This window comes from Adiantum capillus-veneris, chromosome 3, assembly GCF_014529385.1.
Source record: "Adiantum capillus-veneris isolate H3 chromosome 3, ASM1452938v2, whole genome shotgun sequence".
Lineage (NCBI taxonomy): Eukaryota > Viridiplantae > Streptophyta > Polypodiopsida > Polypodiales > Pteridaceae > Adiantum > Adiantum capillus-veneris.
This window is the reverse complement of record NC_140933.1, coordinates 113876973-113949061: the sequence shown is the minus strand read 5'-3', so window position 1 is coordinate 113949061 and position 72089 is coordinate 113876973. Positions and strand designations below refer to the sequence as shown.

The window sequence follows — 72089 nt, the reverse complement described above, 5'->3', positions numbered from 1 at the left end:
TCTACCAAAGAGCAATGTGCAATAAGTGCTTCTAGACTTATCTCAGCAGGGGACCAAGAGGAGAGATGGTTACATCTCAATACGGGTCCAAAAGGAGGTAGCCTATCAAAGAGCAAAGTGCAACTAATGGAGCTTAAAAGACCTTAGGGTTAGCTTCATTAAAGACCTCCAATGGTTAGTGTTAAAAGTCCTTTGACCTTAGGCAAGCTAGGGCTGTGAGCTTGAGGTGGGAACCCGACCTATGCTTGAGGTGCTTGTCGTGCTTGATGACTAAGGTTTTTGAGGTGCTTGTTGTGCTTGATGACTAAGGTGCTTGAGGTGCTTCTCATGCTTGATGACTAAGGTACTTGAGGTGCTTGTCATACTTAATGAGGAAGGTGCTTGAGAAGCTTCCCATGCATGGGAGGTAAGGTGCTTGAGTCAAAAAGAGACCCTACAAAGGAGGGGGAAAGTCCTAAAGTTAGGGGAATCTTTGACTTAACCTCCCACTCACCCAAAGGGCACACCTTTTCTCAAGGGGCACATGGGACACATGTCAGACTCTCCTTTTGCTTAGCCACATGGTGTGCTTGAATGCTATTGGTTGGGCTAAAGAGGGGTCCAATGAGCTTCTAGTTACATCCAACAAATATCTAGATATTTTCAAGCTCTTTCTCTCTCTAAGGGATAAGTAGGACACGTGTCCAAAGACTACCCATGTACTTGAATGCATGATGTATGTGATTGGCTAGGGGGAGAGGGGTCCAATGAGCTTGAAGCATGTGGAAAGGCTAGAACTCACCCCAAGCAAGCAAGGGGGGTGTTGGGAGGTATACACCACACACACACTCATTTTGTGGATCATTCTCACTTGGTGAAAGTTGAGGAACTCCACCTCCTTCTCCAAGCTTGTGAGAAGTGAGAGCCTACACCAACACTCTTGGCTATGGAATGCAACTCCAACCAAGAGCCATGCTTCAATGCTTAAGCTTGCCATCTTCTCCATATTCATTACTATGCTATTATGTATGCTAGCAAGAAGAGTGATAATAAGTGAGGAATCTATTTCTTTCTCCTATGGAATGTTTCTTCTTCCTCTTCCCTATCCTCATTCCCCGCTAGCTCTCTCCACCTTCGAGGGTGTTTGAGGCCTTGGGACTAAGGCTTGGGATAGTTAATGCTTTCTACAAAGTTTATGTTATGCTTGTGATGCATGAAGCTTTCCATCTCCATTGCATCACCTAGGTCACAAGGAACACAAAGATTGTATTGTACCAAGTCTCTCTTGATGGGAGAAACTATAATACAAATGCTTATTGGAGGGGGGACCGGCTCTGTATGAATCCGGTCCTCAAATGTTGTCATGTTCTCTAAACTCTCTCTCTTTCAAAAGTATTGTTCATGCCAAGTTAACTAAGTACCATGTTTATGTTGCTACCATCAATTAAGTTTACCAGCTATGCTTACAAATTAATCTGTAACATTTAATGGCCTAATAACTTATGTGTAGCGGAAATTAGCATGAACATAGTGGGCATTTCATTAGAATAGATTCCTAATGAGAATTACAAGAGTGCTTGGGTGGAGAGAGCAACAAAAAGCATAACACCTAGTTAGATAGCATCAACAATACTTTCAAAAGAGAGAGAAATTAAGCTATTGACAACAGTTGAGGACCGGATTTGCATGGAGCCGGTCCCCCCTCCAAAAGGCTTTGTATTATGGTTTCTCCCATCAAGAGAGACATTGTACAATGCAATTCTTTGTGTTCCTTCAAGACTAGCTAGTGCAATGAAGATGGAAGCTTCATGCACTAAGCAAAACACTTAATCAAACACAACTTGAATTATCCCCGTTCTCAGACCCAAGACCTCACACACCTTCGAAGATGGTGAGAGCTAGCAGGGTATGAGAGTAGATTGAGAGGAAGAAGGAGTATCTTACGAGAAAGATGTACATCTCCTCACATAATCACTCATATTAGCATAGCTTAGCTTAGTAATTAGCTTGGTAGAGAAGATGAGCATGCATTGAAGCTTGGCTCTTGGTTGGATTTGCATCCACATGCCAAGAGAGTGTTGATGTAGGCTTCTATCTCACAAGCTTGGAGTAGGTGATGAGCTCTCCATTAAAGCTTGGGAGGAGATAGAGTATTCTTTCTTCACACATGGTCAAGTGTGAGTGTGTGTGTGTTATTGCCAAGCAAAAATCAGCCCCCTCTCTCTCTCTTGGGCAAGCCCTTCCTGTTAAATTGGTATGGCTTTTGCCTCATTGGACCTCCCCAAGTCAAGCCAATGGGTGTTAAGAAGCATAAGTGATAGCCTTCTAACATGTGTCCCCCTTTCCCCTTTTGTGAGAGCTTTAGGTAATTAAATAATTAAACTAAACTCTCATTGGACCCATTTGCCTCCTGGCCAATAGGAATCAGGCAAGCCATTGGGCTCCTGAATGCTCATTGGACCCCTTGGGAGACTGCCCAATAGTCTTCTAGGAGACTTAATTCTCATTGGTTTCTTTTATTAAATGTTTTTAAATTAATTAAACTAAATTTACTCTAGCTTAATTCTCATTGGTCCACTTCAAGGGTCTTCCAATAGGAATTGGGCACACCTTGTGGGCATCTGACCTAGGGAGCTGACATGTGTCCCTAATTCCCTTTGTGTAAAGGGAGCCTGTGTGTGTGTGTGTGTGGCTTTCTCTCTCATCCCCTACTAAATGGGCTCGCCCCCTCCTTTGTAGGCTTTGAAGAAGACTTTTGTACACACACTAAGCATCCAATTTTCCCTAGGGTTGACCTTTGGACACAACCTTTGAATTTTGGAACCTTAGCATTTTGGAAGTCTTAATGGGCTGAACCTTAGGGTCTTTTTAGCCCATTGTTGCACATGACTGTTTTGCAGATGGCCCCTCCTTTTTGATCCCTATTTTCCCTCCTTTGGATCCCTATTTTGGCCGGTCTGCTAGCTTAACCAATATTCTAGCTTTTTCTCCCCTGGTACCTCCCCACATTAAATGATCAGTTTAATATGAGAAAATCATTTAGGAGAATTAGATATTGATTATTATGACAAGCCTTCGACTCTCATAGCCTATGGCGTGCCCTTCTTGGAGCAAAACAGCTCCAAGGCAATGACCTCAAGCATCGCATTGGACCTCAAATGGTTTTGAGAGATCCGGTAGTATAAGCACAGGTTGAGAGATAAGCTTTTCTTTAAGCTTTTCGAAAGCATTGTTCTCCTCAGCAGACCATGTATACCTAACGCTTTTCTTTGTTAGGTCATGTAATGGTCTTGCAATTTGTGAGAACTTTTCTATGAAGCGTCTATAGTATGCACACATACCTATGGAGCTTCTTAGTTCATGAAGATTCCTTGGTTTAGGCCATCCTTTTATTACCTCTAACTTGGATGGATCCATTTGGATGCCATCTTGAGAGATAATGTGACCTAAATACTGAATCTCTTGCAAGAAAAATTCACTTTTCTTTCGATTAGCATAAAGTTTATTCTCTCTTAAAACTTGCAATATTACCTGGAGGTGTTGCTTGTGTTCCTCCAATGAATTAGAGTAGATGATAATATCATCAAAGAACACTCCAGTGAAGGTTCGATGAGGCCTGAACAGCTTCTCTCCATCAAGCGGTTGAATGTGGCTGGTGCATTGGTCAAGCCAAAAGGCATGACAATGTATTCGTAAAGACCAAATGTAGTACGAAATGCGGTCTTTACAATGTCTTGATCAACTATCCTTATTTGATGATAGCCACTTTCTAGGTCAACCCTACTGAAGTAGGTCGATCCTTGTAGCTTATCAAATAGGTCTTCTACCCGTGGAACGGGAAACCTATTCTTGATAGTGATCCTATTTAGTGCTCTATAGTTGACACACATACGATATGTGCCGTCTTTCTTTTGCACTAATAGCACAGGTGAGCAAAATGGAGATGAGCTTGGCCTAACCATACCCTTCTCAACTAACTCATGCACTTGCCGCATAATCTCCTCTTGTTGAGCTTGAGAAACTCTATAAGGAGGTTTATTAGGCGGTGAATTTCCTGGAAGAAGTTCAATTGCATGGTCATCATTACCTCGTTTAGGTGGTAGCTCACAAGGGATGTCGTCAATAAAAACATCTTGAAACGCCTTGAGAAAATTGGATAACTCTAATTCCTTTTGGTTGCTTTTATTTTCTTTTGCTAAAGCATTAGGTTCATTTTGAGAGTCTTTAACAAAAATCATGTACACGTAAATAGAGCTCTTTATTGACTTGTTGAAAGCTGGTGTATGTACAATGGGGATGGTGTTACCCATTTCCTTAGCATCTATATACATGTCTTTTTCCCTGAACTTAAAGGAGATTCTCCTTTCAGGAAATTTAACATCGGCAGCCAGGCGGTCAAACCATGGTGCCCCTAGGATTACATCCTCATGCTTGAGAGGAGAGATAAAGAAGTCCTCTTTGTCCACATAGCCTTGGACATGAAGCCTCAATTTCCCGATTAAGGGAGTGACTGAAGCTTCTTGCCCCTTGAAGGCATTGTCTGCGGGTAGGACATCTCCCATCTCGTAGGATTGTATTCCTAGCATAGTGGCCAACTCTATAGATATAAAATTGTGAGTAGAACCAGGGTCAAAGAGAATAAAAGCATCATGTTCTCTTACCTTTCCCCAAGCATGGCATAGAGGAGATCCTTTGTGGTGAGTTTGGTGAGTCTCCTCCTCTTGGATTTCAACCAAGGAAGCTCTAGGAGGATCTTGGCGGTTGTTCTTTTGGGGACAAGCGCGGTACGCATACCCTTGTTCGCCGCACTTGAAACACCGGTTATCCTTAGGATAACGCTCAAGCTCTTCAGGAGAGAGTTTATTCTTACCTTTGTAAACTCCCTTCTCTTTAGCTTTGTTGGAGTTGCCCTTAGGAGACTTTTGGACATTGTCCTTCCCCTTAGGCTCATTGGAACCCTTGTTTTCCGGGGGCTTATTATTTCTTTTTGCCCCCGTTTGCAAATTGATTCGAGAGGCGACCATAGTGTGGTGTATTACCGCCGATATGGTACGTGGTCTTTGGGAGTTGACATACTCCGCCATTTCTTCGGTTAAGCCCGCACAAAATTGTTGCTTTTGCTCTCCAAAATCCAACTTTTTGAAGACAGTGGCTTTGAGTTGTAGGTCCCAAAACTTGTCTACATATTTGTGGATAGATTCATTGGGAGAGAGCTTTAAGCTTCGCCATTCGGTGAGTACTTTGTCTTTGGCATCGGTGGCCAAAAACTGCTTCATAATGGAAGCTCTTAAAGCTTTCCATGTTCGTGGAGCTTCACCGTTGGCTCGTAGGCTATACCACCATTGTCTGGCGGACTTTTGAAAGTGCATAGCTACATGGCGTAGCTTAGAGGACTCCGTGAAGCCCTCATCTCCAGACGCCGCATCGAATTGTTGGATAAAGGCCAAGACTTTGTCCGTAGCACCAAAGGTACCATCATAGGTAAGGAAAGAGATGCTCTTCCCTCCCTCTTTGAATTTCTTCAACTTGGACGACCTCTTCCATGTGGCATAGGATTTCCTATGGCCTCTTCTTTTTGATGGTTCAAAGGTTGCACCATCACTTGAAGAAGGTGGAGAAGAGGGTGACCTCTTTCTCGCCTTTTTCTTGTCTTGATCTTTGTCGTCTTCAACATAGCTTTCATAAGAGGAAGAGGATGAAGAAGATGGAGAAGAGGGTGTCCTCTTTCTCGCCTTTTTCTTCTCTTGCTTTTTATCATCCCTCTTTGAATTATGGCGTGGAGAAGAGTGTGATGGTCTTCTCCACTTTGGTGGTGATGGAGAGCGTTTAGCCCGCCGTCTTCGTGGAGCCATCTCCACCGAGGTGGCGAAAGACTAGCTTCTTTCTCGTTCCTTCGCTGGAGGCTCTTGAGTTCTCCTTTGGGAAGGAGATGCATCATCAAGAAGTAAATTCTTGAGCCCTTCATAAGGATTCTCTTCTTCTTCCCGAATCGGAGAGAGACCTCTTTTGGTAGTCTCACAAGGAGGCTTCCTTGGTGTTCTCTCGTCATGGTGATTAGCTTGAAGAATCCCGTGAGCACGGAGCTGCCGTTGCACTTCACTTTGGAGAGATGGATTGCCCATGGCTTGTTGAAGCCTAGAAACAAGATAGTTAATAAGCATTGAAGCATCATTAGTAGCTTGCTCATGAGCAAAATCAAAGTTATCAACATTAATTTCACTCTCTTTACTATTGTCAGCCATTCTAACAACTTTTAGGTGTAAACTTTTTAGATGTACTTTGGCACTTCAAGCCCTAGTTGCTACTCCTCTTTACCCCTTTAGAAAAAGCACTCAAGCTACTGTACCCGCCGCTCGAATACCATTAATTGCAAGGAATAGAAGAGAGGGTCTTTCAACACCAAAACAGCACTGGCTCTTGTCAAGCTTCTAATAGCTCAATAGTGGTTAAGCCGTAGGCAAGCCCCGTAGGACTCCACTATTAAGACCATAGCTCTCGACGGTGATGCCCCGTTAACTGCACGAAGGTAGGCGCACTGCAAGGCTGAAAAATCCCTATTCTACTTACTCACAAGCAATTAATAATACCAACCATTTGTAGCTATCTTGAGGAACTCCCTTCTTGAGCAAGAAAAGAGAAACCTTGAGCTCTGATACCAATGTAACATTTAATGGCCTAATAACTTATATGTAGCGGAAATTAGCATGAACATAGTGGGCATTTCATTAGAATAGATTCCTAATGAGAATTACAAGAGTGCTTGGGTGGAGAGAGCAACAAAAAGCATAACACCTAGTTAGATAGCATCAACAATACTTTCAAAAGAGAGAGAAATTAAGCTATTGACAACAGTTGAGGACCGGATTTGCATGGAGCCGGTCCCCCCTCCAAAAGGCTTTGTATTATGGTTTCTCCCATCAAGAGAGACATTGTACAATACAATTCTTTGTGTTCCTTCAAGACTAGCTAGTGCAATGAAGATGGAAACTTCATGCACTAAGCAAAACACTTAACAAACACAACTTGAATTATCCCCGTTCTCAGACCCAAGACCTCACACACCTTCGAAGATGGTGAGAGCTAGCAGGGTATGAGAGTAGATTGAGAGGAAGAAGGAGTATCTTACGAGAAAGATGTACATCTCCTCACATAATCACTCATATTAGCATAGCTTAGCTTAGTAATTAGCTTGGTAGAGAAGATGAGCATGCATTGAAGTTTGGCTCTTGGTTGGATTTGCATCCACATGCCAAGAGAGTGTTGATGTAGGCTTCTATCTCACAAGCTTGGAGTAGGTGATGAGCTCTCCATTAAAGCTTGGGAGGAGATAGAGTATTCTTTCTTCACACATGGTCAAGTGTGAATGTGTGTGTGTCAATGCCAAGCAAAAATCAGCCCCCTCTCTCTCTCTTGGGCGAGCCCTTCCTGTTAAATTGGTATGGCTTTTGCCTCATTGGACCTCCCCAAGTCAAGCCAATGGGTGTTAAGAAGCATAAGTGATAGCCTTCTAACATGTGTCCCCCTTTCCCCTTTTGTGAGAGCTTTAGGTAATTAAATAATTAAACTAAACTCTCATTGGACCCATTTGCCTCCTGGCCAATAGGAATCAGGCAAGCCATTGGGCTCCTGAATGCTCATTGGACCCCTTGGGAGACTGCCCAATAGTCTTCTAGGAGACTTAATTCTCATTGGTTTCTTTTATTAAATGTTTTTAAATTTATTAAACTAAATTTACTCTAGCTTAATTCTCATTGGTCCACTTCAAGGGTCTTCCAATAGGAATTGGGCACACCTTGTGGGCATCTGACCTAGGGAGCTGACATGTGTCCCTAATTCCCTTTGTGTAAAGGGAGCCTGTGTGTGTGTGTGTGTGTGTGGCTTTCTCTCTCATCCCCTACTAAATGGGCTCGCCCCCTCCTTTGTAGGCTTTGAAGAAGACTTTTGTACACACACTAAGCATCCAATTTTCCCTAGGGTTGACCTTTGGACACAACCTTTGAATTTTGGAACCTTAGCATTTTGGAAGTCTTAATGGGCTGAACCTTAGGGTCTTTTTAGCCCATTGTTGCACATGGCTGTTTTGCAGATGGCCCCCCCTTTTTGATCCCTATTTTCCCTCCTTTGGATCCCTACTATGGCTGGTCTGCTAGCTTAACCAATATTCTAGCTTTTTCTCCCATGGTACCTCCCCACATTAAATGATCAGTTTAATATGAGAAAATCATTTAGGAGAATTAGATATTGATTATTATGACATAATCTCACAAAAGTGCTTCATCTAATTTCCTAATTCCGTTACTCTCAAAGTTCATAGGCCATTTCCATTACAGCATTCATCTGACTTGAAAAAGTCAAGCAAAGCATACTAAAAAAAAAAAAAAAAACCAAATCACATGCATACGTGGAGGTTGAACATAACTTACACATAGTCATGTGCAGTTTGCAAACCTAAAAGATACAATTGGAGAGATGCCTTACCATAAAACCAACCTTAAAGAGGTAATATACTAAACACATGTTGAACACTAAATAAAGCAGTAGAAATTCATAACCCTGGGTGTTGCCTTTGCAATCCAAACTCCTCGGTTAGCTTCTGCAATGTCAAACTGCTTGGTTAGACTTTGTATTAAAATTGCTCAACCTAGTAGCCAACATTGACAAACACAGTCTATCATGGTCAAAAGTGTTTGGAATCAACGGAGAAAGTTCAATTTGTCCACTACCCCTTGGTAGGTTGCGGACTTCGTTCCTTGAAAGTACAAATGTGCTCTCTTAACACCTCTTGAGTGATTGTATATTAGCTGGGTCATACCCCTGAATACACCACTCCTAGAGACATAATCAATGTTGCAACAATTAAGCAGCATATCTTCTGCATTTGGAATGCTATTCACAACTAAGTCATGAGAGAATCTTCATAAAATAGTTGTACTATATTTTCTAAGGTGTTAACACAAGAGATTACCTGCATGGAGGCTCTCTTAATGTATTCATGTCTTCCCATGAACCAATTGCTTGATAGCTAGGAGATGCCTACTTGCCACCTATAGAAACCGTCATTGGGATTGGATGGACCTTGTGTATAGAGCCAATGATGTAAAGTGTTGACCACTGTATACATATACAACAATCAGAAGCCCATCTACCAACCTCAATTATTGTTGGAAATATTAGCCGATGTTATTGCGGAAGCGTAAACAATGATGAAGTGGACGTACTACCATCTTATTCGCGATTCTACTTCTGTTGCCTTGCTTATCATGGTTGAAGAGCCTAGGGGTGTATGCAGCATGGGTATCCTCCTTTGGTCAATTGTTACAATTGAAACCCTAATTGGCTACATGTGGCACCCATAATGGGAAAACATGGTGTGTTGTAGAAGCCAACGATGTCGGGCAGGACAGGGAGGCAAGAAGAGCTTACAGTGCTCTTCACAGACCATGAAGGCCAGCGAGCAAGAGACAAAAAACCATCCCCTGCCCAGAGCAAACTCGCCAAGCCTTGCTACGTGCAATTTGGTGTTGGTTGATTTCGCCCTCCCCTTCTACTAAGCGAGCTTGTCCACAGTGAAGTGTTGCTTCATCCTCACCTGCCAAGCCTCCATACCCACGGTGCATGCATGCAAGTGTAGAGAGACCACGCCCCACTTTCCCAAATTGTTTTTGGCGCTGAACCCAATGTGAGACCAAAGGGTGGACTTGTATAATGATCTCCTCCCAACCTCCCTACTTATAGCCCACTTGTTTAGTATCATGATACTAAACTTTGACTCCATTTTTAACCAAACTTATGCCAACAATTGCCATATGCAAGGTGAGTCCAGTAATGTCCTTGTTTCAAAATTTGGAGCTTGATTGAAGCAATTCCTCAAGATTTTTGGTTTGTTTGCATTTTTCGTTGATTTGTGGTATTGGTCTCAATTTAATGGTTCAATTGGCCTAAACTTGGCATGCAACATGTAGAGAAGATGTATAACCAATGTGTAAGGTCAAAGCCCAAGTTTGCCTACTTGTTTAGTATGGCAATACTGTAAATGTTTGGATTTTTAATTACCAAGGCTTGTTATGCATTCACCAATGAAGTCTCTGTCAAGTGTAAATCTTTATGCATAATACTTACATTAGTGTTTAGAGCCACAAGCTTCAAATAATTATTTGAAATGCACCGAGGCTGATTTTGATGAGAATGATAAGGATTAGGGGTGGCTCAAAACTCTAATGCTATGTTTGCATATCCTACTCCTATGAAAAAACTAACAATATGCACAAGTGTCAAAACAACTAAATGAACACACTTTAAGTATCTGATTCACTGAATACCTCTCCAACTCACTAAAGAGCCCAAAAGCATATCCCACTGGTCCAATCCTACTCTAAAGGTCTTTGGCACGTATCACAATACTCTAAAATCCCTAAACATAGATAGAAAACCCAATTACTACCTATGTGTTGGATGGAAGATATATCCTACAGTGATCTAGAGGAAGTTCAAGATGACGAAACTAGTACATCGTTTTCTTAGGTTAGGTGGCTACACCCCAACACCACCACCAAATGTTAACTAGGTTCCCTAACGTTTGCTAGTTTTATTATAAATATAGCAAGAATCTCAAACAAAATTGTCAGGGGGAACTTTATTTGATGGCGATCTTGGCCCGCAATTGATGACGACTCCTTCAATCACCCAGTCATTTGGAGACATGGGGACACCTTAGATATTTAGTGTCTTCGAGTAGACCCCACCCCCTCCCCCCAATTTTGAAAAATCAAAAAATAAGAGAGAATCTTCTAAGTTGTTGATTGGGGCACGTGAGACAAGACATCCAAGAGAGATGGCGTGAGGGTACTTTGCATGGATGTGGAGGCGCTAGCAAGAGGTGAGGGAGGGGTAGACGGAGGTGGCGCTGAAGGCGGAAGCAATACTACACATTTTTTAAAGCAAGGTAAAGGGAGAGTGAGGTTTGGTGTGTGAGTGGAAGGACCTGTGGGCGGGCCCGTTTTGCAGTGCATCTTTGGTGATGCTATAGGGGCCCATGACTGAGCTTGTATGCACATGTCAACACCTTGTGGATTGCGCACATGCACGACTAGGGGAGCCTAGATCTTTTCTTGAAAAAAATTTGTGTTCAAGACTCGGAACAAATGCACATGGCTGGCCAAGTGGTGTAAATCAGTCCAAGTTAGTCGGAACTCTCCAATACATGGGTTTGAATCTGACGAGCTTGTTTTATTGAAAGGGAAAGAGCATTGGATGATGGTGAGGAGGAATCTCCATAAGATTCTGCCTAATAAGCTGATGATTAGGAGGTTATAGGAGAGCGCTCTAAGGGCGTGTTCAGACTGCGCACAAGAGCGGGCAACTTGAGCCTTTTACTTTCTACGTTCAGTTCACACTCTGTGTGGACAATATTTTATGTAATCTGTGAAACATTTTCTCTCATCAAATTGTGGCTAGGCTGCTTGACGTCTTGCAGGTGGGGTCGTGGTTTCAGGCTTCTCCGCGTCCAATGCTGAAAAGTAGGCACCCAGTGTTTTATTCCGCGGGTATGAGGTTGCCCACGGCATTTAGGGCCTTTTCTGTTTAGATTTTTAAAAATGTGAATGCGCTGCAATCTATGGATAGAAATGCGTTGCATGGGCGTCCCGATGCTCAAATCAGCTGGACTACATGGCTGAAGCTTGAACAAGTTTCAATGGCGTGCTTTGCCTGCCCAGCCCAGACCACCTCCTGCCTTTTTCCTCCTCGCCTCTCCTTAGACGGCCATTTCTACCGTTCTCTGCGCATTCGGCACCGTTGCAAAAAGCGTCCCTCCATTACAAAGCGTGACGCAACAGGAAGTGTTGCTTTCTCCTCTGCCTCAGCATCGGACGCCGTTCTTTCATGTGCATCGTCATCCACGATTGGGGTGGAGACAAGGTACATATCTGGTCTCTGAGAGAGAGAGAGAGAGAGAGAGAGAGAGAGAGAGAGAGAAGAAAAGAAGAAGAGAATTTTAACGTCGTAGGAAGCTATCCCAAGAGACCTCAAAGATCTATCAGACGAGAGTTGAACTCAAGACCTGTTATTCAAGAGGGAAATGACATAACCAATCTACCACACGAGAGAGAAGAAGAAGAGAAGAAGAGAGATTTAACGTCGTAGGAAACTATCCCAAGAGACCTTAAAGATCTAGCTGACGAGGAGAGTCGAGCTCAAGACCTGTTATTCAAGAGGGAAATTGCATAATAAATCTACCACACTTGGGTGATAGAAAGGTTATACCATTTTCCTCTTTTTATTAGCGCGCGCGCACACACACACACACACCCACACACACATACGAGAAGAAGAGAGATTTAACGTCGTAGGAAACTATCCCAAGAGACCTTAAAGATCTAGCCGACGAGAGAGAGAGAGAGAGAGAGAGAGAGAGAGAGAGAGAGAGAGAGAGAGAGAGAGAGAGAGAGAGAGAGTGTTGGAACATATAGCTTGAAGACAGGTTCAAATGACAGCTTGAAACTGCCTCTTGGCATAGCTGCCACGGGATTGGTATCAAGGCATTGTGTATGCCTTGGAGCATGGTACAGTATCTCGATGAGACAATGCTCCCAGCTGCCCAAGTAACTCAGGGCACTGTATGTACAAGTTTGCTTTTTCCGAGCTCTTGGTAGAAAGAAATGGTCTAGTCTTTGACAAAGTAGAAACTTTTATGGGGGAGCTATAGAGACAAATGTATGGGAGAACTATGTGGCTATCAAACCTCTAGATTAGAGAGCTGCCATATGAGTCCCCCTTTTTGGTGGAAAAAGCATCACTAGGAGTAAATGCAAGCCATTTAGCTGAAGGTAGCTACAACACATTCTTTGCATGGGTCATAGCTAAACAAGGAGGAAGCCATAGTTCTATGGTGTAACGTGCAAGCCACTGGTGAGGCGGTGAATTATTGCAATAATACCAAACTGAATCGAAACTGCAGACACTTGAAAGAAAGAACATCACACAGTAGACAAGAGGCATGGAGTGGTGGAGATTCACATTTGCCCTCAACTAGGTGCCCCACATGGTATTTCTTTATTCCATTAGACTGTAGTCGTAGTTTACATTCTTGGAGAGCCAGACTCTCCATCTGATTCATCACAAAATCGCAGTCCAGTGGGCCGATCTGCCCTAATGCACGGGTCCAAAAGCAATCCCCAAAAGCAACTTTAGAAATCACAATTTTTTTTACAAGTGCTCAAAATAATTCCTTTCAAAAACTTTTTATAGAGTTGAGGTCGCTTTCGCGCTTGGTATGCCTTTCTTGCAAGCATTCCCCTCCTTCCTCTCCAGCGCGTCTTCGTGCTACTCTAGATCCCCTATTTTGACTTGCATTTTCAGCCAAGGGAGGCTGTGTTTTTCTTTGATCTCTTGGTGGGCAGCCCTTATGTTATTGTTCCTTGTGCCATTGCTAGCCTCTAGGCACCTCACCCCTTGTTGGAGCCTGTCCTCCTTGGCTTCCGTATGGTGTTCCCTTGTTGTGGGTTGTCACAAGACGGGCACCACGTGCCAATAGAAAATAACAGACTGAACAGACTTTTAGCACTTCATTAACAACTGAACTGAGAGAGAGACGACACGCGACGCGGAGTGGCGGAATTCCACCCCAGAGAGTATTGGCCCCAAACCTTGGCGCCCCTTTTGGTATTTCTTTATATTGCATCATCAAAGTACAAGCTGGTACTCTAGACTTTGCAGTTTCTCGAGGAAGCATGTCAAAGAATGAGCCCTTAGCACATTATTAAAGGCCCTTGGCCTATGAAAAGCAGTTTACATGAAAAGCCTTCAAACTCAAAAGCTTCTGGTCCAAAAGCAATGCCAAAAAGCTGCCAGCATAAATCACGGAAATCCGTACAACTGCCACGTCAACATTGTCAGCGCGTTTTGCGTAAATCTGCCACGTGAGCACTGTCAGCGCGTTTTGCGAAAATCTGCCACGTGAGCACTGTCAGCGCAAAATCTGGAGCGTTCGTATAACTGCCACGTCATCAGCTTTTGTGTGTGTGTTGGTGGGTTCTCCTTTATTTTAATTCCTTTGTGTCACTGGGGTCCCATCGGACAGGGTCCCCATAAGTTGGTAGGATTTCTTCTTCTGTTACTTGTTCTTCTTAAGATTTAGGCCCCTCGGCCGGCATCTGCAAGTTGGCTCATTCTTCAGGGCTTTGACACGTTAGCAGTTTGTGACATCCCCCCTTCTTGAAAGAAAGTAATCGTCCGCGATTACAGCATATCTGCAAAACAACTAAAGTTAGCTCAAAAATTTCCGAGGGTCATTCCAAGGGACATTCCGAGGGACAATCAGTTTGCTCTTTTTGTTAAGGAGTTAGCTTCTTCTTTCGGCTCTACTGATCAAGGAGTTGGCTTCTTCTTTTGTCCAGATCGGAACTCTTGATATTCCGACGTAGTAAAATTAGCCATCACACCCAGACCGCACTGATCTTCCGCGGGTGTCTTGATGCACTAAAATTACATACCGAGGCAATCTCATCCAATTAGGAATATTCAGTGGTTGGCACATCACAATGCAACACAAATGCTCATATATGCATGCTACAAGACGTAGAAACATAAAGCCGCCGATGAACACTCCCCCGCAAATAATCATCCAGGTCCGGGCCATGAGATATAGAGGCCTTTTACAACCAAACACCCCCCAAACCGCAGTCTGTGCCGTTTGGAGGTGCTGAGAGTAACCACTGCTCAGACTTCTAAATACTCTCCCCGTAAATAACCATACAGGTCCGGGCCATGAGTAGACGACAACAATACTCCCTCCGTAAATAACCACAAGGGTGCGGGCCATGAGTAAAAACAACACTTTTCAATCATTCAATACTCCCCCCGCAAATAACCACCAGGGTGCAGGCCATGAGTATGAATGAGCAAGCATTCTCAAACATCATATGTCACTACTCCACCCGGGAGTAAAATCACCAATCGATGAAACCAATATTAAACCCAGAGTCAAACATTTCAAATCGGCACCATAACAGGTTCAAAACAGATACCATCCATTTCAAACAAATTTCAAACAAATTCCAATCAAATTCCAAACAGGATCACCAAACAAGTTCTCAAAGAGATTTTAAACTTAAAAAGCAATCTCAACATCAGTCGAGCTCGAAAAGTCGACTGACTTTTCATCCTGAAACCGGCACCAAAAATTAGGGTTAGGTTCATTCCATAAGGTCGTAGCTGAGCACAGCATGGTCCATTAGCTCTTGGACCGACAGTGTTTCTTTGGCGGCGATGATAGTCCCAAGATAGCAATCGCACTGGACCTCCGAGTTCATCTGCCCATGAAGAGACATCTACTAAGAGATGTCGATAAATTTCAAGGTATAATTTGCTAGGGTTTCCATGGTAAGCATTTCAGGATACCCCACTTTGCCAGAAGTTGCACTCCGAAGGAAGATGTCAGAAACCATATAACTTCATGCAAAAATATTCTTGGAGTGTGCGGCTTGGGAGCTATAGACATCAACATCTGCATGGCACTACCTCTGAGAAAGACAACAGCTTGAAACAAATTTTGGATCCTTCTCTTGCAAGTGACCTTTATGGCTTATGCCCTGTAAGACATGAGCGGTGAAGACGGGAGCGCGTCTGATGCGCGATGTATGAAGGGTGGGAGTGGCTAATAAAATTCCATTAGTCTCTAGTTTGCTTTGTCTGCTCTTTGGTAGGACCGATATGCTTTCAGAAAAGCACACGACTGATGCTCTGACACCATGGTCACAAGACGGGCACCACGTGCCAATAGAAAATAACAGATTGAACAGACTTTTAGCACTTCAATAACAACTGAACTGAGAGAGAGAGAGACGACACGCGACGCGGAGTGGCGGAATTCCACCCGAGAGAGTATTGGCCCCAAACCTTGGCGCCCCTTTCGGTATTTCTTTATATTGCATCATCAAAGTACAAGCCGGTACTCTAGACTTTGCACCTTCTCCAGGAAGCATGCCAAAGAATGAGCCCTTAGCATATATTTAAAGGCCCTTGGCCTATGAAAAGCAATTTACATGAAAAGCCTTCAAACTCAAAAGCTTCTGGTCCAAAAGCAATGCCAAAAAGTTGCCAGCATAAATCACAGAAATCCGTACAACTGCCATGTCAGCACTGTCAGCGCGTTTTGCGGAAATTTGCCACGTGAGCATTGTCAGCGCAAAATCTGGAGCGTCCGTACAACTACCATGTCATTAGCTTTTGTGTGTGTGTGTGTGTGTGTGTTGGTGGCTTCTCCTTTATTTTAATTCCTTTATGTCACTGGGGCCCCATCGGACTGGGTCCCCATAAGTTGGTAGGACTTCTTCTTAAGGTTTAGGCCCCTCGGCCGGCATCTGCAAGTTGGCAGGGCTTTGACACGTCAGCAGTTTGTGACATGGGTACCGGTTATTGGCTGCTTGACGAAATTATCAGTGATCGTGATTTTAAATTCACAAACGGTCTTTGAGAAATTGGAGACTTGCCTGTGCATGTCGTTGGTACAACCAAAGTTGGTCGATGTTGAAAGATGTGATGTGCAGTGCTAGGGGTGCTGACAGGTGTGGGATAGAGGGCTGAAGCAAGTGTGAAGAACCTGGGTAGGTAGGTGGTAGCGGTGGTGTATGCTTGATGGGTTTTTGAAGGTCTAAAGGGCTCCAAAATGAGCCAGATGGGATGGCATGTAAGATGTTCGAAGTGCTAGATTTTTGCTTTGGGATGTGAAGCTTGAGAAGCTATGTGAGCCAATCCAGAAGGCTCCTCAAGCGGAGCCACGGTGTACAAGTTATGGTTGTCTAAAGTTGGAGTGCATTGCAGATTCCCGATGTCAGACATTTTTTGCATAAAGTCACTAAGTCATGCAAAAAAGCTTGCCCACTAGCCTCATGTATATATGTGTATATAGCCCTGCAAGTCTTGGAAGTGACCATGTAAAAATTCATGTACAAAGGTGTGATTTTGCCAAGCTTGAACGTTGATGTTTGGGGTTGTTCGAGTCCCCAAGACATGGTTTTTAATTGAATATTTTCAGTCGTGCTTTATAGCTCGTGAATCGGACTTGTACATCATGAGTTATGAGCATCCGAAGTGGGCCGTCTCAACTTAGAAGGTGATTGCGGGTGCATGCGACAAAGGCAATTGGGCCAACTTGATGATTGAAATTAGAAATATTGAGAGGACTTGGGCTCCAAGCCGTGTGTTATGGTGTGTCATTCGGTGACCAGAGCAGCAAGTTATGCTTGGGGTAAGTTTGTCCGAGAAGCTCTCCTGCTTTGGGGGAAATCTGGAAATTTGTTGGACACAAGGGATTTGGGAGGAACGAGGAGGAGGTTTGTAACAGACTTGGACACTCCGTCAAGAATCAACCGCGACAGCACCAAATAACCACTTCAAAACAAGTCACAGATCACAATAGATGTACACTGGCCCGGCGGAGTTTCGTGCCTAGAGATATTGGCCCCAAAGACTGGCGCCCCTTTCGGTATTTCTTTTTATATTAATCAGATCAAAGTACAAGAGAGTGGCTAGGGTTTCACTCTCAGACTCTGCGTCCAGATGCTATGAGAAGTGAAGCCCTCACCACTTATTTAAAGGTTACAAGGGATGCCCAAAAGCAGAGCCCCAAAAAACTTCAAAATCAAAAGCTCTGAAAGCCCAAAAGCAACTGCTCTTTCTCTCTTTCTCTGAGAGTCCCAAAGAAAAAGCAAAAAGGCTTTTTTCTCGCTCTCTTTTTGAGAGTTTCACTGAAAGCAAAAGCATCCTCTCTCTTTCTCAATTGCGTAGGCTAGAAAGCTGCTTTTCTTCAGCGCAGATTCTGCCGCAAATCACGGAATTTCGTACTGCTGCTGCCACGTGGCACCCCCGGTAGAAATTAGGGTTTGCTGACAGAAATTAGGGTTTCAGCCAGAATTTAGGGTTTGCTGCAAATTAGGGTTTTTGGCAGTTTTTAGGGTTTGCAGGGATTTTAGGGTTTCAGCCTGAAATTAGGGTTTGTCCATAGCCACATCATCACTTTGTGACATACCCCCTTCTTGAAAGCATTGTAATCGACCGCGATTACGCCTGCAAAACCGACAAAAGCCATAAACCGTTTTAGCAGACACTGACTGTTAGTACCTACGTACTAGGAACACACATCTAGCACATGTACCAAATCGACAGTCACATCAAACGACATCACAGGACATCACATGACATTCAACATTCATTCGGATCTTAGACCATGATTTATCGGCAATGTAGCTAGCAATCACATCTAGGTCCAATGGGGACCTCCGATTGACTAACCCCTATTGCAACCATGTCTATTCGAGATCAAGTAGACCAAAATGCTGCAGTCATTTCGTCTATCAGTTCTTGCACTCACAAGAAGTCAAGAACAAATTAGTATCATAATCAGGAATTCTATTTCATAAAGTCATCCAGCAGAATACTGTCAGCTGTCAGTATCCCTGAAGCTCAAAGAGACATCAGTGACTTTAGTATCAAAATCAAGGCATCTGTTGACAAAGGAGCTGAGTAACTCCCCTCTTGTGCATCCCACTGCACCAGATCTTCGGCCAAGCTGAATTTCTGGGTTCTGTTTGGAGTAGACTATGCTAAACCAAAACATCGAGGTAAAGTTTCACAATCCGAGGAGTATCTGCTAGGTCCTCCTCCTCCATCCACTTCGCATCAAATGCAGGAAAGTTCTTGAACTTAACCAAGAACCGCCTTCGGACTTTACCTTTCTTCGTATCTGTATGTGCCAAAATCTGTTCAGGGACAAGGGTCTCTTCGTTTTCTTCCACTGCGGGTTGCTCATCAGGCTCCCCATCATTAGGCACATCACCCTTAACATGTTTCAAGAGACTCACATGCAATGCATTGTGAATCCTCCAAGTATCTGGCAGTTTCAATTGGAAGGAGACATCAATTATCTTTTCAGTAATCTGGAAAGGTCCGTAGTATCGCATACTAAGCTTTGGAAAAAGCCTCTTCTTTCCCTTTCTCTTTCTTAAGCGTGCCTTCTCAAAAGTAAGAGCACCCAATCATCCTCCTTCAGTTTCAAGTCGCGACGATGGCGATCCACTGCCTTTTTCTGTCGTTCTTGAGACTTCTGCAAAGTCTCGCGAACCTTGGCAAAAGCCGTATCCAAATCTCCGAATATTCATCCGTTTCAAATATCTAATCTTTCGTGCTCAGGAAGGATGGAACCTTCGCAACACTTTCAACAATCTCAAATGGCGTCTTCCCTGTCGAAGAGTGTATCTTGTTATTGTAGGCAAATTCCACCAAAGGTAAGTTCTTTTCCCATTGAGTCTTCTGATCCGAGATACAAGACTTCAATAAATCTAAAACCATTGAATTGGCAATCTTAGATTGCCCGTCAGTCTGCAAGTGGAACGATGACGAGAACTGTAACTGCGTGCCAATGTTCTCTCAAGTTGCCTTCCAAAACAAACTCATAAATTTGGGTCTCTGTCGGAGACAATCGTCTCAAACGTGCCATGTAATCGGAAAATCATCGTGATCATTCTGTGTTCTTGGGAGATAAAAAATGAAATCCATTTCAATATTTTCCCAGGGGCGGGTGGGTATGGGTAAAGGCTGTAACAATTCCTGTGCCTTATGCCTGTCAAACTTGACCTTCTGGCATACTGCGCACAAACTCTTCCACATCCTTTTTGAGTCTCGGCCAAAAGAAGTCTCTCTCTACCCCTTTCATGGTGGTAGCAATGCCGCGGTGACCCGTAAAAGGTGGATAGTGGCATTCAGTCAAAACCTTTTCCCTCAAAGGCTGTGTAATGCACAACATAGTCTTTTTCATCAAGTAGCCTTCCCGAAGGGAGTATCCAGCTACTGTCTCCCCATCCCGTATCCGTGTGAAAATATCTGCAAAATCTGTATCCGTGGCATATTGATCGACCATATCCTCGAAGCTCCTATGATGTATCGCGGAAATAGCCAGAACCAACGGTTTCCGAGACAAAGCATGTGCCACCACATTCTTCTGTCCCTGTACATGGACAATCTGGAAGTGGAACTGTGACAAGATGTTCGCCCACCGCATCTGCTTTTCCGAAAGTTGCTTTTGTGACAAGAAGTAGCGCAAACTCTGATGGTCTGTAAAGACAGTAAAATCCGCTCCGAGTAGGTAATGCCGCCACTGAGTAAGAGCATGGATAACCGCATTCTCATAAATCTGTGCTGTCATCTCCGGCCTAGAGAACAAACGGCTCTCGTAAGCTATGATATGGCCTTCTTGCATCAAGACCGCACCCAGACTATGACCATAAGCATCACAAAATACTTCAAATGACTTCTGCAAGTCCGACAAAGTCAAATCTGGTCCTGTAGTCAATTTCTCTTTCAATGTTTGAAAGGCAGTCACCTCTATGGATCCCCACGAGAAAAAGACTCCTTTCTGTATCAAGACATGCAAAGGGGAAGCAACCTCTGCAAACTTTCGAATGAACTGTTTGTAGTACGAACACAGTCCTAAGAAGCTTTCAACTTCATGGACATTCCTCAAATCGGGCCAATCATGGATAGTCTCCATCTTGGCCGGGTCCATTTGCACTCCTGCTGTTGCTGACACAATGTGTCCCAAAAAGTGTATCTCTGGTAGGAAAAAATTCACTTTTCTTTGCATTAATCACTAACTTGTGATCTCGTAATGCCTGAAAGACTTGAAGCAGATGATCTCTGTGTTCTACCTCATTCTTGGAGAAAACAATGATGTCGTCAAAGAAAGTGCCAACAAATAGCCTGTACTCTTGAAAAATCTTGTCCATAAACTGGTTAAATGTCGCAGGAGCATTGGTTAAGCCAAAAGGCATCACCAAAAACTCAAATAACCCAAAAGTCGTCCGAAAAGTTGTCTTGTAGACATCTCCTAGCGCTATCCTGATCTGAGGATATCCACTCTTCAAGTCAATCTTGCTAAAGCACGAGGATCCATGTAACCTGTCGAGTATATCATCGATCCTAGGAATCGGAAATCTGTTCTTGATGGTGATTTTGTTGAGAGTTCTATAATCGATGCACATTCTCTAAGATCCGTCTTTCTTCAAAACCAACAACACTGGAGAGCAATACGGTGAAGTACTAGGCTGGACAAGACCCTTTTCCAAGAGGTCTTTCAGTGGGTTCATAATCTTTTCATTCTGTACTCGGCTCACACGGTAAGGTGGCCGGTTCGGTGGCGTGCTTCCAGGTATCAAATCAATGGTTTGATCTTCAGGCCCTCTGAAAAGCAATCGACATGAGTGTGGAGAAAAATCGTGGAGAAAAATCTTGGCGTTCTTTTGATCAGGTCAAAACATATTCAACCTTTATCCATCGTTCAGTTCTCTCCCAAAAGAATGAGTAAGAAACTGAAGTTCATAAAGTACAATCTCTAAGCCCTTCCTTTATCAAAGTCGCTTTCTCGGCCCGATAGTCAACCACGGAGTAGTTCTTGTGGTACCAAGGGATCCTCAGTAGAACGTCACTCGCGTGCCCTGATGTAACCGGCCTGTTAACTTCAAAAGGGGCGGTAGACTTTAGACTTAAACCTTATTTGCTTTCACCCATTTAATTCGTCGCCCACTTTACCTGTACTTTCAAGACACAACAAAGGGGAGAGGGATACAGGCTGCTAGATTGCACCTGTATGAGTAGACCGACACCAGATTGGCCCCTAATTTAGGCGCCCCTTTCGGTATTTCTTTATTGTTTAACAGAGGGAATAAACGCTGTGGTTCCCTACAAGCTGCCCCACACAAGCTTGGCTGAATTTCAATTGTTCCGGCCCGATTTCGGCAGCATAACTGTACTAGGACCCTTCACAGTCAGTATTCCCACGCATTGAATGACTTTCCCGACGCATACGGGCACTTTGCAAAACCTGGCGAGAATCTGCAGTACGCTGAATTCTCTGTTTTCAGCCCCGAAAATGTGCCAGATCACCTGTACAGCAGTCCCCTCGCGTCTCAGAACCTCCTGGGGGTATTAGGGACCGTTTAGGGCCAAAACCCTAAACCTGCAAAAATACACAGCAGGCTGTAATTTACTGTTTCGGGCTCCGTTTTGCGTGCCGGTCGCATCCGTAGCAAGTCCTCGAGCTCCCGCACCTGTAGGGCTACTTGCCCTCTGAATCGAACGAGATTTCTGGCGTGAAACCTCTCCGAATTCACCTATACCTGCGGGGGATTAGCCACTAGCTAATCCAGTACTTGTGCAAGAGGCTCTTGCCTAGGCAATCGCGCATGAACCCACACAACTGTACATTGGTCAAATGAAAAGCCCACTAGTGGGGCATAACATACTGCCATAGGGGAGAGAGAGGGCAGTGCGTAGCGTGCAGGGCATCACTCCTGGCACCACACCGCACTGCACTGTACATAGGAGGGAAAGGAAGCACTCCATAGCTCTTAACTTGTGACAAAATCTGAAAATGAGCCTCTCCCAGCTTAAAATTCAGCGCCACTTCTTCCTTGAGGAGGCAAGTGCACAGAAATGTGCCACTTGGCGCATTTACAAGCATTTTCCCGTTTCGGGCTCGCTGCTTAAAAATATCCTAACCGGTTGCCCAATTGACTTCGCGGCAGAGTAATAAAATGTTCCCCTAGTCATACCGGAGGTAATGACGCAGACACATTTTCAGGTCCCAAAATAGCAGTTCCCTAAATTTTAGGAGATGTTACCATTGTATCTTTCTAGGTCATCTGACCCCCTTTGTACACTGCAGCCACACCCATAACTGAAATGTAGCCTTTGTAGCAAAGGTTTCCACTTTGGCTAGTCAATGACCCCAGTTTGGCTAACCATAGTCCTTGTCCAACCTTAGTGCTCTCTTGCCCTCAGGCCTGGACTCCCTCTGGACAGTTCCACACTAGCTATGCAATGCAGGGCAGTTAGATTTCCCGAGGGGTGTTTCCAAAAAGTGAAAGTAAATAAATAAGAAGAAAGAAATCAACAAAAAGGATAGATAGTAGTCACACGCTGGTGACATACCCCCGACGGTGACGATCTGCTGCTTTCTTTTGCTTTGCCTGAGTCTTTTCTAAGGGCACTTTGACCTTCTTGTACATTTCATCCATGTCCTGAACATACTTATCTGCTTCAAATATCTTGTCCTTTGTATGCAATATGGGAGGAACTTTCTTGCCACCTTCGACTATCTCAAAAGGTGCCTTGCCAGTTGATGAATGCACTGTATTATTGTATGCATACTCCACCTATGGCAAATATTGCTCCCACTTTCCTTTATGCTCTGACACATAGCACTTCAGCAGATCTAGGACAGTAGAATTTGCCTCTTCTGACTGCCCATCTGTTTGAGGATGAAATGATGAAGAGAATTTGAGCGTTGTGCCCATATTCTCAAACAAGCCTCTCCAGAACAAACTTGTCATGCGTGGATCACGGTCGCTAACAATCGACTGTGGCATGCCATGATACTTGAAAATATTGCTCATAAACAAGCGTGCCATCTGATCTGGCTTTATCTTCTTCCTGACAGGAATAAAATGAGCCTGCTTGCTGAATTTGCAAATGATCGTCCAAATACCATCGTTTCCTGTCTGCGTTCTCGGAAGATCAAAGATAAAATCCATAGCAATACTTTCCCATGGTTTATCTGGAATAGGTAGTGGTTGCAATAACCCTGGTGCCTTTTGCTTGTCAAACTTGACCTTCTGGCATATTAGGCATTCTCGCACAAAGGAATCCATATCTCTTCTCAATGTAGGCCAATAGAAGAATGTCTCAACCGCTTTAACAGTAGCATCGATACTACGATGCCCTGCATACGGTGAGACATGACTCTCTTCCATAACTTTGCGTCGCAATGGCTTTGTGACACACAATTTGCCATGCATCATGATGAACCGATCTTTGAGAAGATAGTGTTCATGACGTTGTCCATCCATTAGCTGCTCGAAGACCCTTGCAAAATCTTCATCATTTGCATACTGTTCCCTCATATCATCAAGTTCATGATGATAAGGAATTGACACAGCTGAAATTTGTGGCTTCCTTGACAAGGCATCAGCCACAACGTTTTTCTTGCCTTCCACATGCACAATCTGAAAGTGGAACATGGACAAGATATTTGCCCATCGCATATGCTTTTCAGATAACTTTGCCTGTGTCAAGAAGTATCGCAAGGTCCGATGGTCCGTTTGGACAACAAAGTCTGCACCTAGCAGGTAGTGTTTCCAACTTAAGAGCGCATGAATCACAGCCAGTAACTCTTTCTCATAGACCTGCATGGTCATCTCTGGCCCTTGCAAAATTCTGCTCTCATAGGCTACTACCCTGCCATCTTGCATTAGCACTGCACCAATGCTACTACCACAGGCGTCACACTGGACCACAAATGACTTCCTAAGATCTGCAACACAATGATTGGATCTGAAGTCATCTTTTCCTTTAAGAGATTAAAAGTTGAAATCTCTTTCTGTGTCCATCTAAAGGTGACTGCCTTCTTTTGAAGAGCATGTAGAGGTGAAGCAATCTCAACGAAATTTCGGATAAACCTTCTGTAATAGGAGCATAGTCCCAAGAAACTTCGGACATCGTGCACCGTCTTCAAATCTGGCCATGACTTGATCGCTTCAACTTTTGCAGGATCCATTCTGACACCATCCTTTGAGACAATGTGTCCCAGAAAGTGAATCTCTTCCAGAAAAAAATCACTTTTCTTTGCATTGATGAGCAACCTATGACTGCGTAGCTCTTTGAACACAATGGCCAAGTGATGCCTATGCTCCTCTTCATTCTTTGAGTAGACTATCATGTCATCAAAGAATGTACCAACAAACTGCTGGTGTGGACGGAAAATTCTGTCCATCATCCTATTGAACGTAGCAGGAGCATTTGTGAGACCAAAGGGCATCACTAAAAATTCGTAAAGGCCAAACGTTGTTCTAAAAGCAGTCTTGTGCACATCCTCTGATCTAATGCGGATCTGATGGTACCCACTCTTTAGATCTATCCTGCTAAACATAGCTGCTCCTTCTAATTTGTCAAGAATATCATCAATTCTAGGTATAGGGAACCTATTCTTGATGGTATTCTTGTTCAGTGCACGGTAGTCGATGCACATACGCCATGAGCCATCCTTTTTCTGCACCACCAACACTGGAGAACAGAATGGGGATGAACTGGGCTGAACTAGCCCCTTTTCTAACAGCTCCTGTACTTGGCCCATTATCTCTTTCTGCTGAGCCGCACTAACCCTGTCCGGAAGCTTATTTGGTGGGCTACTGCCTGGCACCAAATCTATCGCATGATCCTCGGGTCTCTCTGGCGGTAATTGAGACGGTAATGAATCGGAAAAATAGTCACTATAGTGTTGTAAAAACATTGACCTTTCTTTATCTAGTAGAGATAAATTTGATTCATCACAATCTGATACTTCACGTGCAAAAACCAAGTACGCAGAAAGATGCTTTTTCATTACAGAAGTAATAGCAGAAGCTGATACAGTGGGAATAGACTCCCCTCTAAGCTTTACATCCAGAATGTGAGTCTTTCCCCTGCTCTGTACAATGATCTTTTTGTTGTAGGCATCCATGATTCCCTGTACACGAAACAACCAAGGAATACCTAACAACACATCACACGAAACAACCAAGGAATACCTAACAACACATCACATCCGTCCAGTGGCATGATGTAAAATTCTTCAGCAACTACATAGGACTGGATATGTAGGCGCAACTTTCCAGTGATGGGTGTCACAGCCTCTGTATGGCCAGGACATGCCAAACCTGCCTCTGCTGTATACCCCATCTCTTCAGGTCTGATTCCCAACTTTGAAGCCAATTCTGGGGAAATGAAGTTGGCTTTGGCACCTGGATCAAAGAAGATCAGCACTGTTTGATCCCTGACCTTTCCCCATGCTCTGCAAAGCTCATTTGCATCTGAATTTGGCTTGTCGCCCACCATATCTGGCACTAGACCAGCCATGGGCTTCTTTCCTTTCCTGTCCTCCCTGTCTGCAGAATCAGCTGGCCTTTTCTTTGTAGGACAATTGTAAGCAATGTGGCTAGGCTACTCACAGATGAAGCATTTGTTCTCTTACCTCAGGACCTTCTTTTGCTCTTCCGACTTGCGAGGAAAACGTCTTTTCCATTTCTTTGCTGGTCCCTTTTCTGACTCAGTCGTAGCTTTGCTTTTCCCTACGTTGGCTGGCTCCTGAGTCCCTTTAGGAACCTCATTGGGAACGTGCTTCTTCGCTGAATTTTTCTTGGCTGATCCTTCCTTGATGCCAGTATTGAATTCACAATCTTCTCCCTTGAGCAAACCATTGCCAGTGTTTGCTACCTCGATGAGCTGCGTTAAAGTAGTGACTTTGGTCTTCGTACAGTACTTTCTCAATTCTTTGGGTAGGCCACAACATTATTTTTCAATCTGTTCTGTCAATGGCACAAACCTATAGGAATTTACTGGAAGTAGAGCTTTCCAAAACTTCCGATTGTAATCATCCAGATTCTTGCAAGTAGCAGCATTAAGCTGGTGCCATTCTGTCATGACATCTGCTTCAAAGTCATCAAATAACCATGCTGCTACAAAAATCTGCTTGAAGTAAATCCATGTGGACGGAGCTTGCCCTTGAAGCAATAAAGTTGTCCACCATTGTCCCGCATTCCCTGTCAAGAAAGTGGCTGCCTTGCGGACCTTTGAAGCCTCTGTAAAGTTTCCCTCTGCATAGGCCTTGTCAAACTATTGGAGGAATGAGAGAGCCTTCTTCCTGTCATCAAACCCTATAAAGGTCGTGAATGTCACACCTTTGCCACCTTCTTTGTACGGAGTTGGCCTCTCCAGCGGCGTTAAGTTGTCATATGGAAGTGACTGAAACATGGGAACACTGTTAGGGTTCATTTGTGTTCCCTGACCGCAATTAAGTTGACCTGGAAATGCTATATTTGGCTGCTGATTTGTAATTCCAGCCATACCAAAATTTGCCTGTGGAATCCCAAATTGGCCCTGAGTGCTTTGAAACCCAGGTAGCATGCCCGTGACACCATAGGTATCATTGTTTGAGCACCCCCGAACACTGTTCCTGGCGTGTAAAACTGATTTCTAGGTGCATGACCAGCCATGCTCTGGAATACCGATCCACCTCCAAAATAGCTAGGGTGTACTGAAGGTGGTGGGAAGACCTTTTGCATAGCCTGTAGGTTGCTTCCCTGCCCATTAGAACCAGCTATAGGCTGCTGAAAGATGGCGGGCTAAACTGGTATAGCTTGAAAGACTGGCATCTCAGCCACCTGTTCTTGCACCTTAGGCACAGGTTGTGGAGACTGCATGTTCTCCGTCAAGTGTACAGGTGTTTCCATTGACTCTGCAGTATGAATCACCCGTGCTCGAGCCTTAACAGGCTTTTGAATATGATCTAGTGACCCAACTTGCTGAGACGGAAGAGAAGGTTGCAGAAAGGCTAAAAACCTCGGGTTCTGCATTACTTGTGTGAACATAGCCACAACAGTAGCCAACTGGGTCCTGAATATATCATCATCCGTCTGTGGTGGTCTTGAAGACTCACCCACTTCATGTGGTGGTCTTGAAGACTCACCCCCTAAACCTGCAAAAATACATAGCAGGCTGTAATTTACTGTTTCGGGCTCCGTTTCGCGTGCCGGTCGCATCCGTAGCAAGTCCTCGAGCTCCCGCACCTGTAGGGCTACTTGCCCTTTGAATCGGACGAGATTTCTGGCGTGAAACCTCTCCGAATTCACCTGTACCTGCGGGGGATTAGCCGCTAGCTTATCCAGTACCTGTGCAAGAGGCTCTTGCCTAGGCAATCGCGCATGAACCCACACAACTGTACATTGGTCAAATGAAAAGCCCACTGGTGGGGCATAACATACTGCCATAGGGGAGAGAGAGGGCAATGCGTAGCGTGCAGGGCATCACTCCTGGCACCGCACCGCACCGCACTGTACATAGGAGGGAAAGGAAGCACTCCATAGCTCTTAACTTGTGACAAAATCTGAAAATGAGCCTCTCCCAGCTTAAAATTCAGCGCCACTTCTTCCTTGAGGAGGCAAGTGCATAGAAATGTGCCACTTGGCGCATTTACAAGCATTTTCCCGTTTCGGGTTTGCCGCTTAAAAATATCCTGACCGGTTGCTCAGTTGACTTCGCGGCAGAGTAATAAAATGTTCCCCTAGTCATACCGGAGGTAATGACGCGGACACATTTTCAGGTCCCAAAATAGCAGTTCCCTAAATTTTAGGAGATGCTGCCATTGTATCTTTCTAGGTCATCTGACCCCCTTTGTACACTGCAACCACACCCATAACTGAAATGTAGCCTCTGTAGCAAAGGATTCCACTTTGGCTAGTCAATGACCCCAGTTTGGCTAACCATAGTCCTTGTCCAACCTTAGTGCTCTCTTGCCCTCAGGCTTGGACTCCCTCTGGACAGTTCCACACTAGCTATGCAATGCAGGGCAGTTAGATTTCCCGAGGGGTGTTTCCAAAAAGTGAAAGTAAATAAATAATAAGAAAGAAATCAACAAAAAGGATAGATAGTAGTCACACGCTGGTGACACCTGAACACCCCTGTCATTGCAAACGAAGTTTGCCAATGCTCGGTGTAATGGCAACATCCCATCCGGGTGCCAGTCGAACTACCTCCGCCTGTGGCGTCAGTCTGTCGGGCGTAATTCCAAATCGAGCCGCCAATTCCAAGTGAAAAGAAGTTGGCCTTGTCTCCTTCAAAAGAGCTTTCTGATCCTTCACTTTGCCCTAAAAGCGGCAAAGTTTGTACTTTCATTCATTAGATTTGGTGTAGGTCCCACGCCATGTGGTACCAGTTCTGCTTTTCTATCTGCCTTTTCTACCACAATGTCGTCATCTTTATCATTCTGTTCTTTCTGTGCATTTTTAGGGCACTTCGTGGAGACGTGTCCTTGTTCCCTGCATCCAAAGCACTTCCCCTCTCTGATGAAGCTAGCTCTCTCCTCAGGAGTAAGCTTGGGTCGTGCATCCTTTTTCTCTGGGTTGCTCTTTTTCTTGCTACTGTCATTCCCAGAAGTCTGTTCGGCTCGTTGTGTCATGGCCTCATCTGTTGGGTAGGTCAGACTGCCAGAGTGAATGGCAAAGCCCCGCTTCGCATGACTCATCAACTCCTGAATAGAAGCTGACTTCCGTTCCAACCAGTGATCTCGGATCTCTGTAGGTAGACCCAAGGTAAACGGCTCAATCTGTTCTCTGAACGAGATCTTCTTGAATGAAGAGGCGGGTAGAGAAGAGCTCCAGAATCTTTCACAATAAGCATTGATTGTATCTTTCTTGGTCATCCGAAGATGGTTCCAAGGAGCTCGTATATCTCGTTCATATTCTTGCGTCAACCAAGAAGAAATAAAAAGATTCTTAAATTTCAGCCATTTAACTGGCGTAGTCTTGTTTAAAAGAAGCGTGGACCACCAATTACGAGCATTCCCCTTAAAGTAAGAGGCAGCTCTGTGAATCTTGGAGTGCTCTGAATAGCGTATTCCCACGAAAGCGATGTCAAATTGCTGTATAAAAGGCAAAGCCTTCGAAGCATCTGAGTATCCTGAAAAAGTATCAAACTTGATCGAGTGGCCACCTTCCTTAAACTCTCGGATTTTCTTGCTTTTATCTTCGAGAAAGTCATACTGGTTGGCTTTGTAAAAATTCTTCTTGTTCGCATAAAAGTTTCCATCATCAGAAACTGAGCTGTCTGTAGGAGTCGTCCTCAGTAGAACTGTCAGTCTCTGGGCGAGATTTAGTCTTCTTTGCCTTTTTCTTGCCCTTATGGAAGCTTTGTTTCTTGTTTCGCTTTTTACCTTTTTTGTCTTCTTCGCTCAAATCTGAAGAGCTAGAAGAACTGTCAGATGAAGAAGAAGAAGAAGAAGAAGAAGAACTAGGTACTCCTTCAAATCGAACACGCTTCTTCCTTTCTTTGCCTTGTCAAAAGTCGACTGACGACCCAAATATCCCGGGAAGTCAGTGCTTTTCTTCTGCTTTTTGCCATGCTTTTTGGCTTTCTTTTGCGCGTCAAAAAGCTGAGCAATCCGTGCATCAACCACCTCTTGTAATTCCTTCTCTGAATATTTCTTGTGAGCAGAAGGTTTCTTGAGAGTGGGTGTAGTGGTTTTCTACCACTGCTCATGCACTTCCTGAAAAGAAGTCTCGCTCATATATTTTGCAAATTTTGGGTCCTTCGCAAAATTGAGCATCATCTTCGTTGCATCGCCGATCAACTGGCAACGCTCCATCTCTCGCCGCTCCGCCTGAGTAGGTCGAGGCGGCCCATACTCTCTGCCGGAATCTTCGTTGTGATCTCTGCCCGCATCTCCAGATGCAGAGGGAGTCGACTGATCCTTGCGTGAAGCCATAGGTGCTGCGGATTTTTTTTTTTTCGGGGATCGGATTTCCCGTAGAAGAGAAATCGGCTGTGCTCTGATACCACTGTAATAGACTTGGACACTCCAAGTCAAGAATCAACTGCGACAACACTAAATAACCACTACAAAACAAGTCACAGATCACAATAGATGTACATTGGCCCGGCGGATTTCCGTGCCTAGAGATATTGGGCCCCAAAGATTGGCGCCCCTTTCGGTATTTCTTTTTATATTAATCAGATCAAAGTACAAGAGAGTGGCTAGGGTTTCACTCTCAGACTTTGCGTCCAGATGCTCTGAGAAGTGAAGCCCTGACCACTTATTTAAAGGTTACAAGGGATGCCCAAAAGCAGAGCCCCAAAAAACTTCAAAATCAAAAGCTCCGAAAGCCCAAAAGCAACTGCTCTTTCTCTCTCTCTCTCTCTCTCTCTCTCTCTCTCTCTCTCTCTCTCTCTCTCTCTTTTTGAGAGTTTCACTGAAAGCAAAAGCATCCTCTCTCTTTCTCAATTGCGTAGGCCAGAAAGCTGCTTTTCTTCAGCGTAGATTCCGCCGCAAATCACGGAATTCCGTAATGCTGTTGCCACGTGGCACCCTGGCAGAAATTAGGGTTTGCTGACAGAAATTAGGGTTTCAGACAGAATTTAGGGTTTGCTGCAAATTAGGGTTTCTGGCAGTTTTTAGGGTTTGCAGGGATATTAGGGTTTCAGCCTGAAATTAGGGTTTGTCCGTAGCCACGTCATCACTTTGTGACAAGGTTGCCATGTGGCGGGGGGATTATCCCACATGGGAAGGGAAAAGTGGAGAGCGGGGGGCATAGAGCATAAAGGGGGAGCCCATTAGGGGTGTATCACCTTGTGAGGAGCTCTCAAGGCTTGCTATGGAGGGGCTCGTGGGCTCATGGGGAGGAAGGTAGCGCATTTTTGGGTTCCCACCAGCGTGGACAGGCGCCTAGCTCCACTTTTTGGTCCCTGGCTACTTGCCCCCACCCCATTCCCTTGGTCAAAGGGAATGGGGTGGGGGCAAGTGGCGCCTAGCTCCACTTTTTGGTCCCTGGCCACTTGCCCCCACCCCATTCCCTTGGTCAAAGGGTCACCAACGCCGCATTTTTTGCCCAAAAAAGCCAATTAAAAGATGCCTACAAAGGAAGCCTTGTTGGCTGAGAAGAGAGAGAAGATTTTTGGGGAATAAAAGATAAGGGAGCTCCCATTTTAATAGCTGCAACACCTGCACAACTTCCAGAAAGCTCATTTTTGAGCAAGAAAGAGTACACTTCTATGTTCGAGTGTCCATAACTCTTTCATATCTCATCTATGGATACTCTACTGATATCTTCACGAGACGAGCTTCGTCATGATGTCCTCAGTCTCTCCTAATTTCGAGTGTGTTCCATGCTTGATGGGTTTTTCATAAATCTCTATAGGTGGTTATCACAGGTATTTTTGGCAATGTAATAGTTCTTCCTTCCGATGGTGTGATTCGTGCAAGGCTATAGAGGCACTCGTTTTTCTTGCCGTTTGCACGCTAACATCGTTTTGGTGCCCCCACTGAGGAGCAAGTGCTCCCATGCTCCAATTCTTGAGAAATATGTCTATTCTATAGGCAAAGAATGTAAAGGGGATGTGGGCTTATGGACAACCGCCTATGTATGTGCAAATTGTGGACAACACTTGAGACGGTCGTATAATTGGATTGCAGCCTTTGGAGAGTCGTGAGGTTTTGTGAAGCCAAGCGTTGGGGGACTGGGCTACCCAGTGTGAGGTGGATTAGGTACTGGAGCGATCCATCAACATCCCTTGAGCTTTTGACGTCACATGTAAGTGTTTTTGTGGCAATCAAACATGGCGGATGAGTTCCCACAGTTCCATGGATTTTCTAATGAAAATGCACTGACTTTTATTGAAAAATTGGAGGTTAATTGCTTACTACAAAATATACTAGACCAAGCTATATTAGCAATATAGTTTACAGGATGAGGCAAAAGTTTGGTTACAAAATCATGAAGAGCTGGTGTAGGCACAAACTCCAAGGGTGGTTTTGGACTACAATCATGTGAAGCAAGCTTTGCTAGCACAATACAGGTCCATTGAAGTACCTGATGAAGTTTGGCATGAAATTTTGGGGTACACTCAAAAGGTTAATCAAAGTGTGATAGATTTTGTCATGCAGCTCACCCGTTTATGGGATAAATGGACCCGAGCTTTGGGAAATGAAATCCCTACTTCCATGTTAAAGAAGGACCGTTTTGTGGCAAACTTAAAAAAAAGCCTGAAGTTCAAAGTTGAGCTGAAAAGGCCCGCTACCTTTGAGGAAGCAGTCACTATTGCCAGGGAGAAAGAGTGGAAGGCTCAAAGACTTAATGAGTATGGGAAAGCAGTCCCTGTGCAAAGTAATGGTGGCCAAGAGGAGGAAAATCAGGCAGAGGCTGGAGCCCAACCTACTCAAAGGGTTGCTAATACTAAACAGTTACAACGAAATATGCAAGACATGATGACTATGATGCAGGAATTGCGACTCAGTGTTCTTGGAGGTGGAGGTGGAGGTGGTCGTGGTCGCGGCCGCGGTAGAGGAATGGCCGAGGCATGTGAAGCTCAGCCTAATGCTAATGCACATCCAAGCCTATGTGCATGTGGACAAGCTACTTCATGTCTAGGGTTTAGTTCAACTTAGGAAGTGTTCTGGCAGCTTTGTGAGTTTGTTCGCAGGCCGTGCATGTCCAAGCACTTACAGTAGTTGCATTTCCTTTGGTTGCACACAGCATGATCATCAAATTACAGTCAGTATCCATTAGGAGAATTTTACAGTGCACAAAACCCATTTTTCCTATTTTAGCCATTTTTCACTTATTATTAATAAGTGACTTTGTTGGGAAACTGAGTAGGGCAAATTGGCTAAGCAGATATATAAGAAAAGCTAGCGCTAGCACTTTCCTGGCAGCAGGAGTCCACAAACTCACAGGCGCCTTCTCAGCTTGACCGGCAGGAGGCCTAGCGTTTCCAGCCAACAATAGATGAAGACCAGCGATTTGGCATCAGATTGAGCCTAGCGTTTTTAGCAGATGCAGATCAGTCCGTGCGTTTTTGCAAGCAGCAGATCAGGCCTAGCGTTTTTGCAAGTTGCAGTTCATGCTAGCGTTTGCAGATTCCGTGAGACAAGACCATCCCTAGCATCAACGTTTTCAATTTTCAGTAGTCAGACTCCGCACCGCAGTCCCCAAACCTCGCAGATCTCATGTCACCAGCCAGTGGCAATTCCATTTTTGTTTATTTTCTCTTTCTTTGGGGAATTTCGTTTGTTTTACCTTTTGGAAACACCCCTCTGGAAATCTAACTGTCTTGCATTGCATAGCCAGTCTGAAACTGTTCAGAGAGAGTCTAGGCCTGAGGGCTAAAGAGCACTAAGGTTTGACAAGGGCTATGGTTAGCCAAAGTGGGGTCATTGGCTAGCCAAAGCGGAATCCTTTGCTACATAGGCTACATTTCAGTTTTGGGTGTGGCTGCAGTGTACAAAGAGGGTCAGATGACCTAGAAGAATGTAATGGCAGAAACTCTTAAATTTTAGGGACTGCTATTTTTGGACGGCAAAATGTCTTCGCGTCATTACGTGTAGTTTGACATGGGGATCATTTTGTTACTCTGTGGCCAAGTCAACAGAGGCTGTAGGTGAGATATTTTTAGACCCGAGGGTCTAAAGCGGGAAAATGCACAAATGAGTGACACTTGGCACTCTGAGGCCAGTTTACTACTTAAAGAGAAGGCAAAAATGTGATTTTCAGCTGTGAGCTCGTTTTTGAGTGCTGTCACAGGTGGGAGAGCTTCAATGGAGTGCTGGCTTATCCTCTATGTATAGTGAGGTGCAGGATGTCATGACCTACACACCTCTCACTGCTCTCTCTCCCTTATTTATGGTTATGCCCCTCTAGTGGGCTCATCAGATTGACCATGTACAGTCTTGTGGTTTGATGCTCTATTGTTGAGGCAAGAGCCTCCCTAAACAGGAACAGGAGTAGCTAACTGCTACTCCAAAGCAGGGAAACGAGAGGGTGATAACCACACAAAAATCAGCACTGTTTTATTGTTGATTTTGGGCTGTTTTGGGATTGTTTTGTGCTCGGAATCATGCCAAAATCAAGGGGCACATAGTCCAAGGCATTGGGAACAGTGCAGGGACAGTTGACAGCTGAAATCAGGTCAAAAACAGGTCCTAACCAGAAAATACAGCTATCTGAAATTTACTGTTTTGCAGCCGTATGGATGCCAGATGCATTGGGAACATTGCCAAATTGTCGGAGAACACTTCTGGGAAGTGTTGGGGCTCAAAACAAGTGAAAAACCAGAAATTCCAGCGAGCTGTAATTGCTCTTTTTGAGTTGGAATTAGAGGGTTTATGCCAGTGGAAGTGAGTTCCAGCAGGGGAATTGGTTTTGCGCAAGTTTTGGGGCTGTTATGCTACCGAAATTTGGCCAAATCAAGTGGTATCTAGTTGGATATAGACAAAGGATTCCCAGGACTCTACTTTGTAAATTTACCCTCTCAAAGAAAAAAGAAATACCGAAAGGGGCGCCTATTTAGGGGCCAATCTAGTGTCTGACTCGCATACAGTTGCATTCTAGCATCTGTATCCCATTCCCCTCTCTTGTGTCATTATAGCACAGGTAGAATAGACGACTAATAATGGGTGAAAGCTAAATCAAGGTTTGAAGTCTCACCTTCCCGCAACAGATCCTCGCCACCCGGTTAGATCAGCCAGCGTTTGCATATTCAGCCCGCTTTTCGCAGATTTCAGCATCTACATTTTCAGCGCATCGTCGTTGCGTCGTCGTCATCACTGTCATCACCGACATAAAGTCAGAATTCAGCTCCTAGTGTTTTTAGATTTCAGCCCGTCTCGTCGTCGTCCTCATCGTCGTCGACATCGTCGGCCAGTCCATTTTATTACGACTATTGTACCAGATTGTGCAATTAATAGCATAGACCTCTCTCACCATAGAGAGTGGAGCCCTTGGAGGAGGGTTTGACAACATTCTGGTGTCGTATTCTCTTCTCTCTCTATCTCTCAGTCTCAGCACCTTCATTCACAGTGTTTATCCACTTTGTTTGTGATCATTTGCACTCTCTCTCTAAAGGAACGGAAGCTCTCCCTTTCGTAAGTAAAAGGAACCCTTGAGCACAGTTCGGAGCACTCATCTTGATCAAAGTTCAACATTCACTTCCACTGCACCTTACATTAAGGAAGAGGTGGTGCGAAAGAAGAAAGTCGAGACTCTTGCCTTCTCTGATGCTTCATTGTTATATTTTGATGGCTCTTATCAAAGAAGTCATGATGCTGCTTCGGGAGGCATTGTCATTTATGATACACAAGGAAAACTTGTAAGGAAGCAAGGGCTGGAACTTGATGCAAAAAGTAACAGTGAAGCAGAGTACATGGCTCTTGAAGGTGGTTTGCACATTTGTTTACAGTTGGGAATTAGACGCTTGCTGATCAAAGGAGATGCCTTGTTGGTCGTAAAGCAAGTATCGGGAGTATGGAAGAATAAGAATCCTAAACTAAAGAATTTATGCTTCAAGGTGAAATCGTTGCTCAAAAAGTTTGAAGCATGGAGTTTGCAGCATATTGAGAGGTCTCAAAATGAAGAAGCTCATGATGCTGCCCAAGAAATGATCACTTGTGGGTTTGTACTGAAGGCAAATGCCCCTTTATATCATGGAAGGGAAGTTTTATCAAAGGAGATGGATTTTCTGTTGACAGGTGTCCTACCTGAAGGTTTACCATCCTCCAAAAAGTATGCGTTTATAAGAAAAGCTAGGAAATACAAAATGCTTGATGATGTGCTTTACATGAAAGGAATTGATTTGGTTTTGCATCGTGTGCCCTTGAAAGAGGAAATCTACGAGATCTTGGAAGAAAATCATGAGGGATCTTGTGGAGGCCATTTTGCCATGAAGATTATGTTGAATAAAATTTTGCAAGAAGGCTATGTAGAGCCAAGTATTCAGCGGGATGTTAACCATTGGTGCAAGTCGTGTTTGCCTTGCCAAAAGAGAATTTTGAAGCCCGAATTGCTAAAGACAACTCTATCTTTTGATGTGTTTGAAAAATGGGGTCTAAATGCTATTGGCCCCTCACCTATGACTAGCAAAAGAAATGCTTACATTTTGACAACAGCCGATTATTTATCACGATGGGCGGAAGCCAAGGCTATCAAACAGATTACCAGTAAGGAAATGCGGAAGTTTGTTTATGAGCATATATGCTGCAAATTTGGTGTGCCACTAGAGCTACTTTCTGATAGAGGACCAGGATTGTAAGGTGCAGCGGAAGTGAATGTTGAACTTTGCTCAAGATGAGTGCTCCGAACTGCGCTCAAAGTTCCTTTTACTTACGGAAGGGAGAGCCTTCCGTTCCTTTAGTGAGAGATTGCAATGCACATAAACAAAGTGAATAGACACTGTGAATGAAGGTGCATGAGACTGAGAGATAGAGATAGAAGAATACGACATCGGGAAGTTGTCAAACCCTCCTCCAAGGGTCCCACTCTCGATGGCGAGAGTGGTCTACTATTGATTGCACAAATCTCTACAATGCTTGGACTTGCCGACGATGTCGACGACGATGAGGACGATGACGAGATGGGCTGAAAACTGAAAACGCTAATGGCTGAAATCTGCAAATCTTTATCTGCCGAATTCTGACTCTATATCTAGGACGATGTCGATGACGACGATGCGATGACGACGCGCTGAAAACGCAGATGCTGAAATCTGCGTTTTCCCGGCTGAAACTGCGAACTTTGCGGGATCTGACCGTGCGGCGAGGATCTGTTGTCTGCAGGGAGGTGAGATCTGCGAGGTTCGGGGGTTCTACTGCGGAGTTTGACTGCTGAAAACTGGAAATGGAGAGTCTAGGGCTGATTCCGTCGCGAAGATCTGAAAAAACGCTGAGGTTGATCTGCAAACCAAAAACGCTAGGGCTGAAAATGGGTCCTGCTGCAAACATGCTGTGGATCTGCCGGTGCAAACCACTAACGCTAGTGCTGATCTGTCCTTTGTTGTCGCCAGGCTGTTGCAATGCAAAAACGCTGGCTAATCTGGGAGCAAAACGCTAGGTCAATGTTGATGCAGAAAACGCTAGGACTGCTGTCTTGTGGGGTCTTGCTGAGAAGGTGTCTGTTGAGCAAGGTGCTTCTGCTGCCTCTTTTGCCAGAAAGTGCTAGTGCGAACCATAGCAACTATAATACGCGTACTTTATTTATAATACAGGACATCCCGTATTGAAACGTATAGTACATCTCATAACGTTTTCTATTCTATCGTTTTTTTTGCTCAAAACGTATTCTATTCTAATGTCTTTTTCTAGTTGATCAAGTGTGTTTAGAGCTTTATGGTGCTTGTTTATGTATGCTATGATTAAAGATTGAAGAGTCACTAAGGACGTTTATCGTGCCTAGGAGGTTGCTGATGTTGTTGATAGTCGCTTGCATTTCCTCTTTGCAAAGAGAGAAATATGCAGCAACATGCTGCATGGCCTACATCATGACCAAGGGAGTGGGGGGACACCAATAGATACGACTTGCAATGGAGAGAGAGCACTAGTGCTGCCTATATACATACTAGTAGGCAGGTCGGCCAGCCACAAAACAGCCCCCCGACACAATAAGAAACTAACCACCCTAAAATAGGGCGCCCATCAATAATGGGACTTCGGACCTAATCTGGTCTGGCCGGCCAATGTGGCCCGGACAACATGCAGCCTACATAAGCAGCTCAGGAGCACACTAGCCAAGACAAGTATGCCCTAACCCTAGAGGGAGCAGTAGAGGTGTAATTCTAACAGGCCTTTCATGTAAGTATTTTGTGATGATAATTGTCAAGATGCTTTACTAATTATAATCATTCGTAGGGTTAAAGCAGCATAGCTATTAGGATGTTTGTATCAAAACCATCTTCCCATTCTTATGTTTGCATCCATAGTAACAAGAAATGTCATTACTTCTTTTATGAAACAAATTGGCCGTTTCCCACCGTTCGCTTCAGGAGAAACAGCATTTCTGATGTTTTTTTTTGGGAGTAAAAAATCTGCATGTCGCGTTTTCAATTATCTTTTAGCCTGAGTATCATTTTTATGCACTTGCATCTCTTTGTAGGCAAACTCCGCACTATGTGCGTATTGCTCTCACCAAGGTTTAATAGGTACATGGGAGTGATTTGGGGGGCATTTGGGTGGTTCTGTGGGTATGTCCAAGTCCCATAATAGCTTGTACACTAAATTAGTTTTTTAATTAAAAGAAACGTCACTTTTTGACCTTTTTGACCTCGATCGAAACTCCGAAACTCCAATTTTTCTGTTTCCGTTTCTTGTGGTGACTATGTTTTCATCATCGAACATTTGGTTTGCTCACAAGTTGCGTTGGCTGATGGATGTTTTGGTGCAGGTTTTGGAAATGGCAGAATTATACTATTCGATATCAAGTAGCTGGAGACACAGGGCCTGCCTTAATTTTAATCCATGGTTTTGGAGCAAATTGGTACTTGTCTTAACTCTCCTGGTAGTTTCAAATAATAGGAACCAAATTGTGTCGTATGGGGGCAATTCAAGTTGTTTCAACAAAGAATTTTTATGTTGGGGTGTCTTGAGGGTTTTGTGTAGTTTTATGATTACTGTATTTTTGTTGCTTTCAATCATACACATGTATAGACGCCCATTCACCAAGATTACATGCATATGATATTGGTGTTTGGGAGTATCAACAACATGGGAACGTTTATTCACGCTTGCGCCACCAAAAGCTCTCGTGAAAGCTGCCAAAAACAGCCAACGCAAATCTCGAAAATTCTTACAGCCTTCAGGTCATCAGTCAACGCAAATTACGAAAATCAGCCCGAGCATCAAGCTTTTGATAATTAGATTTTAGGCCCCTGTAACTGACTTGGACACTCCAAGTCAAGAATCAATCACGACAGCACCAAATAACCACTTCAAAACAATTCACAGATCACAGTAGACTTGCACTGGCCCGGCGGAGTTCCGTGCTTAGAGATATTGGCCCCAAAGGCTGGCGCCCCTTTCGGTATTTCTTTATGTATTAATCAATGTCAAAGCACAAGAGAGCGGTTAGGGTTTCACTCTCAGACTCTGCGTCCAGATGCTCTGCAGAGTGAGAACCCTCTCCGCTTATTTAAAGTTTACAAGGGATGCCCAAAAGCAGAGCCCCAAAAGCTTCTAGTCCAAAAGCAAAGTGTTCTCTCTCTATCTCACACAAACCCTCTCTTGAGTTCTGTAAAATAAAGCAATCAGTTCTCTCTCTCACAAGCTCAAAATTGCGTAGCCAAAAGCTGGCAATTTGCGTCGCTCAAGCTGAAAATCAGCGCAAAATCCGGTGCTTTTTCCGTACGGTGCCACGTCATCATGCCAGCGCATTATCCGGAAATCATCTCGTGCTGCCTAGGGTTAGGGTTAGGGTTTAGGACAGGATTTAGGGTTAAGGTTAGGGTTAGCGTTTCTGGCAGATTTTAGGGTTTGCAGGTTTTAGGGTTAGGGTTTGCAGAATCAGGGTTTTCAGCAGCAGTCAGGGCTAGGGTTTCTCACATGCTCTCGGGCAGACAGGTCATCACTTTGTGACAGCCCCTCCATAAGTTAGGTAGGGTTAGGTTTATTTAAAAATCCTAACCCCTTCAGTTGGGGTTTAGTTTTTCAAGTTTCGGTTCCTCTTGTCCACCCGGCCATTTCTCTTCCAGTTGGACATGCCGCGCCATCACTTTGTGACATTGCCCCCTCTTGAAAGAATTGTAATGGCCCTCGATTACCCTGCAAAACAGCCAAAGGTTAGAAACTTTCTTTAGTAGACGCTGACTCCATGTACCATGCACCACACTCCACCAATCCAGCACTTTATAAAGACATTAGTCATTGATCGATCACATTTCTGTCGAGGGTCTCAAATAAAAATCGTAATCATTGTAACCTATTTAGCAATCACATCCAGACCGCACTGATCTTTTCACGGATGTCTTGATCTACTAAATCTTGTTACTATCAGATTCATATCCTTTCTTTCACATTTCAAGCAAGCAAACCATGGCCATGACCATCCGCGCAAGACAATATATCCACATAGCATAAAGTTCACAAAATCAGACACTTAGTTCACACTGAACACCGTGTTTTAATCATTCAATCTAGCCATCTCATTTTGTCGAGAACTCTTGATGCACCTAGATCACTGTGCAACCATCTCATCCTTCCGGAACTCTTGATGCGCTCACACCAGTATCCAGTCATCTCATCTTGATAGACTTCTTGAACCACTGGAATCTCATTCAGTTCTCATTCGGTTTTCATTTACTTAGCCATCACATGTAGATCTCGCAGCCCTCAACAGATGTCTAGATGCACTAAGTTCAAATCATTCATCAAACAAAATGCTATAGACATTTCATCTTCTGTATATGTCTCTAACAATACACACACACATGAGAGTGCACATGCCTTCGTTCAATCAAGGAAATTTCCAATTCAATTTACATATATTCATAAAGTCATTCTGCAAAATACTTTCAGCGGTATCCCTAAAATCTCGAAGAGAAAAGCTTTATGTTACAACTCTCTCTCAAGAGAATTTGTGATGTTCTCCTCCTCCATCCACTTTGCATCGAGGGCCAAAAAGTACCCTTGACCAAATTATCCAGTGGACCTAGCTTACCTTTTCTATTCTTTTCTTGTGCCTTGTGACCTGTTGTGTCATGTGCACATCTAACCCTATGTGCATGTAGACAAGCTACTTCAAGTCTAGGGTTTAGGTCAGCTTAGGAAGTGTTGTGGCACATTTGTGGGCCTGTGCGCAAGCCATGCATGTCCAGGCACTTAGAGTAGTTGCATATCCTTTGGTTGCACACAACATGATCATCAACATTACAGTCAGTATCATGAGCATTTAACAGTGCACATAACCCTTTTTCCCTATTTTATCTGTACGAAACTGGTGACGTGGCTGCCCAGTACACACACACACACCCCTCTGGCAAGGACCCCTTTGGGCGGACTGAAAAGGTGATGTGGCTGCTAACCTGGCTGGCTGGCTGGCTGCGGGACAGAAAATGCTGACGTGGCAAACTCTGTACAGCTGATGACGTGGCATCCTGCAAATCGCGGCGGAATTTGCAGAGGCTGCAGCTGCGGCAATTTTGCTTTTTGGCATGCTTTTTGGCTACGCATGTTGGGAGAGAGAGAAAGCCTAAAATAAAGCATAAAAGAGAAAGAGCTTTTGCTTTAATTTAAAAACTTTTGATTTTCAGCTTTTGGGCTTTGCTTTTAGCATCCCTTGTACTCTATAAATAAGCAGGTAGGCCTCTCACAACTCAGAGCATCTGGATGCAGAGTCTGAGTGTGAGCGCCTGTCCCCACTCTTGTACTTTGAACTCAGATTAATACAAAAAGAAATACCGAAAGGGGCGCCAGTCTTTGGGGCCAATATCTCTAGGCACGGAACTCCGCCGGGCCAGTGTCGGATCAATTGTGAACTGTGAACTATTTTGAAGTATTAATTTGTGCTGTCGCGGTAGATTCTCGACTTGGAGTGTCCAAGTCTGTTACAGTGGTATCAAAGCATGGCTGATTTCTCTTTTACGAGAAATCCGATCCCAATTTTTTTTTTCCGCGGAACCTGTGGCTTCAGGCAAAGATTAGTCGACTCTCTCTGCATCCGGAGATGCGAGAAGGGATCACAACGAAGATTCAGGCAAGGAGTATGGCCCGCCTCGGCCTACTCAGGCGGAGCGTCGAGAGATGAAGCGTCAATGACTGATCGGCGACGCAACAAAGATGATGCTCAATTTAACGAAGGACCTAAAATTTGCAAAATATATGAGCAAGACCTCTTTTGAGGAGGTGCACGCGCAATGGCGGCAGACCACAGACCCTGTTACTATATCAGACTTTGTAAATAATTAATTTATTTACGAGAAAAGAATTATCTAATTAGTTGTGTGCACATCAGAATAGATTTAGCAGTTCTGGGGCCTTAGGTGCGCCCAAGTTTGGGCCAATGCACCTCAGGGAGACCCTAGCAGAAAATACCCTGAAGTCCTAGCGATTGGGAAATCGGGTCTTCAATGAAGGGGTAGATAGTAGCCTCAGATTTCAAGCTCAAAAAATTACGCGCGCTAGTGCAAGCACAGGAATGAGATGGGGTCCTTAGAATAATAACCCTAAGGCCTGATTATTTTACGGCCTTAGGATAAGTTAGTTAAAGTATTCTTAAATGATTTACGTTGGACCAAATGGCCGGACAAGTGCGAACAGGTAATGCTAGAGCATTGCTGGCACGGCAATGCGCTAGGGAGCAGCTAACGTTTTCATTTGTTGCATCTATGTGTGCAGTTGTGCACTTAATTGCACATTTCATTAACTAGCATAGGATTTTTAAAGTCAAAAGTTGAATGGTTTTTAAATTAATAAGTAAGTGTGCCACTTGGCACACTTTCCCATGCAATCTCTCTCTCTCTCTCTCTCTCTCTCTCTCTCTCTCTCTCTCTCTCTCTTCATGCTAGCGCCCCCTCTTCTGGGAGGCTATAAGAGAGCAGCTCCTCCCCCTCTTGCCAGGTTGGCAGTGCACTTACCCCCCCCAAGTTGACCATCCTCTACGCAGTGAAGCTCTCCATTGAAGCTTGAGAGCAGCACCTTGTGGTGTATGTGGAGTCTCTGAGCACCCATCACCTAGAACAAGGCCTCTCATGGTTGTATGCAGCTTTGGGAGAAGTTTCATCGCGTAAAGTAGCAGAACACTCTCTTTCTCCCTTGTCTAGCTGCTGCAAATTCCTTGTTTTCAGCCCCTAATCACTTGTATTAGGGTGAATTTCAGCAAAGTCTTAATAGAATCTCATTCCCCACTACCTACTCTACACATACACCAAGTTTGGAGCATTTCCATCGCGAAAAGGACCTCCAATTTGGCATTGGAACACGCTCAGGTAACTATTTCTGGTTATGTGCAGAAAATTACAGCAAGCGTATGTGTGTGTGTGTTTTGCATGTTTCTGTGGTTGATTAATTGCAGGAATGATTACGTCCAAAGTGGCACAGTTAGCGGAAGATAGACCCTCATTCGTGAGAGCTTCCGATGAGTTTTGTGGAAGGTAGACTCTCCCCTACGAGAGCTTCCCAAAATCTCGCAAAAGAGGATAGATCCTCTCAGTAGTCAGAGAGCAGTTCTTCTACTCTCTCAGTCAGAAGCAGAAAAAGGCCAAGAAAGAATAGAGGACGGGCTTTCGCCCCGTTCCCGTGCTTGTAAAGATTCTTCCTTAGTAATAAAGATATTCTCTGGACCAGCCCATTTTCTGATCCCCAATGAAGTGTCAAGCTTTCTCTCTCTCTCTCTCTCTCTCTCTAATTCTCTTGAGTATTTGAAGTGCAATTAAATGTCAGTTTACCTGTCCGTATTTTTGTGATAGACCCACCCAAGAAACCTCATACTCCCAAGATGTACACAGAGCAAGAATTAGAAGAGGTGGTTGATGCACGAATTGCTCAGCTTTTTGACGCGCAAAACAAAGCTAAAAAGCACGACAAAAAGCAGCAAAAAGCAGAAAAAAGCAGAAAAAAGCGTTGACCTCCTGGGTTATTTGGGTCGTCGATCTATTTTCGAAAAGGCAAGAAAGCAGAAGAAACGTGTTCGATTTGAAGGAGTACTCAGTTCTTCTTCTTTTTCTTCTTCTAACAGTTCTTCTAGCTCATCTGACTCGAGCAAAGAAGACAAGAAAGGCAAAAAGCGAAGCAAAAAGCAAAGTTTCAGAAAGGGCAAGAAAAAGGCAAAGAAGTCTAAATCTCGCCCTGTGAGTGACAGTTCTACAGAGGACTCGTCTACAGACAATTTAGACTCTGACGACAACAACTTTTGTGCAAAGAAGAAGAATTTTTATAAATCCAACCAGTATGACTTTCTGGAAGACAAAAGCAAGAAAGTCCGAGAGTTTAAGGAAGGTGGACAATCAATTAAATTTGACACTCTTTCTAGTTTTAGAGATGCTTCGAAGGCCTTGTCTTTTGTACAGTAGTTTGACATCGCTTTTGCGGGAGGGCGTTACTCAGAGCACTCTTAAGATTCTGAGAGCTGCCTCTTACTTTAAGGGGAATGCTCAAACTTGGTGGTCCACGCTTCTATTAAGCAAGACAACTGCTTGGAACCATCTTCGGATGACCAAGAAGGGTATAGTGGACGCTTATTGCGAGAGATTCTGGAGCTCTTTTCTACCCGCCTCTTCATTTAAGAAGATCTCGTTCAAGGAACAGATTGAGCAGTTTACCTTGGGTCTACCTACAGAGATCCGAGATCACTGCTTGGAACAGAAGTCAGCTTTTATTTAGGAGTTGATGAGTCATGCGAAACGAGGTTTTGCCATTCACTCTGGCCGTTTGACCTACCCCATCGGTGAGATCATGACACAAAGAGCTGAACAGACTTCGACAAATGAAAGTAGAAAGCGAAAGAGCAACCCAGAAAAGAAGGATGCACTTCCTCAGGAGCGGGCTCTCTACTTAAAGGAGGGGAAGTGCTTTGGATGCGGAGAAACTGGACATATCTCCGCGCAGTGCCTTGAAAAGGCACCGAATGAACAGGATGAAGAAAGGTCAGAAAGTTCTAAAGCAGCTGAGGGACGTGGCAGAAAAGGCAGATAAAAAGCAGAAATGGTACCACATTGCGTGGGTCCTGAACCGAATCAAATGAATGAAAGTACAAACTTTGTCGGGCAAAGGGAAAGGTCAGGAAGCTCTTTTGAAGGAGCCAAGGCCAACTTCTTGAATTGGCGGCTCGATTTGGAATTACGCCCGACAGGCTAAAGGCCAAAGGCGGAGGTAGTTCGAGTGGCACCCGGACGGGATGTCGCCATTACATCGAGCATTGGCAGACTTCGTTTGCAATGACAGGGGTGTTTAGGGCACGCGGAGTTTTACATGATTGCCTTGGAAGATTGTGAAGTTCTACTCGAAATCCCTTGGTACCACAAGAACAACGCCGTGGTTGACTACCGGGCCGAGAATGCAACTTTGACAATTGAAGGGCTCAGAGATTGTACTTGATGAACTTTAGTTTCTTTACTCATTTTTTTTGGGAGAGAACTGAACGATGGATGAAGGTCGAATATGTTTTGACCTGAACAAAAAGAATGCCAAGATTTTCTCCACACTCATGCCGATTGCTTTTCAGAGGGCCTGTCAGGCGAGTTACCACCCGCTCGTCGTGAAGATCATACTATTAATCTGATACCAGGAAGCACACCACCGAACCGGCCACCTTACCGTGTGAGCCGAGCCCAGAACTAAGAGATTATGAACCAAGTGAAATACCTCTTGGAAAAGGGTCTTGTCCACCCTAGTATTCATCGTATTGCTCTCCAGTGTTGTTGGTATTGAAGAAAGACGGATCTTGGAGAATGTGCATCGATTATAGAGCTCTCAACAAAATCACCATCAAGAACAGATTTCTGATTCCTAGGATCGATGATATACTTGACAGATTATAGGGATCCTCGTGTTTTAGCAGGATTCATTTGAAGAGTGGATATCATCAGATCCGAATCGCACCGGAAGACGTCTACAAGAGAGCCTTTCGAACGACTTTTGGGTTATTTGAGCTTTTGGTGATGCCTTTTGGCTTAACCAATGCTCCTGCGACATTTAACCGGATGATGGACATGATTTTTTGAGAGTACAGACTATTTGTTGGCACTTTTCTTTGACCACATCATTGTTTTCTCCAAGGATGAGACAAAACATAGAGATCATCTGCTTCAAGTCTTTCAGGCATTACGAGATCACAAGTTAGTGATTAATGCAAAGAAAAGTGAAAATTTTTCCTACAAGAGATACACTTTTTGGGACACATTGGGTCAACAGCAGGCGTGCAGATGGATCTGGCCAAGATAGAGACTATCCGTGATTGGCCCGATTTGAAGAATGTCCAGGAAGTTAGAAGCTTCTTGGGACTGTGTTCGTACTACAGGAGGTTCATTCTAAAGTTTGGAGAGGTTGCTTCCCCTTTGCATACCTTGACACAAAAAGGAGTCCCTTTCTCGTGGGGACCCACAGAGGTGACTGCCTTTCAGACTTTGAAAGAGACATTGACTACGGGACCAGTTTTGACTTTGCCGGACTTGCAGAAGTCGTTTGAAGTATATTGTGATACTTGTGGTCGTAGTCTGGATGCGGTCTTAATGCAAGAAGGCCAATGTCATTGCCTATGAGAGCGGATTGTTCTCAAGGCCGGAATTGACAACACAGTTTTGTGAGAAAGAGCTTTTGGCGGCTATCCATGCTCTTATTTAGTGGCGACATTACCTACTCGGAGCCAATTTTACGGTTTTCACAGATAATGGGAGTCTACGCTACTTCTTGTCACAGAAGCAGCTATCGGAAAAAGCAGATGCGGTCGGCAAACATCTTGTCACGATTTACTTCCGGATTGTCCATGTGCAGGGACATAAGAAATTGGTGGTAAATACTTTGTCCCGAAAGCCATTGGTTTTGGCTATTTCCGCAATACATCATAGGAACTTCGAGGATATGGTCGGTCAGTACGCCATGGAACAGATTTTACAGATGTATTAAGTTGAATACAGAAAGGGGAGCTAGTAGCGGACTATTCCATTCGGGATGGCTACTTGATGAAGAAAACCATGTTGTGCGTTACACAGCCGTTGAGGGAAAAGGTTCTAACCGAATGCCACTGTCCTCCTTTTACGGGTCACCGCGGCATTGCTACCACCTTGAAAGGGGTAGAGATATACTTTTTTTGGCCGAGACTCAAGAAGGATGTGGACGAGTTTGTGCGCAGTCGCTTGGTATGCCAGAAGGTCAAGTTCGACAGGCATAAAGCACAGGGATTGTTACAGCCTTTTACCCATACCCACCCGCCCAAGGGAAAGTATTGCAATGGATTTCATCTCCCGAGAACACCGTGTGGGCACAACTGTTTATTGTCCATGTCTTCAGATTACATGGCATGCCTGAGACGATTGTCTCCGACAGGACCCCAGGTTCACGAGTTTGTTTTGGATGGCTATTTGGAAGAACATTGGCACGCGGTTGCAGTTCTCGCCATCGTTCCACCCGCAGACTGACGGGCAATCAGAGATTGCTAATTCAGTGAAACACGATTAACTCTTTGATGGGGAAGGTGCCATTTGAGATTCTTGAATTTGCTACGAAGGTTCCACCCTTCCTTAGCACGAAAGGTAAGATTTTTCTTTGAAGCCGACCAGTTCACGAGGGACTTGGTCCGGAAGGCTTTGCAGAAATTTCAGGAAAGACAAAAAAGGCAACAGATCGCCATTGTCGCGATTTGAAATTGAAGGAGAATGATTGGGTGCTCTTACATTATGGGAAGGCAATCCCAAGAAAGAAAAGAAAAGGGAAAGGAGCGGCTTCTTTGAAAGCTTAGCATGAGATAGTGTGAACCTTTCCAGATTTTGTGAAAAGATAAATGATATCTCCTTTGGACTGAAGCTGCCAGAATGCTTGCAGGATTCACAATGTTTTTCATGTTAGTCTCTTAAAGCCTTTTGAAGGCGATGTGCCCGATGATGGGAAGCTAGATGTGCAACCCGAATTGGACGAAAACGAGCAGATACTCGTTCCATAACAGAAATTGGCACAGAAAGAAAAAAAGAAGGTAAAGCAAACTGACGGTTCTTGGTTAAATTCAAGACCTACTTCGCAATGGATGCGAAGCGAATGAAGGAGGAAGACCTAGCAGATATTCCTCGGAATGTGAATCTTTACCTTGAAACTTTTGGTTTAGCATAGTCTACTCCAAATGGAACCCGAAATTCAGCTTGGCCGGAGATATGGTGTAGTGGGTTTTCACAAGAGGGGAGTTACTTTGCTCCTTTGTCAATAGATGCCTTGATTTTTGAATACTAGAGTCACTGATGTCTCTTTGAGCTTCAGGGATACTGAGAGCTGACAGTATTCTGCTGGATGACTTTATGAAATGGAATTCCAGAAAAATATGAAACTGACTTGTTCTTGACTTGTTAAAGTGCAGGAACTGATAGACGAAATGGCTGTAGCATTTCAGTCTGAATGATCTCGAATAGACATGGTTGTAATAGGGGTTAGTCAATCGCATCTATGAGGTCCTGAGTGGATCTAGATGCGATTGCTAACTACATTGCCGATAAATCGTGGTCTACCATGTGAATGAATGTTGAATGTGATTTGTCATGTGATGTCCTGTGATGTGACCGTCGATTGGTACATGTGCTAGATGTGTGTTCCTAGTGCGTCGGCACTAACAGTCAGTGTCTGCTAAGGCAGTATATCGCTTCTGTCTGTTTTGCATGCGTAATCGAGGGCGATTACAATGCTTTCAAGAGGGGGGTATGTCACAAACTGGTGACGTGGCTGCCCAGTACACACACACCCCTGGCAAGGACCCCTTTGGGCGGACTGAAAAGGTGACGTGGCTGCTGACCTGGCTGGCTGGCTGCGGGACAGAAAATGCTGACGTGGCAAACTCCGTACAGCTGATGATGTGGCATCATGCAAATCGCGGCGGAATTTGCGGAGGCTGCAGTTGAGGCAATTTTGCTTTTTGGAATGCTTTTTGGCTACGCATGTTGGGAGAGAGAGAAAGCCTTTTTGCTTTATTTTATTAAAGCATAAAAGAGAAAGAGAGAGAAAGAGCTTTTGCTTTATTTTAAAAGATTTTATTTTTAGCTTTTGGGCTCTGCTTTTAGCATCCCTTGTAATCTATAAATAAGCAGGTAGGTCTCTCACAGCTCAGAGCATCTGGACGCAGAGTCTGAGTGTGAGCGCCTGCCCGCACTCTTGTACTTTGAACTCAGATGAATACAAAAAGAAATACCGAAAGGGGCGCTAGTCTTTGGGGCCAATATCTCGAGGCACGGAACTCTGCCGGGCCAGTGTCGAATCAATTGTGAACTATGAACCGTTTTGAAGTATTAATTTGTGCCGTCGCGATAGATTCTTGACTTGGAGTGTCCAAGTCTTTTACATTATCCATTTTTCACTTATTATTAATAAGTGACTTTGCTGGAAAACTGGGTAGGGCAAATTTGCTAAGCTCTATAAAAGAAACCTAGCGCTAGCACTTTTTGGCAGAAGAGGTAGCAGAGTTCTATTGACTTGCAGTGCACCTTCTTAGCAAGAACCGGCAAGAGACTCAACGTTTTTAGCCACAAGATCAACCTGGCGTTTGTGGAGTTCCTAGATGAGCCAGCGTTTTCAGACTTCAGCAGTTAGCATTTTCAGTTTGCAGATCGGCCTTGGCATTTTGCTACAGTTCACCTAGTGTTTCCAGTTTTCAGCACTTAGACTCCGCAAGATCAGCCCCAAACCTCGCAGATCTCACCTACCCGCAGCAGATCTTCGCCGCACGGTCAGATCAGCCAGCGTTTTCAGATTCAGCCCGCTGTTCGCAGATTTCAGCATCTGCGTTTTCAGCGCATCCTCGTCGCGTCGTTGCCATCGCCATCGCCGTCTGTCACAAACGGGAGCGCATAGCAATATAAAATATACTCGGATAAATAAAATTTATCACTAAATATGAAGCTAGAGGATATAGAGAGATAGATAGAGAGAGAGAGATAGAGTGAGAAGATCGACACAGTACTGGGGACCAGAAGATGGGCTGGTCCCCCCCCGTAATAGTATCTTTATTACTGAGGAGAAGTCTATACTAGCACTTGAACGGAACGAATTACCACGTTCGTTCTAGAATAAGACTTGATGGTTCTCGAAAGTCTCGGCTTCCGATTCCTAGGGCAAAACCCTATTCCAAGGAACTTCCGTTCCTTATTCCAAATCCTTGAGAACCAAGGTTCTCGCCTATGGATCTCACCTTCCAGACTCAGGGCATGACATCCCTGCAACTCTCTTTTCCAACTCTGTTTCTAGAGTCCTCTTCCCGCAGAACACCCCTGCTTTTCCGGACACGAAGTCCTTACTTGGGAATCCCAACTTCCGGATCACAACCTAAGAGACTACCTCTCTCCGATCCGTGGATCTACTTCCCAAACTCGGGTACGAAACCGTTGGGCTGATTTGGCTCTAGTTCCTCAGAGCGCTTTTCTCCTGCAGAGGCTCATGCCTTCCTCTGCTCCTACTCCCTCGCGAAGAGGAAGTACACCTGCAAACAAATACTCAGAGTTCATAACATGAAAATCGTTACCTTCAAAGTCTCGACGCTCGAAATTCAACTCGGTTCTCGAAAAGCAATTCCCTAGAAGAGATTTCTACATAGAAAATCCTCTCTTCCAATCCTACACACAAAAGAGGTGTGTTCTCGGGTTCCTTCTCATAAATCAGCCCCGTCTACGACGTTTATGGGCTGAACAGAGAAAAACAGCAACTTGTCGCGATGGAAACATGCTTCGTAGGCACTTCTTCGCGAGGGAACTCGCACACTGGGTCTTGGCAACATCTGGTACACTTGGGGCAGCCATGGGCATCACCGGCAACGTCTTCTTTACGGCTGAAATCTGCAGCAGCATCTCCTCTTTGCAAAGATTGGTCCTCCTCTCTGAGTAAGGGCATGTGATGCTTTTATAGCTCCTAGCCACGGGCACGAATAGCTGCTCGCGTAGTGATCGAGGCCGGTTTTTTTTTTTTTTCCATTTTTTTTTTGTTTTTTTTTTCGTTGCTCAGCCAGAAAAAGAGAGAGAAAACGCTGGCTGGTCTGTTGCCTTATTTATCAGATGGCTGTCCACTTCTTAAGTGGGCGGTCGATCACCTTTAAAAATGGTCTGAATCTGTCCAAAAACTCAATAAAACCTTATAAGTTAAAAACAATGCTTTCACAGCACTTCCCAGGCGTCCCTGGATGCAATCACATGCACAGTTGCAATGCAGACATAGATTTCCTCGCGAGAAAGCATCTGCTTTTCCGAAAGGCAATCCCGCTTTCTCAAAAAGCATCTGTTTTTCCTCAAAGTTTCCTCTGAACCCATCTTCATTCAAGTGCTTGCTTTTTCCTTGTGCACAATTCTAACACAGTTCGGAATTTCCTCTCGACAATGGATATTCCCTTTCCGATGCACCCGTCACCCACCTTGTGACGCATCAGGAATACCCATCACCTAGTCACTTCCTACCGAACTTACGGTACAATCTCCTTCGCGATGCTCTATGTCACCCATCCTATGACGCATCAGAGATGTCCGTTCCCGGATGGTCGGATACTTCTTCCCGATGCTCCCTGTCACCCATCCGATGTGACGCATCAGAAGTACCCGTTCCTGGCGGCCTTACAACTATTCCCATTCACAATGCTCCCGTCATTACTTTCAACGACGCACTAGGAATACTATGTACTCGGATGTCTCCAGTGAGAAAAACCCTCACTTAAAATTCCAATAATTCATTTAGAATTATTTTTCCTGTTGTTCCAAGCGAGAAAACCCTCTCACTTGTAAATCCAATAATTCATTTAGAATTATTTTCTTTCAAATAAAGCTAGTTTAGCAACACCGTCCTCGCTAACACAATGTCAGTATTCAACAGTTTGTAGATTTGCAGATTTCAGCCCCTAGCGTTTTCAGATTTCAACTCGTCTCGTCGTCGTCGTCATTGTCGTCAACATCGTCGGCAAGTCCATATGCATCTAGACCATTGTACCAGATTTGTGCAATCAATAGCATAGACCTCTCTCGCCATAGAGAGGGGGGCCCTTGGAGGAGGGTTTGACAACCGTCTGGCGTCATATTCTTCTCTCTCTCTCTCTTAGTCTCAGCACCTTCATTCATAGTGTCATTCACTTTGTTTGTGATCATTTGCACTCTCTCACTAAAAGAACGGAAGGCTCTCTCTTTCGTAAGTAAAAGGAACCCTTGAGCACAGTTCGGAGCACTCATCTTGAGCAAAGCTCAACATTCACTTCCGTTGCACCTTACATTGGTATCAGAGCTTTGGCAGTGTTCTGTATCACTCAAGGAAAGAACCACAGAAATGTTTTTGCTTGTTGCAATCGCACCTAACTCAAGTCCACTTGGGCGTGTCGATTCCTAATCGTGTTTTTGAAGAGTGACAGGTAACCCAAGAAAGAAGGCTTGTCCGGCCTCCCCTTGTTCCTCTTTTCACTCATTGAGAGCGGACCGTGCACTTAGTGGCTGGCCAATCGACGTGAGATGGGAAAAAGCAACCTTGGTGTGAGCGCAAGGCCTCCAAGGGGTGCGCTCGCAGGGAAGAGTAGAGCTCGGGTAAGAGAAAAGCCTTCTCTAACACAGATTGCAAGCTAAAGGAAGAACTCAAGAAGCTCAAGAACCCAAGTTCCTCGTGAACTTAAGTACCCAAGATCTTAGTGTATGGTCATCACCCGAAGCGGAATGGATACTTTACGTGGAGGTGATGAGCATGGAGGTGGCGAAGAAGAATTTTCCTCACCAAGAGGTTTTCCCGACCCTCCCCCTTCCCCATCTATGCCAAGGATTGCACCAAATGTTATGGAGGCTTTGGTCAAGACGATGATGGACATGATGTTACAACAAGAAGCGCAATGCACCGCCTTGGATCGCGAGTGCGAAGAAAGAAATGCAGCCTTGGATCACGAGCGTAATCAAGCGTGCTTGGCGGCCGAAGAAAGACGAGCGGCCTTGGAGTTAGAGCGTGAGGCGCAGAGAGACCAACGCATGCAAGAGTTGGTCCTACAGGTACTCACCTCGAAGCCCGAGCCGGTCAACGATGTTGGTAGTTCATCAAGTAGCACAAGCAGAGATTCGGACTCCCAACAACCCCGTCACTGAGAAGTTGACGTTCAGTAAGTATGATGGTAAGAGGAATGCTACTATTATTCACTCTTGGTTGTATCAATTTAATGCTTACTTTGCAACAACTAAGAAGATTGGGGAATAGCAAGGTTTTGACGGCAACCATTTACCTTGTCGGTGATGCCATTGATTGGTATCACGCATGGCAAGAGGCACAGTTGACCGTGCACCTAGAGGAAGCTGAAGAAGGCGTGCCCCTTTCCTTCAATTGGGCCGACTTCCAAGACAAGCTCAAGGCACGGTTTATGCCTCCTCAATACCTAGCGTTGTTGAAAGATGATTGGCGTGGTCTCAAGAAAAATGGTATGCCAATTATGTCTTTCTCTAATCGTGTTTTGCAGCTCGGTACCCAATTACGAAAATTGGATGATGAGCACAAAGAGGCATTCCTTTATGGTTTGGACGAGTATATCAAGTATGATGTCAAAGTACTCAATCCAATAGATCTCAACAAGGCGGTAGCGATTGCTCTCGCACAGTAGATGAAGCACAATAAGGGAAAGCCTAAGGAGAACAAGTCTTCTCAAGTACCTCTCAGACTCCTCAAAACCCACATAGCGGTAAGAATGGTAAGAACGGTAACTCTTCTAGCCAATCTTCATCTAATCCTTTGGAAAAGAACTTTCAAAATAAATCTAAGGGTAAAGCTAAAACACCCGCTAAACCTAAGCTAACCCTGGATGAAAAATCCGCAAAAGGAATTATAGGAGGATACATAACGGCATAAGAACAAGTCATTTATGCTAAGTAAGGTCGTTGTTATCAATGTCACGTCAAGGGTCACGTTAAGGCGGCTTGTCCTAAGACAGCCCCACCTAAAGAACCCAAAGCACTAGCAGCTACCACAAGCACTTTAATGAACCAATCTGAGTCTTCACATGTTTCTGACACACACATTGATGAGTCTCTCTTTTAAGTGTTATGGTCATGTGAAGGGTCAGTGTTTTGTCATATTGTTTGATTCAGGCAGTATGCATGATGTGATTAGTGCCGCTTGTAGAGAGAGCCCGCCTAGAGGTTAGTCAGACATCTCCTCTCGAGGTGTCGGGCTTCGCTCTCGGTATGGACTCTCTCATTACGCAAGAGTGCCTTGATGTGTTGTTTACAGTTCAACAGGCTGCCTTCCGTAGAAAATTTGTCGTGTCTCCTCTCTTAGGATGTGATATGCTTTTGGGCATTAGATGGTTTCGTGAGCCTAACCCTCTCATTTATTGGGCGGACAATACTCTCACTCTAAATGCCAAAAGTGACTGTCCCATGATCATTCGTGGTGAGGAGGGTGTGCATTCTTGCCTTTCATTTCTCATGTGTGCAGGCAAAGCGTGAATTATGAAGAGGAGCACAAGCGGCATTCATCTATGCCTCTCCAGTTACCCAGAGCATTCAGACTCGAGACAGGTATTCAACTTTGTTTACCAAGTTTAAGCATCTCTTTTTGCAGGATGATCTTCCACCCCGTCTCCCACCCGAGCGGCCGGAGGACCATCGCATTGAACTTACGGAGGGGGCGCAACCTGTTAGTAAGGCTCCTTACTGCTTGAACAAGACTCAGGAAGAAGAGTTAGAGCGGTAACTTACGGAGTTGGTGGCCAGAGGATTCATACGTCCTAGTGTAAGTCCTTTTGCTGCTCCTATTTTGTTTGTCCGCAAGAAGGATGGTTCGTCTCGTTTGTGTGTTGATTATAGGGCATTGAACAAGATGACTGTCAAGAACAAGTTTCCGATGCCTCGCATTGAGTATATCCTTGATAGGCTCAATGGGGCAAAGGTTTTCAGTAAGGTCTATCTCAAAAGTGGATACCATCAGGTAAGGGTATTCAAAGGCGACATCTACAAGATCGCTTTTTGCACAGAACGAGGGCAAAGGGAGTATGTAGTTTTGGATTGACAAGTGCCGTGGGTACATTTAACCGTCTCAGGGTAGGTCATTTTGGCAATATGGTTGGTGTATGTGTGTTCATTTTTCTTGATGATATTCTCATTTTTTCTGCGTCGTGGGAACAACATGAAAAGGATGTAGGAAGGGTGTTAACCCGTTTGGATGAGTGTCAACTGTACATTGCAACGAAGAAATCAGAGTTTTTTCTCAATGAAGTTACTTATTTGGGTTATATCATTTCTGCAGAAGGCGTCAAGCTAGATCCTGTGAAGGTGGAACAGGTACGTTATTGGGATTTGCCCAAAACTGCATATGATGTGCGTTCTTTTCTTGGTTTATGTCAAGCATAGAGTTCGCACATAGAGAATTTTGCACGCATTGCCGCACCCATGAAAGATGTTTTGAAAGGGGTAAAGACTCACTGACAATGCGTGGATTTGCCCGAGGCAGCCATTGAGGCTTTCGCAGCTCTCAAGGTCGCGGTGACAAAAGCGCCGTGTCTTATCCTTGCCTCTTAGAACGACCCCTTTGAGATATGGACGGATGCGAGCAACGTCGCTATAGGCACTGTGCTTCAATAGCATGGCCGTCCAGTTGCATCCCTTAGTCGGAAGCTCAATAGTGTCGAAAAGAACTAATCAGTTTATGATAAAGAACTTTTGTCTGTCATTAACTCTCTTAAGCATTGGAAGTATTTTCTGTATGGTAGAGAGTTCACAGTTCGCACAGATCACAAAGCCCTCAAGTGGCTCCAGTCTATGCCTCGTGCACATTGGAGTGATCGCCAAGCTCGGTGCTCACAATTTTTTGAGCAATTTGGAGGTTTGATTGAGTATGTTCCTGGAAAAGCTAACTGTGGGGGAGCAGGAGAGAGAGCCCACTTGCTGTCCTATGCAATGAGAGTGAAGGAGAAGAGGAGATTGGCGCAGAAAGAGCACACGCAGAGAAAACGTGAGAGAGAGAGAGAGCTCGTTGAATTTTTGGGAAAAGCCACGCTACTGTTCTTTTGGGCTTCACATTTGAGTATATGAGTAAGTGACTAGGGGGCCATTCACACTTGGGCCCCCTCACTTATAAGTCTTTTAACTTATAAGTTAGTAAGTACAAGGCACTTAGGCCTTTATTCCCTAACAACCTCCCACCTAAAGGCAATGTACCTTGGGAGATCAAAGAATCAACTAACTATGATACATTAGCTGATCATGCACTTACTCATCCAACACTCATCATCTGTCGGCAATATGCAAACCGTTCTGCTGGAAGACTCTTGGTCAAAAAATCTGCAGGATTGTCATCTGTGTGCACCTTGACAAGTGTAATGCTCTTGTCATCAAGCACACTTCTGATGAAATGATACTTCACCTCGATGTGCTTTGTCTTGGCATGAAAAACAGGGTTCCTTGCAAGCATAATAGCACTCTGACTATCACAGTGTAGCACAGGAACCGGTGACTTAATGCCAAGTTCTTCTACCAAACGCATGAGCCACAAAGCTTCTTTGCATGCCTCAGTGGCAGCCACATACTCAGCCTCAGTGGTAGACAAAGCAACACATTTTTGCAGTCTAGAAATCCAAGAAACTGCACCTCCTGTGAATGTAAACACATATCCAGAGGTAGACTTCCTGCAATCTGGATGTCCAGCAAAATCTGCATCTGTAAAGCCATGCACAGATGTCTCACTCTTCCCAAAACAAATGCACAGGTCTTTAGTGCCTTTCAAGTATCTCAAGATACACTTCACTGCTTCCCAATGCTTTTTTCCAGGATTGCTCATGTACTTGCTTACCACTCCCACCGCAAATGCAATGTCCGGACGTGTAGCAACCATAGCATACATCAAACTGCCAACGGCTGATGCATAAGGAATCTTGGCCATTTCAGCCCACATATCATCTGTGTTTGGGCAGTCATGTGCAGTCAGTTTTACATATGGAGGCAGCGGAGTACCAAGTGCCTTTCCCCCATCCATATGAAAACGATGTAGCACCTTATTAACATAATCTCGTTGAGATAGATACAGACGCCTGTTAGGTCTATCTCGAGAGATACGCATGCCCAAAATATGATTAGCATCACCAAGATCCTTCATGTCAAAGCGATTCTTTAAGCTTTGCTGTAATGCATCCAACTCCGTGACGTTTTTACCCGCAATAAGCATGTCATCAACATACAAAATCAGCAATAGAAGAGATCCATCACTTGCCGTGTTGATATACAAACAGTGATCAGAATTACTTCTTTTGTATCCTTGAGACCTCATGAATGTATCAAACTTGTGATACCATGCACGGGGAGACTGTTTCAAACCATACAAGCTCTTCAAGAGTCTACATACTTTCTTCTCTTGCCCCTTTGACAAGAAACCTTCTGGCTGCATCATATAGATTATCTCAAGCAAATCGCCATGCAAAAACGCTGTTTTGACATCCATTTGCTTTAACTCCATATCTTCAGAAGCAATCAGGCCTAAAACAAGACATAATGTGGCAAGCTTTACAACAGGAGAAAAAATCTCATCAAAATCCACACCATGCTTTTGCTTGTACCCTTTAGCAACCAAACGTGCCTTGTACTTAGAAGAAGCATCAGATGTGACCTTGGTCTTGTAAACCCATTTACATGGCAGAGCCTTATGCCCTTTAGGCAAATCAACCAAGTCCCATGTATGGTTTTTCTCCAAAGACTGGATTTCCGAAACCATTGCTTTGAACCATTTCTTACTGTCTTCCCGTTGCATAGCCTCTTTATAGCAAGACGGCTCACCACAATCAGTAAGCATGACATAGTCCAAAGACGGTTCATATCTATCGGGGGGCCTTGTCACCCGAGTAGACCTACGCACCCAATGATCCATAACAGGTGGATTTTCAGCCTGTAAACCATCAAAAACAGCAGGCTGTTCAGCCGGTTGCATCGCAACAACGGGCGGTCTAGGAGCATCAACCTGTTCCCCTACCTGTGGTGCATCAATGGCAACTTGTTGGGGCTGATTTTCAGCAGCTAATGGCTGATTTTCAGCACCATTTTCAACATGTAAAGGCTGCTGAACATTGGGCCTTCTTGGCTATCCATATGTAACATCTTCACGAAAAACAACCCGGCGCACTTCCTCGACCTTTGTGGGCTGTTTGTGCATGCAATTCTCATTGAAGATGACATCATTGCTGCGTATGATTTTCCGTAATGCGGGATCCCATAATCTATACCCCATTTCACCATCCTCACCATATCCTAGGAAAATGCATTTATGAGACTTTGGTTCTAGTTTGGTGCGCAGTTCACTCCGGATGTGAACATAGGCCTCACAACCAAACACTCTTAAATGTGCATATGAGGGTGGCTTGCCAGACCACACCTCCTCAGGCACCTTTCCACCCAAAGCCTTGCTAGGTGAGCGATTAATCAAGTGAATAGCTGTTTGCACAGCTTCTGCCCAAAAACCATGAGGTAATGCAGCATGTGACAGCATACTCCGAACTTTCTCTTGGATAGTCCGGTTCAACCTCTCTGCAACTCCATTCTGAGAGGGATTAAAAGGAGCCGTGAGCTCTCTTTTAATACCTTTAGTAGCACAAAAGTCAATAAATGCTTTTGATACATACTCCCCCCCATTGTCTGAGCGCAAAGACTTAAGCTTCTTGTCAGTTTGATTCTCAACAAACGCAAGAAACTTCTTGAAAGTATCCAAAACATCGCTTTTAGCACGTATTGGATACACCCACACCTTACGTGTAGCATCATCGATAAACAAGACAAAATATTTCTTTCCCCCTAAGGACAACTGTGGCATTTCACATACATCGGAATGCACTAAGTTTAACCTGTCAGACTTCAAAGAAAGAGACCTTTTGTGCGGTGTTTGACTGTGCTTACCATAAATATAGTGCTCACAATGAGAAAAATCAGCATACCTCAAACACGGCAAATAACCACAACGAGACAGAGTTTCCGTTCCTCTTTTACTCATGTGTCCCAACCGGCCATGCCACAAAGAAACACTTGGCTGCTCGATTACGGCAACAACATGGTCACGCACATTAGATACATGCAAAGGATACAAAGTGTCCGATTTACAACCCTTGGCTACAATCCGGGCCCCTTTACAAATTTTCCACTTGCTATCACCAAAAGTGGTGTGATAGCCTGCATCATCTAGCTGCCCTGTACTAATCAAACTCTTCTTGAGTTGTGGCACATGGCGCACTTTGTGCAAAACAAAAGTCACCATCAGCAAAGGAAAACTGGACACTGCCAATACCTGCAATGTCACATGCATAGTTATCTCCCAAATAAACAGTGCCCTGCACCTCACCTGAGTACTGTGTAAACCAATCCCTATGAGGTGTTACATGAAAGGAGGCACCTGAATCAAGAATCCAAGTATGCATGTCCACATCAGAACCCATAGCAAGGGTATGTGCATCCACAGAAGAGGCATTGAGTACATCAGTGCTGCTGTCACTGTCACAACTACTAGCAACATTGATTTCCTCAATCAACACAGTGCTCTTCTTGGCATTTCCCTTGTCCTTTGCATCAGTTTCAGCACCCTTGTTCTTCTCTTTCTTCCACTCATAGCATTCCCGTTTATAATGCCCTTTCTTTCCACAATGATGACACACAACATCTTTTCTACGAGATTTGCTGCGTGCCCTGTCCTTACTGTCAGATTTCTCCCTCTGTTGAGACCTGCCTCTCAAGTGCAATGCATTAGAAGACCCACCTGTGGTGTTCTTCCTGTTCATCTCTTCCATCAAGAGAGAACTCTCTACATCTGCATACTTAAGTGACGCACTTGAGTTACTAAGAGCTGTCCGGAATACATCCCAACTCTCGGGCAATGTGCATAGCAGAAAAGTAGCTTTGAACTTCTCATCAATCGTGAATTTCAGCTCTGTCATTTGGCTGAAAATAGAATTGAATTCATTGAGGTGCACTGACATGTGCGTGCCCTCCTTCATGCGGAGATCCATAAGCTTCTTAAGCCAATACACTTTACTGGCAGCACTCTGCTGTGCATACAACTCGTCTAAACGCTTCCACATGCCCCATGCTGTCTGCTCATTCTCTACATTGAAGAGTAAATTGTCAGACACCGAAAGCATGATCGTGGAACGAGCCAACTCGTCCACTTCTTCCCATTCTTCAACCTCCATATCAACCGGTTTCACACCCTGTAACTTAATAGGTTTCGCCTGTTTCTTTTGCAACATCACATTATAACATTGCTTCTTCCATATAGCAAAGTTATGGGCACCTTCAAGCTTGCGAATGTGCAACAAATTGCCACTTTCACTGCTAGAAGCCATTCTGAGTGATTGCAAACACTGAAACCCTGTTTTGCCGACCTAAACACGCCCAAATGTGCGCAATCGGGCAAAAAACAGCTTGCTGTTACAGAAAAACAGCGAGCAAATTTCACGCGAAATCACCCCAAAACAGCGTACATTCACTGCCAAACCCTTACCAAAGGTTTCCACAAGGTGTATACATCATTTGCTTGCTGAAATTCCCTGTTTTAGGGCAAAAATCAGACCTGTAAACACCTGTTTTGCTGAATTTTCAGAACCTCGTTGGTGGAAACACCTGTAAGATTGACCTGTGATACTTGCCCTAATGAAATTGCATCAAATTGACCCCGAAATTGGTCAATTTCAGCAGAAATAGGCTGCTGTTCGCCAGTTTTTGAAACCCTAATTTTGGGGAAACTGTCACCGGAGGTCGATTCTACACGGTGAGAGGATCCCTTCGCGACAGAGTTGATCGAAATCGGTTGAATATCCTTCCCGCAGCGAGCAAGAACAGAATTCTGATCTGTGTTGCGAAAATGGCTCTCTTGGAAACCCTAAAGCTCTGATACCATGTGTGGGGGAGCAGGAGAGAGAGCCCACTTGCTGTCCTATGCAATGAGAGTGAAGGAGAAGAGGAGATTGGCGCAGAAAGAGCACACGCAGAGAAAACGTGAGAGAGAGAGAGAGCTCGTTGAATTTTTGGGAAAAGCCACGCTACTGTTCTTTTGGGCTTCACATTTGAGTATATGAGTAACTGACTAGGGGGCCATTCACACTTGGGCCCCCTCACTTATAAGTCTTTTAACTTATAAGTTAGTAAGTACAAGGCACTTAGGCCTTTATTCCCTAACACTAACCCTGTTGCAGATGCGTTAAGTCGCAAAGGATAGATCCTGACTCTTGAGTCAAGATCCACAGTTTCTCTTCAGGGTGTGTCTTTCGACAGCATGAAGAACCAGTACGCAGATTTCGAGTTTGGTAAGCAATGGTTGTAGGCTCTTGCTTCCCAAGGGCCTAACAACTATCTCATTCGTGATGGTTTGTTGTATTTTCGTCACCGTCTATGTGTGTTATCCTCTCTTAGGACAACCATATTGCACGATGCACATGACTCTCACGGGTGGGCACATGGGATTGAACACCATTCTGGAAAAAATAGAAAGATTCTTTTTTTGGCCTAAAATGCGAAAGGATGTGTTTCGTTATGTCACACAGTGCACTATTTGTCAAAAGGTAAAAGCTTCTCGGGGTAAGCAGCAAGGCCTCTTGCTTCCGCTGCCTATTCCTGATGGACTTTTTCAGGATATTTCCGTGGATTTTGTGACTAACCTTCCACCTAGTTTGCATTCAAGGAACACTCAATGTTTGACAATTGTTGATCGTTTAAGCAAGTTTTGCATGTTGATTCCTTGTAAGGCCACAATCACAGCATAAGATGTAGCACGGTTGTTTATAAAATATTGGTACCCCTCTGTGGTTTGCTAAAATTGATTGTTTCAGATAGAAATGTTAAGTTTACGTCCAATTTTTGGCGGCACTCTTTGAAAATTTTGGCACTAAGTTGAATTTTTCATGGGCTTTTCATCCACAGTCAAATGGTCAAACAGAGATTTACAATCAGTTGGCTTTTGATGTTCTGAAGTCTTATGCGCATGATCAGCAGTCTTGTTGGGAGCTCTATCTCCCATTGGTTTAGGCTATTTTGAATGGTTCCTTTTCCTCTGCCATTGGTCGAACTCCGTATGAGGCAGCTTTTGGCCGTCCGCTCCAATTACTTTTGACTCGCTCGGTCATTCAAATGCCTAATGCCAATGCTGAAAGTTAGTCGTTGGATGAGATTTCTGAGAGTGTGAAGCTTCGGCTAAGCAAGGCTCACGAGTCTTACTCACGACAGGCTAACAAGCATCGTCATGATGTTTCTATCAAGGAAGGGGATGGGGTTTATTTAAGAATCATGAAGCAATGTCTTAAGCAAGTTGGAAAGAAATGTCCTAAGTTGCCTTTCAGAATATATGGTCCATTTCCTGTCATTAAAAAGATAAATGAGGTTTCTGTGAAATTGCAATTGCCTAATTCATGGTCAATGCACAACGTTTTCCATGTCTCTTGGTTGAAAGTGTTTCAGAGAACACCTCCGAAGGACATTTCCGAAGAAGAAGAGCTTGAGATCATCGATGAAGTTGAAGTCATGGAGCCGGAGCAAGTGTTGTTGCATCGGTTTTGCCATGGTTCAAAGAAGCAAGTCAGACAGTATTTTTTGAAGTTCAAGGATCGAGGAACCCACGAGGCAGTGTGGGTCGATGAAGAGTTTTTCAAAAATTACCCAAAATTGTTGGCAGCCTACAAAGAAGCCATGCAGATCGATACCAGTACCTCACTTTAAAAAGGAGGGGATGTCACGTGCACATCTAACCCTATGTGCATGTGGACAAGCTACTTCAAGTCTAGGGTTCAGGTCAGCTTAGGAAGTGTTCTGGCATCTCTGTGAGCCTGTGCGCAGACGGTGCATGTCCAGGCACTTAGAGTAGTTGCATATCCTCTGGTTGCACACAACATGATCATCAGCATTACAATCAGTATCCATCATGAGCATTTAACAGTGCACAAAACCCATTTTTCCTATTTTATCCATTTTTCACTTATTATTAATAAGTGACTTTGTTGGGAAACTGGGTAGGGCAAATTTGCTAAGCTCTATAAAAGAAACTTAGCGCTAGAGTGCACCTTCTCAGCAAGAACCGGCAGGAGACTTAGCGTTTTCAGCCACAAGATCAACCTGGCGTTTGTGGAGTTCCCAAATCAGCCAGCGTTTTTAGACTTCAGCAGTTAGCATTTTCAGTTTGCACATCAGCCTTGGCGTTTTGCTACAGTTCACCTAGCATTATTAGTTTGCAGAGTGCCTAGCGTTTTGCAGTTTCTAGCAACAGTTCAGCCCAAGCACATCAGTGTTTCCAGTTTTCAGCACTTAACTTTGCAAGATCAGCCCCAAACCTCGCAGATCTCACCTGCTCGCAGCAGATCCTTGCCGCACGGTCAGATCAGCTAGCGTTTTCAGATTCAGCCCGTTGTTCGCAGATTTCAGCATCTGCGTTTTCAACGCATCGTCGTCGCGTCGTCGCCATCACCGTCCTCACCGACACAGTGCCAGTATTCAGATTTGCAGATTTCAGTCCCTAGCGTTTTCAGATTTCAGCCCGTCTTGTCGTTGTCATCATTGTCGTCGACCATTGGCAAGTCCATATGCATATAGACCATTGTACCGGATTTGTGCAATCAATAGCATAGACCTCTCTCGCCATAGAGAGGGGGGCCCTTGGAGGAGGCAACCGTCTGGTGTCGTATTCTTCTCTCTCTCTCTCTCTCTCTCTCTCTCTCTCTCTCTCTCTCTGTGTCTCAGCACCTTCATTCACAGTGTCATTCAGTTTGTTTGTGATCATTTGCACTCTCTCACATAAGGAACGGAAGGCTCTCTCTTTCGTAAGTAAAAGGAACCCTTGAGCTCAGTTCGGAGCACTCATCTTGAGCAAAGTTCAACATTCACTTCCGCTGCACCTTACATGTTGATAGCCTTGTTGGCCTCCCTTGTCCTTTGGCACGTCATTCTGAGTCGTCTGAATTCTCCGAGGAACCGTCAGCTGATTCTTTGCTTTGTCGGAATCCTCAGATGCACTATCATTTGATTCCCTTTCTTCTCTAAAATCCTCTGATGAACTTGCATTTGGTTCCTTGGTTCGTCGGAATCCTCGGACGCACTATCATTTGATTCCCTCACTTCTCCAGAATCCTTTGATGAACTTTCATTTGGTTCCCCTAGCTCATTCTCTTCACTAGAAGACTCTTGCCCTGTTGAGGTGGACACTGGCTTGTCCTTAGGATAAGTCAATGAGCCGACATGCATTCCAAAACCTTGCTTGGCCTGCCCCATAAGTCTCTGAATAGAGTCAGACTTCTGTTGCAGACAATACTGTCGAATCTCTTTTGGCAAACCACAACAAAATCGTTGATCTGGTCCGTCAAAGTGACCCTCCGAAATGAAGACACTGGAAAATAGGTATCCCAAAACCTCTGGCAGTAGTCATCGAATGTGTCTTTCTTAATCATTCTCAGATGATGCAAAACCACAATGACATCTTCTTCATATTCCTATGTTATTGAGGCAGAAGTGAAAATTCTCTTGAATTCTACCCACTTCTTCGGCGCTTCTTTGCGTAACAACAGGTAGTTTTATTTTAAAGCCCTAACCCCTTCAGTTTAGGCCTCTCGGCCACACTTCCTGGGTTCATTTTTTCAGGTTTCAGTTCCTGCCATTTCTCTTCGAGTTGGGCATGCCATGTCATCACTTTGTGACACGTCTTCTTGCCATTGAGTTAACTCCATAACGTCTACTTAGAAACTCATTTGTGTTTGCCACTTCTGATGTGAAGGTAAGAGTAAGTATGTTATGATCTCTTTTGTTTTGCTAATGGTTGATCGATCGAATCAGCAAGGAAAGGGCCACATTTGGGACCAAGAATACTCGAGGAAGCCTAAGGGATTTTAAAGCCATGACGGACACTCCATATATTTGTCTAATGAAATCTTGAGAAAGTTGGGTGTAGTTGGCACAGGGAAAGCCAACAGTGGGGTACCCTTAGCTTGGCCTCCTTGGTGTCCAACGTCACAACTTGTTTCTGAAATTTAATTACCACTCATGAACACCTCCTTATTCTCCATGCCTGTATGGAACCCTCAACAAAGACAAGTCTTTCATATTCTCACCCATATCAACGAAACTCTTGCATCAACATGGAATGAAAATGGTCACATGACCCGCAATACAAGCATATACATGAAGTCGGCCAGTGCATGTACAGTCACAAAGGAAACATGTACATGGAGGTTACAAGGCCCGCATTGAGGGCTCACATGCAACATGCTGACCGTGTGAACTTCTGTCCCGGGAATACCATATGCATCATTAAATGACCGTGTGAACTTCTGTACTGGTGACTCGTGAGGCTTTGAACTCTTCAATCCTTTCACTCCCAAATGTTGCATATGTGAATATTTTTTTAGTGAAGGAAGAAAGAACTTCTCTTGGTGCACTTTGAATGAGCCAATTGTGCACCTTGTCAAGCTTTTTAGGTTACCCTTACAAATGATAATAGACCTAGGAAGAAAACATATTACCCATGCTATCTGGTTTGTTTTTAGGAATTTCTTGCAATTTTATTTGTTGGTGCTTGGTGTGTGTTGTGTTTGGGAGCATATGTTAGTACCTACTTCTACACCCACTATTGGGCAGTGACGATGTTAGTGAAGATGTCGTGGTATTTAGTCAATACTATACATGATGGAGCTGATGGCTATATTGTCTTGTGGGTGACTGCAATGGTCTATACCTTGCACTTTCCTTTAAGGGTGAATGTGGGCTTATCCTGGATTCAGCTAGGTATATTTTTTGGTCGTATAGCGGACAGGCAAACTTAACATTGTGAAGTTTTTGTCCAAGTTATAACTTTGTGTTGATGTATGCTCATGTGTGTGTGCGTGTGGTGTGTGTTATGTTTGGGACCATATGTTGGTACCTAGTTCTACACCCACTATTGGGAACAGATGATGTTAGTGGGGATGTCGTGGTATTTAGTCAATACTATGCATAATGGAACTGATGGTTATATTGTCTTGTGGGTGACTACCATGGGTCTATATCTTGCAGTTTCCTTTAAGGGTGAATCTGGGCTTATCGAAGATTCATCTCGGTATATATAAATTGTACAAAGACAATTGTAGGCTGCTTTGTATTACCTCTGGACAATCATGATTCATAACTTCCCTTTTCATATTCTTATGAGGCCTCTTTGTGGCTACTCGGGGTAAAATAGTGGAATGCTTTAATTTGTGTTCCCTCTTTTATTGTCGTTCTGTGTAGTCTGTAGAGTTAAATCTTGTCGACCTTATAAGGTATGTACACTCTCTAGGGTTTGATCCTTGGAGTTTTATTGATGTGTGACGGAAAAATGCATGTATTTCCTTACGATGGGAATTTGTTTACTGTGTGCAGTGATCACTGGAGAAAAAATATACCTGTACTAGCAAGTCAGCATAGAGTTTTTGCCATCGATCTTTTGGGATATGGCTACTCTGACAAACCTAGCCCAAGTGCGGCTCCGCCAAATTCCATCTATAATTTTGAGAACTGGGCCAATCAAGTGCTTGCATTTCGCTCTGACATAGTGAAGGACAGGGCTTTTCTTATCTGTAATTCAGTTGGAGGTGAGTTTCTGCTGCTTCTTTAGTGTTCTATGATACACACCTGTAGTTCAAGTTCTTGTGAATATATAGGACATTATGGGGTCTGGTACAAGAACCATCTGTGTAGACGACAAAAGGGAATACAAACAAAATATTTTCTTTTTATGTATTCTCTGCACTCGTCTAGCTTGCTTTTAATTGGATGAAAGCGGATAGTTAATCACCCTTTTCCTTTTTGATTTCATGGTTTACTGCTAAAATAATCAGCTTAACTATTGGACCTTCTCTGTAAAAGGCTGCTGAAATGCCAAAATGGTTGAATCTGAACATTGTGGCAGGATTTATGCCTTTAGATGCTATCTGGAAATTGTGTTGCAGTGGGTTCTTTAGTTAAATTTTGACGTAGTGCAATTTGTTTCACGCTCTTTGAATCGTTATTGCAGTATCATCCACCTGAAGCATCATTGAGAAGATTTGTACAGGAATAGTTGGTCTTCAAGCTGGTCTGTATGATTCCGATTCAATTAGAGGGTTGATGCTTCTGAATATCTCTCTCCGAATGCTTCACATAAAAAAGCAGCAATGGTTTGCTCGACCATTTGTGAGGACATTTCAAAACCTTTTAAGGTGCAATGAAAATGGGATGGTTTTTGCCAAACAGATTTTGTATGTTTTTGTGGACTCAATAGTGAATATGAGATGGGTGATTTTTTTTGTAGAGACACTGATCTGGGGAAGAGGTTCTTTCAAGCAGTAGCAACGTCACAATCTGTCAAGAAGATACTTTGTGAGGTATTATCTTTCTGTGAGAGTATTTTTCAAGGGAAAATCCTTTGGTAGGTCCGCAATCATCTCACATTTTTTTCCTTTTTGGTTCCTTCTCTATCTGTGGTTCTGCAGTGTTACCATGATGATAGTGCTGTTACTGACGAGTTAGTGGAGAAAATATTGCTGCCTGGCTTACAACCAGGTGCTGTGGATGTCTTTTTGGACTTCATTTGCTATTCTGGTGGTCCTTTACCAGAGGAGATGCTTCCCAACATCAAGGTGTGTCTGCAAAAGCTCTTGCAAACCCTCTTGAGCATGTTCTCTCACATTTTCTGTTCAAAGTGCTTGTTATGTTCAAATGATAGCAGTTAGGTCTCTGTAGTGCACTGTTTATAAGGATTAAGAGACATGAAATCAGAATCATGAACACCGGATAGTAAATGCAGAACATCATCCCTAGGGCATGGAATGTACAACAGCTATAGCTTGGCTTCAAATTCATAGACTCACAAGAACGTGACTGTATCAGTTACCAATGATTAAAAGAGATTCCCCAAGCTCATGAGTTTTGCAATTTCGGCATTATCATATCAATCTTCATCTTTTTTACAAACAGTTCTTCTTTCTACTTTTGTTGCATGTGAATGCATTGTACGGTGTTTGTGACTGACGTGATACATCGCTGGGGATTCAGTGTCCTGTCCTGATAGGGTGGGGTGAGAAAGATCCGTGGGAGCCCATAGAGTTGGGAAGGGTATATGGAACTTACAGCTGTGTGGAGGAGTTTCGTGTGCTGCCCAACGTTGGACATTGCCCACAGGTATTATTACCAACAGTTCTCTGTTTTCCCTATCCTGTTCTGCATGGCCTCATTTATAAGTGCTCCTCACTTTTTCAGGATGAAGCACCCCATTTGGTTAATCCTTTGATTGAGAACTTCGTTTCAAGGCATACAAGTACAGACTGCTAATGAAGCACATTCTTCTCATTATGATTTCTGTTTATGGACCATAAGCAATACTTCAATTCTTTTTTAAAACACGATGGTATTAGTGTATTGACCAGGCCATGAGAAGCTCTTGGGAGTAATTGTGGACTGTTGGATAAAGCTTCTTGATTAGTGCCCCATGGCAAGTTAATGATGGTGAACCAGTTTTCTTTCTGTTTCTTGAGAGTGGGGCATTAACTAAGCATCGTCTGATGTATATGTAGGCCACTATGAGATGGTTGACATTTGTTTTTCTTATTTCTACGAAGAGGGACATTCTCATCCTCTTGTGTAGGCCTTTGTGACTTTTCACCTTGTTTTGGTGCTATTATATTCATCCTTCTATGCATCAAAATAGCCTTGAAGCCCACATGATAATGTCTAGATTCAGAATGGGCTGAATTCAAGCTCATCACCTAGATATATCTATGAGATGAATTGCCAACCACTAAAGATGAAACAATTTCAAGTTTCCCTCAACTCAACCTAAGGATCAAGAAAGCAGGCATGATCAAACAAAAAACCATGATATGCAAAGAGATTATGATCATTAATCTGATCATGCACACACAATGGCCAACTCAATAAGCTCCTAAAAGGTCCCGGACAAGTCTCTCCACTTGTTGGCTACTGAGAGTGCGTGGATTCCTTCATTTAATCACTCTTTAACTAATCCTACTCTAGCTGATAAATGAATGTAGCTCTAGTCCAAAGTCTTGATATACCATCTCTCAAACTAGCACATATATGTCAATATAAGGAGAGTAGTGACTTGACTAGGACACTGAGGCTACACTAATGTTTAATTCAATGCGAGTATGTGCTTGAGGACTTTAACATGTCAAATGCAAAGCAAATCACAACCAGAATGTAAAAATTGATCAACCTTGTCCACACATCATACTCTGATTAATTGAGGTGCAAACCTGAGGTGTAAGCAAGTCAATAGCTAGCAAATGTGCTAGCTTCCACCGAATTCAAACACATGCACAAATTGCGACATTAGGTAGCAGGTCAAAATGCAATGACATATTGATCTATTGGAAACGACAATTATGTTAATCTACTAGAACCCATGATTGTGAATCTACAAACAGTTTCTCAATTAGACACGTATAACTCTACTTATGAGCTCCAAAAGATACATAGAAGAGAATTAATTAATGCTTAATCTCGCACTAATCGTGATATAATGAGCCTAAACACAATAGTAAATGATAGACTAGGCATTGTGTTACCACTCTATTTGATTATACTCGAGAAAGGGAACTCCAAAAGTCCTTGGTGTAGCAGCTCTATTGTTAATCAACTGCAAATTTACAAAATGATAAGACCCTTGTAATGGAATTGGCCTATTAACTTGAGAGAGTAGCGGAAATTTAGGAGAATACTTTTAAGAAATTACTTTGTGAGCATAACCCGTGAACATAGTTGTAACAACATAATCATAGCAATTAGTTAACTTGGCATGAACAATACTTTTGCAACAGAGAGAATTTAGAGAACGTGACAACAGTTGACCGAATTAATGTGGAGACGGCCCCCCCTCCAATAGGTATTTGTATTATATTTCTCCCATTAAGAGAGACTTGTTACAATACAATCTTTGTGTTCCTTGTGACCTAGGTGATGCAATGAAGATGGAAAGCTTCATGCATCACAAGCATAACATAAACTTTGAAGAAAGCTTTAACTATCCCAAGCCTCAATCCCAAGCCTCAATCCCAAGACCTCAAACACCTTCGAAGGTGGAGAGAGCTAGCAGGGAATGAGGGTAGGGAAGAGGAAGAAGAAACATTTCATAGGAGAAAGAATTAACTCCTCACTTATCATAACTCTTCTTGCTAGCATACATAATAGCATAGTAGTGAAGAAGAAGGAGATGGCAAGCTTAAGCATTGAAACATGGCTCTTGGTTGGATTTGCACTCCATAGCCAAGAGTGTTGGTGTAGGATCTCAACCTCTACTTGCTTGGAGAGAAGAGCGAGCTCTTGCACTTTGCATAGTACACAATGAGAGTGTGTGTTGAGTGTGTCTGTGGGTGAGTATATCCCCTAAGCAACCCCCTAGCTTGCTTGGGTCGACCCCCCCCTTGTAGCTCATGCTTGAAGCTCATTGGACCCCTCCAGGCCTAGCGAATCACAAGCAGGAGGCATTACAAGCAACAAGGGTAGCCTTGGGACAAGTGTCTCCCTTTCCCCTTTGAGAGAGAGGACTTGTTAAATGCAAAAACAATTAAATAATTCAAGTAATTTATCACTGGACCCTTTTTAAGCCTGATCAATAGGATTCAAGCACCTCATGAAGGTAGCATGGGTAGGAGCTTGACATGTGTCCTTGTTGCCTCTTAAGGCTTGGGGTTACCTTGAGTGTGCGTGTGTGTGCGCGCGCGCGTGTGTGTGCGCTCTCACTAGCCCCTACAATATGGGCTCGCCCCCTCTTATGTAGGGCTCCTTTTGACTTTAGGTGCTCAAGCACCTTACTCATCAACCATGACAAAGCACTTCTAGCTTGGGGGTGTTCCCATAAGCTTCTCAAGCAAGCATAACAAAGCACCTCAAGCACGTTAGTCATCCAACAAGACAAGCACCTTAATCATCCAGCAGGACAAGCACCTCAAGCACCTTAATCAAGCATGACCAACACCTCAAGCAAGATCGGGTTCCCACCTCAAGCTTACCTAAGGTCAAAGGACTTTTACACACATTATTGGAGGTCTTTAATGAAGCTAACCCTAAGGTCTTATGCTCCATTGGTTAGCCTTGCTGTTTGATAGGAGTTCTCATTTGGGTCCCTTTACCATTGGCCCCGTGTTGAAATAGATCTATAAGCACATATCTATGTCTTAACCCTTGTTCCCGTTTATTCTCCCACATTAAGTGATCAGTTTAATATGAAATCATTTGGGTTGGTTAGATATTAAATTTTATGACATTACCTCTCTCTTGAAATCATAGTAATCCTCGACTATGAGGTAGAAGAGATAAAGCCTTAGTTATTAGTCATTCCGACTTAGCGGGTAGAGGATCCCTTTTTACCCTATGTATGACTAATCCGTTTGGTGATGGGGAGACATAGTTGCCGCAAGCATGTGTGCTCTTTAGTCCATTTCATTTTGCCAAAGTAGAGTGACAACTTCTACTTGGTGTTTGAGAGACATCGACATCACAACATGATTCCAAGCATGCATACTATTTAAATTTGTGCACAATTAAAAAGAGAACTAGTCTTATAAGACAAAAACATGGGTCATTTAAAAGAAATTTGTACATTTGCTTACTCTAATGAAACATTACAAGCATTGACAAGGTTCATACTATCCTTAAGTTGTATTCCTTGCATCCATCTAGCATCTTCAAAAGGATAATTTTTGAACTTAATAAGATACCATCGGATAATCTTACCATGTCGTAGTACCTTGTCTTCATGCCGAAGGATAGCTTCAGGTTGTAGCACCTCTTCTTGGTCTTCAACTTCGGAAGGGTCTTCAATAATTGGTTCACTTGGTGGCTCTCCTTTGTAGGGCTTAAGTAGGCTCACATGAAAAGCATTGTGTATGAGCCAATGGTTGGGCAACTTGAGTTGGTAGGCCGTCTCATTGATAGGCTTCAAAATTTGGAAAGGGCCTGTTACCATATACATGTGGTAGTGATGTGTGTGAACACACTAGGACCGCCGGGGCATTTTTTCCCTCTTAAGGAGGTTTTTTCCTCCGAGCATTGTATATACGCCCATCACTCTAGGGCTATCTATCTTTCCTTATGTGTGCATTGAGCTTCCTTCGTCTTCTCCAAGCTGTGTGCGTTTCTCTGCAACCCTA

The 72089-nt window shown here is 44.0% G+C and overlaps 1 protein-coding gene across 1 annotated transcript; it reads left to right on the top strand.

The window, feature by feature from the left end:
- The first annotated feature begins 11483 nt into the window (after positions 1–11483).
- On the top strand, positions 11484–68552 carry LOC147461515 (alpha/beta-Hydrolases superfamily protein). The gene is made up of 8 exons (XM_086509049.1): positions 11484–11895; positions 38760–38852; positions 66322–66533; positions 66995–67139; positions 67232–67304; positions 67413–67559; positions 67975–68100; positions 68179–68552. The coding sequence occupies exons 1-8, from the start codon at positions 11594–11596 to the stop codon at positions 68248–68250; spliced, it is 1170 nt and encodes a 389-aa protein (XP_086365175.1). The 5' UTR covers positions 11484–11593; the 3' UTR covers positions 68251–68552.
- The last annotated feature ends 3537 nt before the right edge of the window (positions 68553–72089 follow it).

Bases quoted from the DNA above. Each gene is read 5' to 3' on its own strand.
- LOC147461515 (XM_086509049.1), top strand. From the start codon at position 11,594: ATGGATAGAAATGCGTTGCATGGGCGTCCCGATGCTCAAATCAGCTGG. The intron at 67,560-67,974 runs GTGTGTCTGCAA...CTGGGGATTCAG, and splicing joins AGATGCTTCCCAACATCAAG to TGTCCTGTCCTGATAGGGTG. The intron at 68,101-68,178 runs GTATTATTACCA...TCACTTTTTCAG, and splicing joins ACGTTGGACATTGCCCACAG to GATGAAGCACCCCATTTGGT.